The 68,906-nt window shown below is 42.1% G+C and overlaps 1 protein-coding gene across 1 annotated transcript; it reads right to left on the reverse strand.

Annotated features, from left to right (window-relative positions):
* Positions 1–2,811: 2,811 nt before the first annotated feature.
* Positions 2,812–51,403, reverse strand: SLC11A2 (solute carrier family 11 member 2). Its single transcript, XM_020966125.2, is given in 18 exon segments — positions 2,812–4,945; positions 10,363–10,416; positions 12,043–12,196; positions 16,871–16,944; positions 18,704–18,853; positions 19,005–19,124; positions 19,715–19,801; positions 21,256–21,414; positions 23,727–23,882; positions 24,872–24,939; positions 25,070–25,140; positions 25,528–25,634; positions 28,071–28,190; positions 28,861–28,883; positions 28,886–28,985; positions 29,572–29,720; positions 31,618–31,689; positions 51,322–51,403. Coding segments are annotated over 18 exon segments (1,791 nt in total). The 5' UTR covers positions 51,371–51,403; the 3' UTR covers positions 2,812–4,867.
* Positions 51,404–68,906: the final 17,503 nt, after the last annotated feature.

Genomic DNA, 68,906 nt, shown 5'->3' on the forward strand with positions numbered 1-68,906 from the left:
AATTTTTTAAAAATATATTTTAAAAACAAGTTTATAGACCCCAATAAGACCCCCATGTTTTAAGAGGAGCAACTGTAATTTCTTTCTTGATTTTTTTTTTGGGTCATTTAAAGTAGAATAAGTTGTTTCAGTATGCAGCTAGGATCAGGTAGACTGATCTTCCTGAGTTCAAATCCAGCCTCAGACACTTACTATCTGTGTGACCCCGGACAAGTCACTTAACTCTATTTGCATCGGTTTCCTCAGTCGTAAAATGAGCTGGAAAAGGAAACAGCAAAGCACTCCAGTATCTTTGCCAAGAAAACCCCAAATGGAGTCACGAAGAGTCAAACAGGACTGGAGAGGAGGAGCACATTGTGTCAATAGAAGACACTGGACACAGGAGAACTAGCAAACTGTGTATTCAGCTGTAAAATCATAACTTGGAAAAAGTCAGGCAGTTGGCAGGATCCTTGTTTTTCAATGTCAAATCCTCAGCCAGTTCAAGAGGAAGGATCAGCACAAAGGAACCTGGAGAACAGATACTTGTGAAATTGAAAAATACTTCGTGATCACAGTTTTGGTACTCGACAGATCCTTCTTTGTGCATAGTTCTTGAAAGCCAAAAATATCCGAACAACCCTTTTACAGTCAATATGGCATCCTGGTAGTGCCTTTTTTCTTTATTCAATTATCTTTATTCAATTAATTGAATTAGGCTTTGGCTATGAGTTACAGGAGATATTTACACACAATCACCTTCTAATTGTTTTATCACATTTTACTGTGTTCTCCACTGACCTTAACAAGTCCTGAGAAAGGATCTGAATGATGCCCACTGCCCATAATACATTGCTGAGCATGTCCAGACGACTGACCCAGTCTGAACATCAGATGCAGACCGCACAGAAAACGTGACACACAGAAACTCATGTATGACAAACTAGGGAATGAGCATTAAGTCACCAATCTGATCCCTGCCCTCCTCAAGAAATTTCAATGACTCCCTTTTGCCTTGAGGATCCCACACAAACTCCTCTGATATTTCAAGCTCATCAGAGCCTGGTCACTTCTTACCTTTCCAGTCTTCTTCCACTTTTCTCTCCTCCTCACACTTGCATCCCAGCCACAATGGCCTGTTGATGTTCTGCACTTGATAGGTGTGGCTGTTCCCTGCACTAGACCCTCCATCACCCAACTCTGGGCATTTTCACTGGCCATCCCCTGCACCTGGAACTTTATCTCTCCTCATCTTCACCTCCTGACTTCCTTCAAGTCTCAGCTAAAATCTCACCATCTCACTGATGCTGAGTGAAGTAAGGAAACCAGGAGAACGTTGTACACAGTAGCAGCCACATTGTGTGAAGACTAATATTGATAGACTTAACCCTTCTCAGCAATATAAGGATCTAAGACATCTCCAAAGGCCTCATGAGGGAAATGCTATCCACATCCAAAGAAAGAACTATGGAGTCTGAATGCAGATCGAAGCATACTATTTGCTTTTTTTTTCTTGTTTTTTTTTTTTGTTTCCTCTTTCTTATGGTTCCTCCTATTGGTTCTAATTCTTCCTTACAACATGACTAATGTGAAAATGTTTAATAGGAATGTATATGTAAAGCCTATATCAGATTGCGCTCCATCTTGGGGAGGGAGGGTGGGAAGAAAAATTAAAAACTCAAGAGTGTATGGAAGCAATTGCTGAAAACCAAAAATAAATTAATTTTCAAAAATGGCACTCAAAAAAAATCTCACCATCTGCAAGGAAGCTTTTTCAATCCCTCCTTAATTCTAATGCCGCCTCTCTGTTGTTTTACCTCCCACTTATCCTATAAATATCTTGTTTGTTGCTTGCATGTTGTTTCCCCCATTAGAGTCTTTTACCTTTTTTGGTATCCTCAGTGGTTAGCACCGTACCTGGTGCATAGCAGGGATTCAATTAATTGCTTGTTGACTGACAGACACATAATATACTCCATTTCCCTTGGCCACACTTTTGCACTAGCTTTCTCCCACAACTAAAATGCATTCCCTTCTCATCTCTGCCTCTTGGAATCCCTGGTGATTTGGCTTAAGAGCCACCTTCTTCATGAAGCCTTTTCTGGTCCCATCAGTCATTAGGGTGCCCCCCTCCCAAAACTAGTTTCTGTTCCTTTTATATATATTCTGCATATACAGTATAGGATTAGGGGTGGAGTTAGGGTTAAGGGTAGAGTTGGAAGTAGGATTAGAATGTGTACATGTAAACTCCCTGAGGGCAGGGGCTGTTCCACTTTTGTCTTTATGACTGTGTCTATGCTGATTCATGATCCTTGGTTGTATTTAAGGCGCTGTCAAGTGAAAGAAGAATAAGATTTACCTCTAGTGGGCAGGGAAGCAGTTTTCATTTTAAAGTAAAGAAGACCTTAGCAAGTAAGGCTGTCCAAAAATGAAAGGAAATGCCTTTGGAAGTAGTAAGTTTATTGTAGTCGCAGACACTGTAGAAATTCAGCAAGGGGTGGAAGGTCCCTTCTGATTCTACAACTCCAGAGCATTTGAAATGATTTGGCTTACAAAAATGCCATAACAAGGTACACCACTGAAGCATGCTTATTCTTAATTACCCACTCCAATAGAAAACAGGGGAAATTGGTAGAACCCCCCAAGCCTTATTTTGGAAAACCAATTGTAAGACCCACCAAAAGGAAGCCAGGTTGTTTTGCTACTCCCCTTCTCATACTTCCTTCTGACCACTCTTTGACTAAGTAGTGAAATGACCTAGAGACCAACTTAACAAAGGAAGTGTGTGGGACAGCGACCCCAACCCAAATTAAACTCAGAGACTTCTCAAGGTGGAAAGCAAGGGTTACCTTTATTACAGTCTCGGGAGACTCCACCCACTACAAAACAAGTCTCCACCCACCACTATCCCTTACCCCCTTAACTGGGGGTGGGCTTACATTCTAACTGGGAGGTGGGGCTTACGTTCTAGGCTCGAAATTCAAAGACAAGGAAAAAGGCCGAATGCCAAGGGCAAAGGGCAAACAGCTTAGGTTGGGGGTGCTTAAAAACAGGGTCTGAGTTGGGGAGGATTTTGAAAGTAGTAATCAAGAATTATTTGACCCTTTGAGGAGCCTTCACTTCTGAGAGTTCATTTCTCACCCTACCTTCTGAACTCATTACCTTAATTACACTGAGAAGTCTTCACTGGGACATCCCATTCAGAAGCACGAGCATTTACAAAAAGCTGTTACAAAGCTTTTAAAAAATTAACAGAAGTACTTAAATTGTCATAAAGGAACTCTGAGTTCAAACAGAGCAATTCAGAGTCAATTTTACATGATGATTTACTAGAGTGGAAACTCCTTGAGGACAGAGACCCCACTCAGACTTAATGGGTTCACGGAAACACAACAGGCATTTAATACACATTTTACAGAATGAAAGAAGACTTCTTGACTTAAATGGTTCAAACACTTAATAAATTTCAACCTCATTCCCCCACCCCACTTCTATTGTTGAAAAACAACCAGCATGCTATAAATACTCAAGAATTTCTGGAATTCCTAATGTGTAAAGGAATGTTCAAGCTTAAAATAAGGTTCAAGCTACGATCCTGACAGGGAGAGCCCAGGCTCTTAGTTAGGTGACAAAGTAAATTGTGAATAAATTTAGACAATGCTTTAAAAACATGTTGTTGACTTAAATTTGTGAATGGGGTCAGATAAGAGATAGCAGACTGACCTGGAGTTTCACAATGGCTGGAGTGATAATCACAGAATCAGAGAATATGAGACCTGGAAGGAGCCTAGAAGATCATTTAATTCAAGTTTTTCATTTTACAGATGAAGAAACTGAAGCAGAAAGGTAAAGGTTACAAAAATAAGTGAGTTGTGACTAAAACCAAGTCTTCTGATTTCCAGGCCACTGTCATATCCAATATGCCACAGTGCCCAGAAATCTCACTCCTAAAAGACTGCATTTAAGATCACACCTAATACTTGGTAAAATAAATACCAGTAATCACAGGAAGCAGACCTTTGGGCTTGTATGGAGTGTTTACAGGAAGACGGGAAAATATCTGAAATGGTAGGCAGGTCCAAAGAACAGCAGAAATTTCCTTTGCAAGTCAAAGTTTAAGGCTTTTGACTTTTGACCAGAAACTTGAAAAAAAAAGACTGACGATAAGGTGATGGTTACCTAGAATGTGACATTTGGAAGGAGTGAATTAAAGACCTCAGCAAACACTATGGTATCTTCCAGTTTAAAGCCTAAATTTCATAGGCAAGAAGTGACAGACATTCCTTGGAAAAAAGAAATGCTGGTTATGAGGCAATGTTTTTTTCAAACACCAAGTATATGATCTGGTCTTTAACCAGTCCATGTAAGTACAACTTTGACTTCTTATATGAAGCGTTATTTTAAAGGAGATTTTGTTTGACCAATTCAGCTTTAAAAAGCCCCATCAATTCTCCTTTCTCATCTTTGATCCAGAGACTTCAGTGTAATCTGACTTCTCTGAGCTCTATTAAAGTTTTTAAAACTAATCAATTTATATAAAACTTTAAAAATCCCACCTAAACAAATATTTATATCTTTATATATAATTATATAAATTACAACTTCAAGAAAAAATGCCAGAAATTACAACACAAGCCCATAGGGCGTGGGGCCAAAATCAGCCAGTCATTTGACTCTGGCTGTCCCCTGACTGTTTACACCTTTACAAGGTGGGTGGTTCTCTGCCCTCCACTTACAGCGGTCAGCTTTTAATAGCCTTCCCATAAGGAAATCTCTGATTTTTGTTCAAGTTCTTTGAACAAAACTCACCTCTTGAACTAACAAAGTTATTACATCACTTTGCAGAAGGGTTTTTTGAAAATACTATTTCGATAGTCTCTTGAGGCCATCATCTAGAGAGGATGGAATCAGTGTCGAAGTTCTTCAGGAGTAAGAGCTCTGGATGAGAAGTCAGTCCCAGGTGGTACTAAAGGCAAAGAGACAAAAGATGGGTCAGAGACATTTTCCAATGCCAGATGTCACTCCAAATGCGAAACTTACTAAAATGACCGTAGTCAAGGAATCAGCCTAGTCTTTCCTTTGCTAGGACTGCCTCACTGAGTCTGTCCCTAATATCTCAGAAGAAAAATGAATTTTGGAGACAGGAAAGTTTCCCGATGTGTAAACAAACAGGTAACAACAGAAATGAGTGAAAGGTGAGAGAACACAATTATTTAGAGTTGAAAGCGATTTCAGAGGTCAAGTTCAACCCTTCCCATTTTACAGAGGAGGAAAGAGACTTGCCTAGGGTCATACAGCTAGTGTCTGAAGCAAGATGGAGACTTGGATCTTCCTGACTTTAAGTCCAGCCTTCCCGGAGAGCAGCATTCTGCTGCCTCACAAAAGTGACATAGCTGGGTTAGAAATGCTATTGGCAGAATGAATGTCTGAAGTACTCTCATGATGCTCTGTGGCTCTAGTCCTGTTACTGTGCAGATATATTCAAAGAAACCAAATCCTGCAAAGGCTAAATCTTAAAGCTTGTCTACTGATGGTCTCACCCATCTTTCTTTTTAAGGTGGAGCCTCAATGGATCCCTTAGGTAACCCAGACGGAGGCCAAGCATGAGAGAGCTCGTGGTCACACAGAAAGGTAACCATTGGCTCGGGTAAGTTCTTTTTACCCCCTACCAAATTCTTTCCCCATCTCTTTTATTTTCCTTTTTCTTATCTTTGCTGATGGTTGATGGTTCTGCAGATATTGCCAGAGGTGCTAAGGGCTATAGAAAAATTGGTGGTCTGTACTAGGATATTCGGATATCGGTGAGCACAATACTAGCCTGATCAGGTCTGTGGTTTAAAACAGGTTGTGAGTTCAGTGTGAATTCATGTTGTATATGGAATGAATAATCTTTTTCACAGTAATGTGCTAGAGGAATTCACAGGAGTTGAATAGTCTTTTTCAAAGGAATATGCTGCTAAATATGGTAGAATGGCTCAGCAAGTGTTGGGGGTAGGGCACTTTGTCAGGCACCAATGAGCTAATTTAACTATACTGACTCAATCCCCTATCCTTGATATCATCAAGGGGGGCATTTGGCCCATGGACTCCTTCATTATTGGAAAGTGAGCACCCCTAAAATCAGGTAGTCTCTGGGAGAATGGGTGAGACTCATTCTTTATCATTCTTTCATATATCATTTCCCTGCTTTATTAGTGAGGAATCCAGAGCTCACAGAGTAAGTTCTCAGGGTTGTTGTGTTAGAGACAGTATTTGAACTAAGGTCTTCCTGACACTGCCTCTGGTTCTGCCTACCACCACGTGCTTCCCATTAGTCACAACATAAAGCAACTGGTCTACTGTGTGACTAATTAGGACATGGGGTGGTATAATGGAACAAGTTCTGATTTGGATTGAGACCCAGGATCAAATCCCCCAGTTCAGCAGAACTTATGCCACTGCATGATCTAGGGTTACTTTACTTCTGAGCCTCAACTTCCTCATCTATAAAATGGTAATATCATACACAATGCCTACTCCAAATACAAGGAAATGCCTTATAAAGCACTTTTAAAATTGGGGTCATTGTTATATCTGCTTTACAAAAAAACTCTAAGCCCCGTTCATGTCTTTGAACAGTTGAATGTTCTGAAATCAAATCATTGTTGTCGCTGCATTCACAGGTGAAGACAGATGTGACTCACCAACCTTGTCCTCTAACCCTTTTGAGCAGCATGCGGAACAAAGGGTGGAGGGCATTTTACTGGGAACCACCTCGGAAGATGTTTCTAGCCTGAAATTCTTGTTAATTTGAGATTTTTTTAATGGAAATGTTTGCTTAAGAGACTCACTCAAACCACAAGTCAATCAGGTGGACAGAAAGGAATGCACTTTCCTGAAGGGTATCTCCTGCAGGGTCACTTCTAACACCCAGCTTTTGTAAGAAAAGCAGGACATATCAGAGGGCCACAGACAAAAAGGGGAAAATGGAGCTTCTGCTGACCCAAAGGAGTTGGTTTTTTTTTTTTTTTAGGCAATTGGGGTTAAGTGACTTGCCCAGGGTCACACAGCTAGTAAGTGTCAAGTGTTTGGTCTGAGGCCGTATTTGAACTCAGGTCCTTCTGACTTCAGCGCCGGTGCTCTATCCACTGCGCCACCTAGCTGACCCAAAGGAGTTATAAATGTCCAGTTAGGGCAACTATTTTTGTGTCTTACTGATACCGTAATCACAGAATTAGAATTAGCAGGGAAGGGAGCTTTGAGGAGGGCAATGCCCTTTATTGAGGTCTATGGTGTCCAAGGTCACATAGGGTTCTGTGATTTAAGATCCTGGGCTCTTTCCCAGAACATTGTTCTCATCAAGCACTTTTCCCACAACCACCCTGTGATATGGATAGCGTAAGAATCATTCCAATCTTACAAGTAAAGAAGTGAGGCCCCCACCAGGTGCAGGGAACTGAACATGCCCAGATCACACACAGCTAGTAAATAATTGGGGCTGGGATCTGAATGTGTCCGAATTCCAACATCAGTGTTTTCTCCACTACTTCACACTGACTCTTAAGTGGAAATAGCAAATTCTGTTTGTGTTAGATTTCTTTGAGAGCTCACATTTAAGGAATCAGACTCTTAAAACACATTTTTAAGAATTCTTTGCTATTTTCACTGACATCTTTTATAGGATTAAAACGCCTGCTAATCTTTGCAGTTCTTCATGTTGCTGCAGAAAAGAGGATTCAGTGTATGGCAGGGAAAGCCTTCACTTTATGTAGAACCGCACATCTGAGTCTTCAAACCCAATTAGCCAGTGATCTGCAAGTTCGACCTGGCTGGTCATGTGCTGACTGCAAACAGCTCATTCTCTGCATTTGATGGGCCAGGTTTCTCTACCAGTTCTAAATAAAGACAGCTTTATTTTAGATAATAAATAGTTGAAGTTGGAGTATGTCTACCAATGTGGAGTCACTAAGGCCCCTTAATAAATTATTATGGTGGGGAAAAAAACACCCAAGAAAACAAATTGGAAAAAAAATTTAATTACAAATCAAAATTACATAGTGTTTCATGGTCAATAAAATTACTGAAAATTTCACAAAGAAAACTAACTACCAGGGACCTCCTAGGAACCCACAAGAAATCGCACAGAACTCAGACAGTCTCCCTCATCATGGACCACAGCACAAGGGTGTTCAGATACATTGGAAGGGATCATCATCTAACACAAGAGTGTTTATTAAGTGTCTACTATGGACCAGGCACCATGCAAGGTGCTGGGGGTACAAAGACAAAAAGCAAACAGTCTTGGTTTTCAAAAAGTTTATACAATGGTTCCAATACATAAATGGCAACTGTTCCACCCTCTAAATATACATTAATTAAAATGCGACTTGCATAGTGGTTTCGGAAGATTTGACTTAAATGTTTATAGTCTGGGAATGAGAGTTTTTCTCATTAAATTGGGAGTAAGTTTTCTACCCATCAAAAATCTGAGCCTGTATAAATGAGTTTTTGTTTTATTTCATCACCAGCAACTTTGATTTGGGTTCCTGAATGTCTGTGACTAGAACGGCAGATTCAAGCAGCTGAGGCAGGAGAGTTGATGGCTCACGGTACCATGCCAAGAAAACACCTCCCTCCACTGGGACTTCCCTCCCAACAACCACCAACACAGCCTTGCTGTGTGTGCTCCCAGATCTGCAGAGGGTGCAGCCAGTTTGGGAGGATGGAGGGTGAGGGTGATATGCTACATGAATGCAAAGCCTGGGCTGTGTTCAGAGGCCTATACACAGCATCTATGACCGGTACGGGACTCTCCTTAGTGTTCTAACTGTGCAGGTATCACATGAGCCACAGTCCATCTTATCTGTACCTGGGGCTGAGTGCAGAGTATCAGAATGATGCTGTCTGGACTCAAACAGGGGCAGACCATAAACCAAGTGGGGCTCTGGAGAGAAAACTCCAAGAATGCAAGTCCCACAAATTGTCAACCAGAGGAACCAGCCTCTAATCTGTGGCCAAATCTTTTCCAACCATGAAAAAGGATGTTAGAGACAGATCTCTCAAGGGAGGAAAATTAGCAAAAGTGCCTGACTGGAGAGCATGTACTGACATGTACTGTATGGGATATTAGCACTCCTTCTTCCCTCTTTGTGCCTTACAGCAACACATTTGGTGAAGGGAGGAGATGGCCAGGCCAGGCTTTCAAAGTCAGAGTCCTACCCACTGCAAAGGTCCAAGGCTGATGGCAGAATAACATGCTTTTTCAAGAATCTTCTAACTCAAGAGAGCAGCAGGAAATAATTATTTTTTGGAATAGCTAATGTAGGAATTTATTTTGACTACATATTCATTACAAGGTTTTTTTTTTTGGTGGTGGGGGGACATTGGGGTTGTGTGAGGGAAAGTTGATTTTTATTCATTGAAAAAATTTTATATATTTTTTTAAAGAGCCTTTCTTGGTCTACCAAGTTGATGAGACCATAGCTAACATCCATCATCACCATACCATCAACAGCTATGAATATTGTCAAAGTCAGACCCTACTCCCTACCCCCTTTCAGGTGCCAAAGGATAAGTGTGAATGAACTGTCTTGTACTAACCTTAGTTTTACACGAAAGGTGTTAAATCAGAATCCTCCCCAAATTGGAAGCCATCTCCAGCTTATAAATACAAAGAAATGTGCAAATGCTTCCTCATTCCTACCTATCATCTATTAAGAGAGTTAAGGTGATGACAGGATGAGAAGTCTGATCCTGCTTAACCTTGCTCTGCTTCCTATGTGTACAAGTGTGAACAATCAGATGACAGCCCAAGGAGACACGTTTTTTTCCAACCTTCACATCTAGTAAGTACGGAATCGCTCTAAGCAGCTTTGGCCATGGTTTCTGTTTCTGTTTTTTTTTTTTTTTGTAAGTAAAAATCAGAAAATGAAAGGGTTTCACAGTAAAGGGGCACCTAAATATAGACCCCGAGAGGAAAGTCAAAGGAATCTGCCTCTACTAGAGGTGACTGCTCTGTAGCTTAATGTTGGGACCGTAATTTAGTTGTTAATAGCAGCAAAATTCAGCATTTTAAAGCCCACATCTAACCCCCCCCACCTGGATGACACCCACAGTTTAAAAGGGGAAGGTCACAAGGTAAGCAAAAAAGAAAAAAAATTCCGTACTTTTAACACCTTTGCAGGACAATCACCCCCAAAATACACAGTGGACCTTGGAAAAAAACAAGGGGATCCCGAAGCTTTGTGCAATGGCACATACATGTGGCTAAGTTCACACAGTAAACCATAGAAACACACTGGCTCTGATGGCTACCTGCGCAGAACAGACAGGCTAACCCACTGCTTAGCTAGTGTAGCCGCGGCCGGCAGCTTCTTCAGTCAGCAGGGCTTTATTGATGCTTACCGTCTGTCCACAGTCCAAGAAGGACAAGCCCAAAGCAATCAGACATTGCCAACCCTGAAAGAGAAGACACAACGGTCACTCACTCCTGCCCTGCCCACACTGCTTGTTTCCCGCTGGTTTCTGGCTCTGCTCCAAGTCAAACCCGTGCATACCACCCCCGGTCAGCACAAGCCTCTCTCTCCTTCCCTCCCCCTTAACTGCCACCCAGCCCTACAAAATCTGCCTGAGCATGGCTCCTATTTTTCCCTAGTCTACTACTAATCTGGAACTCTAGGCAATGACCAGCCACGTCTCTACCTTGGTGTGTGTCTGGTCTCCCCCATCAGACTGAGAGCCTGCACATACCAGGGTGCCTATAATGGGGAGGGGTTGGGGCAACGAAAAGCTGATCTCTACAGCTGTTTCCATTAGCTAGAGATAAAGGTGAACAGCAGGCTACTAGCCAGTCAAACATACTCGCCCAGGCTTTATGGGGGAGCTGTCTGGGATTGGCATTGTTCCTATACAGACAGCGTCTCCACTTCCTTCACCTATTTGGCCTCTCTTTCATACACAGTTACACATGTACACGTATACCTCCTTATCGCCCCAAGGACTCCCGTATTCGAGAAGGACATTCTCTTTCCCCAACTCATTTGGCCTCAGCTTGCCCCAGAACTGCTGGTTCCTTTGGGTGGGGTGAAGCCAAGAGAGAAGGGAAGTGTTCAGGGAAGGGAATTCTGGCAAAAGGGGCAGATGGCGCAGACATTCGTCTGGATCTAACCTCCAACCCCAAGAACAAGCTCCTCTACAACCTCCAACAGGCAATGGATGGAGAGATGGCACTGAACTGCTTCCTGGCCTAGTCTGAAGCCTATGGACTTGGTGAATGGAGCAGTCCAGGGACCAAACTTATTTCTGGCTGCGATAAGAAGCCGGGCCCAGCCAAGAGGCCAGGAAAGCATTTTATGGAGCACAGCTCTTTGGAAGGGGTGACCCTGGAGGGAACACAGCAGGATGGAATATTTGGGCAGGGTCCTTAACCCTTTTTGGGTTATGAAGCCCCTTGTCTGCTGAAGCCTATGGAACCCTTCTCAGAATAACGTATATTGCTTAGATTCATAACTGAAGAAAATGCTAACTTTAAATTACAAGTTAGGGAAAATAAAACTATTCCAAGGTCATAGGCCTCCTGAACTCTATCCAGATAAAGTACCCTTGCCTTGGAGGATTCATTATGAGACAAAGGGAACGGGCAGGGAGGCTGTGCTCTCACTGCCAAGACTCCAGGTAAACCAGGCGAGATAACGGACTAGAAGGTCCCATTCTGAAGGAAAGCGCTCGAAGGCCCTGTTCGTGGCTTCTCTTTTTGACCCACAGGATGGGTTTCCATAAAACTCTCTGGGGCTCTTGCACCTTTGTGGCTGTTAATCTTTGACGGGAGCCAGAAAGGAAACTACAAGGAAGAGGCTAGAAGGGGTAGGTCTTAGGAGCCAAGGTAGAATTTCAGGGAAAAACTTTTTTTTACAGCTAACTGATCTTCAGACAGTTTCCTGCAAATCTTGCTAAGGGACTGGGAGATTGAGCAACATATGCAACACTGTGTCAATTCTCTCTCTCCAAACTTTGGATCCAGCTCCAAGCCTCCATGACCCTGGGACCTATGGCTCCTTCCCCAAACACTCCTTGGAAATCACTCACCAGGTAAAACACAAAACAAAGATAGGCCACAGAGATTACAGCAGCCACCACATACAGCGCCACGCTCTCCAGGTCTCGAACATAGACAACCACAAAGTACATGTTGATGCTACAGATAAGAAGAACGAGGATCCCACCTGCGATCCTCCAGCCCCTGCAAAAAAGAATTGGTTAATATCACTGAAGAAATGGTTGTCTCTTGGGGCAAGTAAGTGGCACAGTGAATATAGCACCGGCCCTGAAGTCAGGAGGACCTGAGTTCAAATCCATCCTCAGACCAAATATGTGGCACTTACTAGCTATGTGACCCTGGGCAAGCCACTTAACCTCAATTGCCTAAAAAAAAAAATTAAAAATTAAAAAGAAATGGTTGTCTCATCCTAGCCAGTGATCTGCAAGTTTCCAAAACTGGGGGAAAATTTTAATTACAAATCAAATTCACATAGTGGTTCATAGTCAACAAAATCACTGAAAGCTTCACAGAGAAAAGATAAAAGATTTTTCATATTCAAAACTAGACAAGGCAACCAAGGAGGGCCATTGGCTCTGTGTGAGGGACCACAAGGGCTCATCATAGAGAACAAAAAGGTGATAGGAATTACAAAACAAGCTGTAATTATTCTTAATGTGGGGGATGCCCTCAAATACAGAAAAGAGTCTCAAATATCTAAGTGCCTGTCACAGGAGTACAAGAGTAAACTAAACAAGGCTAAATTGTAACTACATCTGGGTGGACATTACCTTTGGTATCTAGTCCAGGATAAGTTTCCTTTCCTGCCCAGAATGACCATGAACAAATAAATCAACAAACCCCCACTCCATCCAAAGGCACAGTCAAGAAACGTTAACTCATGGGGCAGCCAGATGGCACAGTAGATAGAGCACCGGCCCTGGAGTCAGGAGGACCTGAGTTCAAATCTGGCCTCAGACACATAATGCTTACTAGCTGTGTGACCCTGGGCAAGTCACTTAACCCCCATTACCCCCCAAAATAAAAACAACAACAACAACAAAGAAAGAAACATTAACTCAATCTGTTCCTAGACTGAATTAAAGAGGTGCCTCTCACGTGAAGATCTCACGTGACAAAACCAGAGAAAAATGACTTTGCCCTGGACTCTTGTAATCGCCTCCTGACCCTGAAGTCTCCCCACACAGCTACTCAGCAAACTCCTGTTTTTCCCTAGTACATGCAGGATCCAATACAAACTCTGGACAGTCAAAGCTCTTCAAGGCCCAGCCAGAACAGCACACTTTCTGCCCCGCCTCTATCCAGCCAGGGATGCACTCGCTCCTTCCCTCTGCCTCTGAGCATCCCCCCTCCAGACTCAGCTCTGCTCCACGCTCTGCAGGAGGCCCTGGGCTTCCCAGCATCCTTCCCATTCTCTCGTATCCATTTTCCACATATCTCTATATGCACAGTAGAAGATGAGTTTCTTGAGGACAGAAACTGTTTTGCTTTTGTTTTTGTACCCATGGCACCCACTGAGCAGTGCCTGACCCAAGCAGACACTTAACAGATGCTTGTCCAGATGCCTAAGTTTGAATACTTCATGCTATCACCTTCCACCATGACCAAGAACAGAGAGCTAACTACAGTAAGAGTGCTGAGGCTCTCGGTACAATTCTCCACTCTCCTCATGGACAACAAGACTGAGAGAAAAGAGTGGAGTACAGAGCTCAATTCTCCTCTCTGGAGCTGAGAGATACATCCCTTCCACCTGACACTCCTTTGGCTATTTGAGATCACATCTTAGTCTGGGTTCTTCATCAGACACCAGTCTGGGTTCTTTGGGGGTATCACTCTCTGTTCCTTCAAATTATCCAGTAACTGACCACTACTCTGTAAAACAAGCCCAAGGGGTTCACCTAGTGCCTTTCACCTGAGATCCCAGGCTCCTCTGAAACCCCAGGCCTCTCTTTGGCATACCTACTCCAAGTGACCTCAAGGTGCTCATTCCACCTCTGGCCTGAGAGCTCCTTTATAACCATAGACAAACACGGGTCAAACTAGAGGCAGGAAGGAAGAGATTACCTGTGAAGACACAGGTATGAGGAACAGAAGGACTGAGCCATCAAACTTTTACCAAACTAATTCCATTGTAGACAATTCAAGAACAAATCTAACATCTTGGGCCAGATGGAACTGTCAACTGATGAAAGAGCATGGCCTAATTCCTGGTAAGTATACATGGAAAACTAGGAGTACTAAAAACTGGTATCAACTTTGCAGTTTTGCCCTTTGACATTGTATGCTCTTGCACGTTTCCCTGGAGTGCAGCAAAATTCTTAAGAAACCTAAAAGACAGGCTGTGTGCTCTTTTCAGGGAGCAAAGAAAGACCTTTCCCACTGGCCAAGCCAGATGCTAAGGCTCCTCAGGTTAGGAAAGCAATGACATATAGACACCAGAAAGAAGACAAGGTAACCAAACCCTGGGGGCTCAAGTGACGGGCAGCTATGGCAGAAAGAGCACTGCACCTGGGAGTCAGAAATCTAGTCTCCAGGCCCGGCTCTCTCTGCCACTAACTCACTGGACAGGGCACGCTTCCCGTCCATAAAAACAAGGGCATTGAATCTGATGCTGTCTAGGGACCTTCCCAGCTCCAGTATGCTGTGAGTCTGCTCTTATGAATGAGGACCCAGCCTGCTGTGGGGAGAGCAGCCACAGAGTTCAAGTTCAGGGGAGGCAATGGCAATACTGAAGGAAAGGGGCTTGTGTAGTGTGCAGAAAAGAAGTGGGGCACAAGAGCTGTTATCAAGTGTTTGAAACAGAACCAGGAACAACGTGTGGAAGATACAATGAGGCCAGTGTAGGCTTGATGTCAGGGAAAACTTCCTAACAAATCGAGCTGTCCAAAAACGGAATGGGAGGAGAAATGTCTTCTCCTTGGCAGAAGCCAGACAATCTCTTGTCAGGGGGGTCATGAGGGAGGGGCATCCTTTTACAGATGCGTGAGACTAGATTGGTCTGAGGGCCCTCATGAAGCTCAAATTCTGTGACTGTGTTATTTTATTCTGAAAATGGAGCAAAGCTCTGCATTATACCCTCACACAGGGTTTCCACAGAGAAGCAAGTGAGACACCTTGAGATTTAAGTGCCTTGAAGGCGACAGGACAAAAAGAAAAAGAAGCTGTCCTCCCATTGCTACAGCCTCTGAATGCAAAGCCAGGAGGATCTTTGACTCCCTGGCACCGAGGTCAGCAGGAAGCCCTTTACACCAAGGAAGTTCTGTTGGGGAAAGGCAGACAGGACGAGCGAGTTTAAGGGTTCCTGGGCAGAGACTGCAAAGGTTCTTTAGTCAGGACCCCAACCCGCCAGGTCAATTTTCTTTTCCACGATCACTAATGACTTCCTCATCCTCAATCTAATAACGACCTCCTTCCTGTCCCCATCTTCCTTTCTCTGCACTGTGCACTCCTGATCATCACCACCTTCCTGATACTTCCAACCCCTGGCTTCCACGGCAGGAATTCTCATGGTTTCCTTCCGACCTCTCTGACTCTTTGTTGGTTCCACAGAGTATTCCCAGTCCTGTCCTCTTCTTGTTCCAGTCTCGCCCACTCCTAAAAGCTTCAAGTTCACCTCTGGGAAGGTGACTTCCAACTTTATGTCTCTGTCCCCAACTGCCAGATCCAGCCCCATGTTTCCACCAGCTGACAACACCTGGATATTTCACAAGCTCCTCAAACTCAACGTGTCCAAAAAGGAACTCATCCTACTCCCCCAAACTTGCCCCTCCCAGTCACCTAGGGTGGTGGCCTCAGAATGCTGACTCTTCACACCCCCACCATCCAATCAGTGACTAAGCTCTCTCAGTTCCACCTTTCTACTCCCACTGCAGCCATCCTAGTTCTAGCCCTCATCTCTTCTCAACTAGATGGTCTGAACAGACTCTCTCCTGACTCTCTTACCTTTAATTCACCCCCTTTAGATTTATCCTTTACACGGATACTCTCTGATGCTCCCAACATACCACTAATCACTTAATTCTTCTACTACAAAAAAAGACTTCTGTGGCTCCTTCCACCAACTGAACCAAGTAAAGAGGTGCTTACACTACTGGTCATGTACTTACTCAAGAGGGTTCTGCCTTACCTCTTCCATCTCAGGTTTCACTACTATTCTTTCACATACTTTCTATTCCAGCCAAGCCAGGCTCTACCCTCTGGAACCCCTTCTTATCCTACCTCCTCAAGGTTCCACACCTTGATCCAAGCCATCCCATCCCCCATGCTGGGAATGGACTACCCCAGCCCAAACCCTGCATGTTGAAGTCACTCCTTTCCTTCAAAATGCAAATAAAGAACCAATCCTGCATGAAGCTTCCCCTGAACTTCCCAACTGAAAGCAATTTTCCTCTTCAAATAGTCCTATGCCTGGCCAACTTGTTTAAACAATAACACATTTTCCCCTTGCATCACAGTCATCTGCGAACATATCTCTTCTCCCCACATACATTCCTGAATTAAACTGTAAACTCCTCGAGAACAAGGTCTGAGTTGTTTTTATCTTCCCCCCAGTACCCAGCATAGTGTTCTGCCCTGCACATAGTAGGTCCTTGAATTAAATTTCTCCCACATCATCACTGAGGTCAGGGCCACTACAATCAGGGCCCAGGGAGAAAAATGTTCTCTGCATTTCAAAGGGTGGGTCCCCCCCTTCCCTGCTCACCCTGCAAAAAAAAAAAAAAAGTATTTGATCCCTAGAATGATTCCTTCTACTAGGGTCACTGGGTTAAGACTATCTCCCCAAGGACACTGGCACTTCTGATGGGGGCGGGGGGGGGAGGGAAGGGAGCCAGAGGGAAATGTCTATGGCATACTCACAGTGCATTGGCAAAGTCACTCATCACTGGACGCAAACTGGTAAATGTGAGGATGGGGATGAGGGCAAAGGGAAGCTGAAAAAGAGAAATCTCATGAGAGAGGGGTCCTAAGTATCTGAATCATTCCAAAGAGGAAGTGAGTGGTAAGCCAAAAGCAGATGAATAACATACTCAAATCATCCCTATGCCCGGCCCCCTTTCCACTCCTCCAAGACCTACCTAATTACCACCACTTAACACTAATTCCTCCTATTGTTCTGACACACATCCTTGCTCCACTCCCCAGCACTGGTATGTATGTATGTATGTATGTGTGTGTGCGTGTGCATGTATACATACTGCATAAGCACCATTACCTCAGCACTGATCTTTTGAAGAAATATATTTTACTAACACAATCTTTACAGATTCCCTTCAATTCAAGAAGCAAATTTATTAATCACCTACTGTGTGCCAAACATTGCGCTAGAACTGAGCACAAAAGTCCGTCCTCCAGGAGTGCAGGTCTGCGCAGTGACATGCATGATGACAACTTAATACAAAACAATTTTCCCAGAAGGCCTGAGCAAGCAGAAGGAGTAGGCTAAGTCTCCTGTAGGTGGCAGCACTTACAAGGGGTTCTGGGAGGCTCAGGGGAGTCGGGGGAAGAAGGCCAGAGAAGGAAGGCTGGGGACCAGTATGGCTGGGATGGGCAGCGCGTAAGGGACAGAGACAGGCAACAAGCCTAGAGAAGCAGGCTGGAGCTGGAGGGTGAGGGGCGGGCCCTAAAAGCCAAACAGGGGACTCTGTGCTGATCCCAGAGGCAAGAAGGAGCCCCTGGAGCAGAAGACAAAAGAAAACAATGGAGCAACACAGAGACTGAGGCTGACACAAGGTATGTAACATCCTACCCTTAGGAGAACATCTCTGCCTCAAAAGATGAGGCAAGGCCAGCAGCTATTTTGAGCCCCACTATCCTTATGCATATTTACTATGCCAGTCCCCATTAAGCACACATCTCTATTAGTTCACACACTAATTGTCCTCTAGACTATGAAAATAGTGCACACTTAATTAATACCGTACCTTCTTACTTAAAAAATATTTTCTTCTAGAAGGAGAAGGGGAAAAGAGAAGGGCTGGGGACATAAAATAGAGGGCAGATTAGGGGAAGGGCTATTCAGAATGCACACTGTCTTAGGAGGGGAGGGGTGAGATGGGTAGAAAATCTGGAACTCAAAATCTTGTGGAAGTGAATGCTGAAAACTAAAATTAAATAAATGGAAAAGGGCCCACATATACAAATAAAAAACACACTTTCCTCAAACAAGCCCACAGAGATGTATGAGTGTGGAACATGGTCCACATGGAAAACACGGAACAGACTGCTTTGATTATTTGCTAAACTGATTTCTGTTTTTGGTTTTTTTTTGTTCTTTGTTACAAGGGATGGCTTTTGGGGAAGGAGATGGAGAGGAAATAAAAAACAAAAGGTCTCAAGACATTTTTAAAAGAACCCTATGTGGGCGTGTCATTATCATCTCCATTTAATAGATGATGAAACTGAAGCCCAGCGAGGTGAACAACATGCCGAAGGTTGAAAGCCTACTGCAGAGTAGTAACTGGCAGAGAGCCAACTTAGGGGCTCCATTCTTTCCACTGCTGCAGAGCTGCCTGCCAAGATAGGGACCTGGTCTGCTCCGTCTCCATCACTCCCCAACCTCCCAGACAGGGTCCCAGCTATACCCAGGGACTGGTCAAAATGCAGAGTGGCTCTCCTCTAAGTGCCTGGCCCACGGTGCTGCCTTCGGGGAGGCTGAGCCCAAGCCAAAGCCACCCGTGGCTGCCTCTTCACCTGTAAACTCTGCAGCACATTCAGGAAGTCATTCATCCCTGTAAGATGCTCCACGTCCTGGAAGACTGCGACCAGCAGTGTTGGGATGATGGCAATAGAACGTGTCAAGATCACTCGGGCAAACCGTGACCACCTTAGGTTCAGGAATCCCTGGGCAGAAGAACAACAGCCCAAGCTAAATATCTCCTATCACGGCTGAACCAGGAACAGAGGGGAAATGCGGGGAAGAGATGAGAACAAATTAAAGTTGCGAACCTGTCTGACCTTCCTCACCTCCCTCCTGCGCAAGAACAGCACATACCTCCATGACAAACTGGCCAGAATAGGTCCCCGTCATGGTAGAGCTCTGTCCGGCAGCCAGGATGCCTATGGCCCAAATGTAGAGTGCGGCAGGCCCAAAGTAACATCCTAGTACCACTCCCTGGAGAAAGAGAAGGCAGGAAAGAAAGTCAGGTACACGCTTCAGTTCATGTTCTACTTCCACAACAACTAAAGAACCACTTTTCCTGGTTTCCTCTTATCGGTGTGGTCATCACTATGTACCCCATCCACATAAGAGTGTGAGGTTCGGGACTTTCAAAGAAATTTAAACAAAGAAATCTTCCTTTCCCCAAGTTTTTTTTTTAATTATTTCTTGGCTTTTTTTTTCGTGAGGTAATTGGGATTAAGTGACTTGCCCAGGATCACACAGCTAGTAAGTGCCAAGTGTCTGTCCCCAAGCTTTTGATTTGAAAACTAGCCTTCACCTGTGCTTCCACCCACTTCCCTAACCCTTCTCATCCAACTCGAGGCTCTTATTGCCTGTTTTTTGCCCTATTTTTAATCTCCTTATTAAAATTGTCTATCCCCGTCTGATCAGCTGCTCCTTTAATCCCCACAGAGAATCAGGAGCCTGACACCTGTACTTTGGAAACACAGAAGTGGATTTTGGCCAAGGTGGTAGGCTCTTAAAGAGGTTTATGCAGAAAGACCTGCTCCCATGGACTTGTGACCTTATGCAAAGATACTCACCCCCTTGTAGAGGTCCACAGTCAACGCAGTATCGTTTAGAGGGAAGAGGTCACTGTTAGGACTGCTACTATTGACGCAGATTTCATGCTGGAATCCAAAAGATAAAAGAGTACATTTTCTTTTCAGAGATGAAAAGGGAGAAACAGGGCTGAAAGGGAAGACCCCTACTGCAGGCTGCACCAAAGTCATTATAGATAATACAGGTAATAAAAGGATCTGCCTGGACAAAGATTGGGAACTAGCCTGGATCAGCAACCAGGACACTGCATCTCCCTTCCAATGACAGCCTAGCTTCTCCAAGTTATTACTATCATCAAAAATATTTACTGAATGTGAATGTCCAATACAAAGAAAAAGCCCCTGGCCTCCAAAATTGTTTTTGTTAAGGACCCCCACACCAGCCCGTCTCCTCTCTGCCTGTCAGTACTTCAGATCCTATCTCTACTAAATTAAATGTTTCACTTCATTTTCCTCTTGGCAGCACAGTAGACCTTCCAGGTACCAAAAGATGGCCTTTAGCTTTGTGTTACGAATCTCAAAAATGTGCTTTGAGCTCCCAACTTCTCTATGGGCCAGGATACTTCTCTAGCCCAAAGGTCTTGTCCCATAATTACAGTACCAAATCCTAGGTACGCTGATTAAATCAAAACCACAGCCATGAGCCAAGATCTTTGGTTACTACTGGAAATTATAAGGGTAAAACACTGAGACTCTTGGGCTGGCCACTCATGACCTTCAATGCTGCCTCCAACTTCAAAGTATTCCCAACATTAGGAAGAGAAGGATTTCAAAAGGCAGAGCTGTGGAGTATGCTATAGGCAAGGGGGAGGGTGTGAGAAGACTGGAAAGAGAGGATGAAGCACAGCTCTGGAGGGCTTTCAGTGAGAGGCTTGGAGATTCCTATTTTATCCGATTTCCAAAAGGGAATTGTTACAGGTTTGGGGGTGTGACTAGGAGAAAGGGAGGTGTTAACATGCTCAGAATTGTTCATTTGGAAGATTATTTTGCTATCTGTGTGAATAATAGGTATGAAAAAGGAGACCCTGGAGGTTAAGGAAAATAATCCAAGCAAAAGGGAAAAGATCTGAGCTACGATGGTGGTAGTGTAAGTGGAGAGAAGGGGACAGATGCCAGACATCAAGTGGAGATCAAATCGCCTCAGCAACTGCCCAGAGGACAGGGGAGAAAGAAGGAGAGGGAAAAGTCAAAGATGACTCTGAAATTCTGAGCTTGAGAAGATGGGGGCACCATCAACAGAAACAGGGTCGGAGGACTGGGCCTCTAAAGACTGTAGAATTAACTTCTGGAGGCTGAGGCCTGGCAGCTGTTCCACACCATCAAGGCATCTTTACCCTTTCCCTTTGGCTCCTACAGCTCCTGTCCTGCCCTGGCTTTTCCTGCTGCTTTCTCCTTGTCTCCCTGGGCAGGCCAGCCCCCTTGTTCCCCAAGCACTTGCCCAGAACTGACCCTCAACCTTGATTCCGAGGTCTTCCTCAGCACTTGGCTCACTACCCCACTCGCTGTGGCCCACAGTCACTTACCACTTGCTCGTTGGTTTCGTTATAAAAGGCCTCTGCAAAGACTGAGACGACAAAGACGTTGATGATGAAGGAGACGAAAAGAGCAATGGTGGACTCAATGAAGAAGTACTTGTTGGCTTCTCGGACCTCCCGCTTGCTGGCCCTGTTCACCTGCCTGGACTAGAGAGGACAGACAGAGGTGGCCATGAACTTGGTCAGTGGAAGTGGCTAAGGGAGGGGCCCAGTGATATAGCAGGTGAATGACCTGAGGTTACGAACAGCAACACATTCCAACAGTTAACAAGCAACTATTAAGCACCTACTTTGTGCTAGGCACTAGTGACACAGAGACAAAAATGAACAAAACAGTTTCTGTGCTGAAGGAGCTTCCATGTTATCAGGAAGAAAAAACATGTGCCCAAATAGGTACAGATAAATAAGTAAAGTAAATAAAGTAAGAAAAAAAAAGTTAAAAAAAAATGTGTAAAAGAAAAAATTATTAGTGGAGAAGGCACCAAAGGGGGCTCCTTAACCTGGGCTCCATAAACTTTGAAAAAAAACCTGTATTTCAATATAATAATATTTACAGCTATCATTTATATAGGGCTTTAATAAGGTTTGCAAAGTGCTTATTTTACCCCCACAATAACCCAGTGAGGGAGGTACTATTATTTGCCCTCACTTTACAGATTAGGAAACAGAGAGAGGTCAACTGACTTGTCGAGGGTCACACAGCCAATAACAGCCAAACTGAGGGCAAATTTGAACTCAGGTCTTTCTGATATCAGGTCTGTCCCTCTCTGCCTCAGTGTCTATATAACTGGCTTCCTTTGTAAGCTTATGCATTTTACTGTCTGCATTTAAAATCATTCCTCCGAGAAGGGCTCCACCCAATTATCAAAGGAGTCAGTGACACAAAAAAAGATTAAGAACTTCCTGTAGTACAAACTAGGGGGAGACGGAAGATCAGGGGAGGCCTCATGGAGAAAGCGGCCCTAGAGCTAAGCTCTGAAGGCAGCGGGAGGATTCTACAAGATGGAGGGAGGAGGGAGAGTTCCATGCCCAGAAATGGGAGACAGGACACCGTGCTCTCTCACAAGTGAGCAAGATGTCTAACCTCCACTGGGTGCGTGAAAGTGAGAATGTGTAAAAAGTCCAGGAAGGAGCCAGTCTGCGAAGGGCTTTTAATGCCCTTGTCAGGTTTATTCTTGGTTATGCCTCTAAACCAGAGCTGTCAAACTCTCAGGCAAGGCCCAGGAAGCCACAAAACCATATTAAAATGTAAACTTGGAAACGTCCAACAAAATAAAAATATAATAAACACAGTGTCAGTCTGAGGCCGGCATTCTTACCTGGGTTTGACGTTTCTAAGCTAAGCCAAACAATAAAGTCTGACAGAAGGAGGAAAGAAGGAAGGAGAGCAAAGCCAGACAAATCACCTCACTGCTCTGTTAATTTAAAGGATTTTCTCTGACACAAAGAGGATAACTGCATTCACACAGCTCCTGCTATGTGCCAGGCACTGTGCTCAACGTTTTACAACCAGTATCTCATTCGATCCTCACAACAACCCTGAGAGACAAGTACTATTACTATCCCCATTTTACAGTTGAATTAGTAAGAGTCAGGGGCTGGATTTGAACCCAGGTCATTCTGTCTCCCCTCCCAGCACTTTATCTACTGCACCTCAAGACTGAAGAATTGAAATAAATACCCTTCTGAGGAAAAAAACTTTAGCAGAATTACTATGGATCAGGAAGGTGACATTCCCTTCTCATTCTTTATGTGATGAGTTCAAAGGGGAATTTTTATAATGATACAGTTCTCTGCTTTCCAGCTGCTATGGATACATAAGGCCTTAAGGAAACAGAAAAGTAGTTTTCGCTGCAGAAAAGTAGCCTTCTCTGTTTCACTATTCGGAATGGCCAATGGGCAGCCCAGCTCACTTTCTTTTCTACCAGAACTTGACTCCTGGCTTCTCATTTATAATCTCCCACATCCCTCCTCCCCACCACTCCACCAAACCTGTCCTCACCCCCAAGAGGAGAAAATATTTTCCTGGCCCGTTAACAAGGGTACCCAGCACCTTCACCTGACTTTGCTAGAGGGTACAGAGGCAAAAGAAGATAGGCACAGCCCAGTTTGTGACACGATTCTTATGAGGGACATAGGATAGTTTTTTTCCCTAGGGCCACTCAGACTCAGGAGAAGAAGAGAAAACCAGCTCAGTATGCATTCAGCCTTTTTACAAAGCCCTTGAATCTCAGTTTCTTTGAGGGTCTGGAAACCTCTAATCCTACTGGTTGGTTCTATGCAGCAGGGTTCAATCATTTAAAACAAACCTCCAGTACATGAAGGGAACTCTGCTCTTTTAAAACCTCCAAAGTTGATCCTTTAAGAGAAAACGGGTAATTTAATTTAAATTTGCTTCACTTGTTACTAAAGGGAAAGAACTCACAAATTGAGGATACGCAGGATCAGGACTCACTTACCTTGACCAGTGCAGAGTGCAGATACATGTTATGAGGCATGATAACAGCACCCACAACGCCCACGGCCTGCTCAATCTGCGGCGTGCGACAGCCTGAACAAGAGGGTATGAACATGCCCTTCAGCACCTCGGCCTGGTTGGGTTTCACTGTAATATACTGGACACCAACATCAAAGTGGTTAGCATCTACTCCCTCTGGTCATGGTCAGGCTCCATAATGTAAACAGGTGCCCCAGCCCTGGGCTATAATGGAATTTACAGTCCCCACTGTTCCCAACTACCCTGATGTGAATGATGTTCTGTTCCTCAGTGCAGCAGGCCTAGCAGGTCTTCAGTCCCTGGCAATGGGTACTATCCTGAAGGAGCACAGGGGTGGGAGGCAGAGAGAAGGGACCTTAATCTTGTCAGCCTCATAGGGTTTATGAATGGAGGCAAAAAGAATGAATAATTTTTTAAAAATCACTTAAATCTGACTCGCACGTTTCCTTCAACATTTACTCTGGGTTGGAAGTTTGAGGCCTAGTCCACATGTATTTGAGAACTACAGCGAAAAAGTCAAGCTCACCCAGGTCAACCAGCTGAAATCAATTTGTAACAAGGATTCAGAAGGAAGGGGACACTTTGCTCTTTCCCACATATCCATCCTTGCCCTGACCACCGCATTCCAACAAGGCCCTCTAAAGCTCCTTGAGTCTAAGTGCTGCTGCACAAAAAACAACGAAGCCTCCCTACTCTCTACCCCTACAATACAAATTTGGGGTCCATTCTGTAATTGACAACCATCACCCAGAAAGCTACAGGTCTGAATTCTGCTAGGCTGCTAAGTCAGACCCTGACAGCTGACTTCCCTTCCCCAAGGGGCAGTACAATGTCAAAGCAGCCCCCGTTCTGCAAGACAGACCCAAAGCAGGTTGGTTCTAAGGGATCTGGAACATAAGTCTGCTTTCTAGTCCAGGCTCCTGACTGATCTGGGAAGCCACACACATACCAGGGATGGCCTGGCTTGGGTGTGGAGATCTCTGAGACTGAGCTTGTCATTTCAGGACTGATGGAGGTACAAAATGGCTTATCCGTGTGTGGGATTTACTTCCTGTTTCTATAAAGTAACTGGCTTTTAGAAGCTAATAAGCAATCTATGAAACCTACTTCATATCCAAATGTGAGGGCCATGACGGTGATGAGAAAGCCAAAGAAGGCTTCCAGTTTCCGCAAACCTAAGGAAAGAAACATGGAAAGAAGGTTTCCTTAATGAGACATACTGCTTCTAAGGCAAAACTTGACCTTTTTTCCAACACTGTTTCCTCTCTGCATCCCCTCTCACCACAGCCCATAACTTCTCCTTACCATATTTGTCCAGAAAAAGAAACACGAAGGTATCTGCTATGGTAATGAGAACTCCACCCCACAGAGGAACCCTAGGCCAGAGATCAGAAATAAAGATGAGGGGAGGGTAGAGAAGAGGAGGGTGGAATAGCCCACCTCCCCAAACCCCAGAAAGGCCAAATTCTGGAGGAGGCAGGTGGCCCAGGCCTCTGCCAGCATGAGGAACACAGTGCCCACTGAGAAGAGAAGCCAACAACCTCTTCCTTCACAGCAGATGCCACTGCAGGGTGAGGATCAAAAGCCCTCCTCCACGCACTCAATGCAGTGTCCTTCTCACAGCTATTTCGCTGATAAGAGGTTCTCAGTCACACTTCCCCAGGGGACTCAATTTGTATCACATGCTCTCTTCACCCAGGGAGGTTTAGTGAAGGGCTAGGAATATTTGGGATGACTCAAAGTTTCAGGGGAAAAAAACTCACTTCCCAGAAGACAGGAGATTGATGGCAATAGCTGACCCTATGACTTCTTGCATATCGGAGCCTATGATGGCAGTCTCCACCATCAGCCACAGAATAATTCGGGGGACCTTAACACAAACAGTGGAGAAATCAAGTTCAAAATTAAGCTGACATTTCAGAGAACACTTCCTTGGAGATCCTGGGATTTTTGCACATATACATAGTTTGTCCCTAAAATCTTAGTGCATTTTGAACCTATTAAGCTTAAAGCTATACTAAGACTTTAGGCATACCCTGTATCATAGCATAGGCCAATGAGCAATGAGAACAATTACCCAGCTACATGTAGCGAAGTGCCATATTTTTGCTCCACCTGTCCCATCCTCAGAGCTCTCTTAACCAGACTCAGTTACAGAGAGGCAAACGTGCTTCTTTCCTTGTGGCATCAGGGGACAAGCAGAGAGGACATAATGGGGAAGCCACTTGTATTCTCATTCCATTCAATGGCACCCCTTAGGACAGGCAGGGGCCCTTCTTGCCCAACTGAAAATATCCTAAAAGTCTGAGGGATTAATATTTAACTGATGAAAATGTATTAGGCACCTACTACATGCACATACAGTCAAGAGGGGTAGAAGGGCAGTAAAGGAAAGGAATACAGAAGAAAAGGGGCCTCCTCTAGGTGAATCTAATTTGGAAACCAAACACACCTAAATGTGGAAAAGACTGAAGGACAGTTAATGTCACAGAGGCCCACAGGCAAACAAAGAAATGGACGGTGACATTAGTGACCCAGGTGCAGCGCAGCCTCAGCTTAAGGGAAGAGTCAGGTGGGTAAAATACCAAGCAGCTAGAGCCAAGCTCTGATCGTTACAGCAGGCTGGCTCACTGGGGACACAACAAAGACAGAAAGGAAGGAAGGACACCTTCCAACTACACTGCTGCTTGAAAAAGCCAATGATTCAGTCACAGCAAATACTGAAGTGCCTACTACATACTAGTTGCTAGCACAATGTTGAGGTAAAACAAGATCTCTACGCTCATGGACATTACAGTCCAGAAGACAGATAAGACACAAATACAGATGACTACAATATATAATATTAGAGAGGTACAAAACAAAGGACTTTGTGAGGTCCATGACATATGATTTTTACTGAGACGGAGGATGCAGAGAGTCTATCCAGAAAGGCTTCTTGGAGGAGGCGGCATCTGAATTGAACCTTAAAGGGTAAATAGAAATTAAACAGGCAAAGATAGAGAATATTCTAGGCACAGGAAGGAGTGCACACAAAGGCAGAGGGGGAAAGAGAGCACAGATAAAGGAGTCCAGTCTGGTTGGAACAAGGCAAAATGAACAGTGGTGGCTAGACAGAAACAGAAGACGCTAATGACCTGGGTATACAAACCAGAGGGTGAAAACCCTCAAAAGACAAAAAAAGATGTTTCTTCTTCCATATCCCAGAAATACAAGAAGAAAGTAGGCATTTGAAGGAAGGAAGGAAAGAAGGAGGGAAAGTGTGAGGTCTTTGTCTGAGAGGCCAGGCAGGGGGGTCTGTAGAGAAGAGGGAAGTGTACCACTCAGCATTACAGATGTGAGGCAAACACTGAGGGTCATCTCTGTGCTGGGGCTTTGGAGAAGAGAAAAAAAGCCACCCAGCCACTGCTCTCTAAGCCTCCCAATGTGATGGTGGGTGGCTAGGTTATGGCAGGCAGGCACAAGACTTGGGTCTGAAGTCCTAGCTGTGGGGTTTAACAGTGGTCTGACCCTCGGCCTGTTTCCTTGTCAATAAAGTGAAGATAACAGTATTTGCCCTCTCCACATCACAAGCATAGAAGAGATTAGGATGACAGATGAGTTAACCTTTATATGGTGTTTTGTAAACTCTAAAGTGCTATGTAAACATTAGCTATTATTATTCATTATTAAAAGAACTCTTTTTAAGAGCAACTTTGAGTGAACAAGTTATTTTGACTATTATAAATACCCAAATTAACCATAAAAGGACATTTGAAGAAAAACACTATCTGTACCCAGAGAAAAAACTGACAAATAGAAGTATGTATAAAATAATTTTACAAATAGACCTGTTTGTGTCTAATGGTAGCCATGTGGGGGAGGGAAGGGGGGTGAAGAAATTTACATGGTAATTTTGTTATATATTTGATAGGAATAGCAAGTTGTGCATAGTAGATTTGCAGTTTCATGTGCAATCACCTTTTTTTTATTGTACTAGATTATGGAAATGCATTTTTTTCCCATAAATTAAAAAAAATTTTTAAAAAGAGAACTCCCGGATCAATGAAATCACAGGTCCATTTAAGGGAAAATATAACAAACTACAGTAGAGAGACTTACAAAGGAAACTGTTGAAGCTATTCACGTGAAAGTACAGACAATAGGGATGAAAGGGGCCTTAGCAGGAATGCCTGGTCCAGAATGCAGTCAGTATGGGGGATGCTTGGAATGAGCCTCAAGGTTCCAAAGGAGGGGAGGAACTACTGTGGCTTGGCAATCAGTCACAGCATCACAGCTCTCGGGGGCAGCAGAGGGAGTCACTGACCTTGGGATACTGCCGGTGACACACTTCAGCGAGATGCAGGCCTGTAACCACACCCAGCCTGGCTGCCAGGCGCTGCAGCAGGAGCCCCACGATAGTGGCCAGGAGGAGAACCCAGAGCAACTAGGAAAAATGAATTCCCCCAGGATGGAGGACACGCTCATCAGACAACTGCGAAAGACCTTCCTTTCCGACACAAAGCTTCCTTGGAAATCTTTGGGCAGGAGCCATACATTCAGACTTGGACCCCAGAGGAGACAATCTGGAGACTAGATAGAGCCTGGGCTCTATCTAGTCTTGGTCTACACCTGACCTGCTGGGACAACTGAGCAAATCCCTGTAACTCTGTGTGTCTCAATTTTTCCAACTCTAACATAACCCCCTCCTCTTTTTTAGAGGAACAAAGGTGAAAAGAAAGACCTAATGGGAAAAGTGTTTTGCATTTGACAGTAATAAGATTTTTTTCAGGCTCCCCTAAAATTCTGGATTCTGAAACCTGAGATTTCACTGGTAAAGTGAACTCATAAATGAGGAAATTACCCCCACCAATGTAGGCAGCATCTTCTCTGAAACTTCTAGTCTTAGAGAGATGACCACTGAGAGGTTCACAGACAGCATGTGTCAGAGACAGGACCTGAACCCAGGGCTTGCTGACATGGAAGCGAGTACAGTAACTGTACCCCACACTGCTTTTCTAGCATCTGCATAAAGACTCAATAGCCCTCAATCCTGACATGTCAAGGGCAGAAAGGATGTGTGTTGTACAGAGAAGGGGGAAAAGCCAAAGACTCACCTTAAACTGGGCCACCGCCCCGACTGCAAATCGGATTCGATGTTCCCTGGATCCAGATAAGCAATGCTCATGAGGAAGCCAGGCCCTGTAAAGGCCCAGAGTTTGCGGAAGCTAAAGCAAGAATACTACACAAGAAACAAGATATGAGGAGGACAAATTGAGCTTTGCTCCAAATTGAAAACTGCAAAACCATTATTACAGAAGGGGTCTTATAACACCTAACTGTAACAAAAGTGAAGGGTTTTGGGTGGGTACTTCTCTCCTCCTCCTCTGCACACTGCAGGAGCACCTCCTTTTCCAGTACATAGGTATGACATACCCAGAAGAATACCCTCATCACTCTGATCACCCTTACCCTCTAACTATACTAACAATACCCAAGTAAAATCCAAACAGCTCTGAAGCCATCATGAGGAAGAAAACAAACAGCTTTTGTTTGGGACAGAAAGAAAAACATGCCCACAGAAAGGAGCAAGCTAGCTCCCTTCTCTCTCAGCCAGTCTGCCCACAGCAGAATCCTAAAAGCCAAAGTCCAGTTTTTAGAGACTGTTTGCCAAAGTTCAGAACCTTTGGATTTCACTGGGCAGGAGTGGTAATGAGCTGATCCTACAGGGGACCCCAAGGCTGGATCCTGAGAGCTGAGTGGCTCCTGAGGGATTCTGCAGGACACCTAAGCTCTCTGGATCTTCCCTCTGTGTCCTTGCTACTAACCTCCTCCTCGGGAATGGAGACCTTCTCATCAAAGTAGGTGGTAAAAGGCTCTTCCTGAGATGCAGAGGCTCGTGAAGGGGAGTGACTACTGTAGATGGTGTTAACAGCGTCCAGGCTGGCAGTATCCCCATGGTCTCCAGAACCATCTTCTAAAGTCATGTGTAAAAATGGAAAGAATCAGTTTGGGGAAAAATCCACAACAACCCCCACCCCCCACCCCCAACAAAAACCTTAGCACTCCATCATATCATTGTTATCAGCCCAAAATTTCAATGCCGAAAGATATCTAAGACACAAAGAGAAAACAGTAGACAAGCCCTATAACTCATCCAGACCAATGTAAATAGTACTTCTTAGTAAGAACTTTCCTATGTCCTCCTCTAGTACCCAAAGAGAAAAAAAATTATATTTTCTATAATGCAGTTTTCCTCTCAAATTCACTCTCCATCAGGGCCACCTCATTCCCAGCATTTAAAGAAATAAATCAAGCCTGGAAAATGGCAGGACTCACGGTTTAGACACTCCTTGACCATTACAGATCAGGTTCCATGTGCTTCCCAGAAATTTAAAAAAAAAAATTCTACAGAACTGTGATGCTCAGGGCAAAATGCAGAAAGTCAATGAGTATAGAATTTCCCCAAGTGTTCTGCCTCTCCTTATTCCTGACTCAATCACCATTAGCCAGTCATGTGCTGATCAAGGCCTCAGGACAGGCTAGCTGAAAGCAGACTACTATCTATATACTCCTTCCCCATTCCTGCAATTATCTTAGAGGGAGCGAGCAAAGGCTGGCAAAAGAGTTGGGGGAGGAGGAGGCCAGCTCACTCCATTCATGAAGACCAGGCTCCCACAGCCACCAGCGGACCCACGTTTGCTTGGAGTGAACAGATCAAGCCTGTGACTCTATAACCTCGAGTTTGGGGGGATTGTTTTGTCTTTTGGGAGGGCATGGGTGAAGGCAGTAGAGGAGAAGCTCTCATTTTACAGGATGACCTGAGTGGCAGAATGGACAAAGTACTGAGTGCACTGGGCTGAGTCAGGAAGATCTGAGTTTGAATGCTTCCTCAGGAATTTATTAGCTACTGGCAAGTTATTTAAGTTCTCAGCCTCAGTTTCCTCAAGTTAATAGCACCTACCCCACAGGTGAGACAATCAAAAGCACTCTGCAAATCTCGAGAGTGCTAATCTAAGCATTAGCTATTATTATCATCACCTCAGAGTGACTAAAAAGCTAAGAGAAAGACCACAAAACAGTGGATCTAGGATGATCTAGAATTCTGGGCTTCTTACATTTTTTCTACTCTAAGAAGTGCTGAAAGAGAGTAGCAATCTATTCTACCACAAATTCAGAGGTGAAAGTTTTAGAGCTCAGGATTGCTCAGCCCAAGTACACGACAGGGAAGAGGGTACAGAACAAGAGGCACTCTCCTGACATATCCATAAACATCTCTTAAAACCTCCAATGGCTCTCACTGTTCACAATCAGAACAATAAGGAATAGGAATACTCTATCCAGAGGGAGCAGACAAGGTTTTCAATTACATTCTGATGCCCTGGGGGCCAGGTCCAGAAGAGAAAACAAAGATAACCATAACCAACCACAAACATCGGCAGCTGCGGAAGAGCCTAACCAGGCCATCATATAGCTCCAGAGACAGCCTAGAACCTCAGTCTTACCTCCTTGGCCATTTCAGATCAGAAATGCAACATACCTTGACATGATGACAACCCACTCTAACTTACTACCTAAAAGTAGAGCAAACTTGTGGACATCACTGTAATAATCAGAAGATAAAATTTTGGAAGGGGATAGAGGAGATGATTTACAAAGCTGTTTAAAACATCACCAAGGGGCAGCTAGGTAGCGTAGTAGATAGAGCACTGGCTCTGGATTCAGGAGGACCTGAGTTCAAATCTGGCCTCAGACACATAACATTTACCAGCTGCGTGAACCTGGGCAAGTCACTTAACCCTATTACCTAACCAAAAACAAAAACAATAAAACAATAAAACGTCATCAACAAATAACACAAAACTTCAGATTACCAGCAGGCATCTTCTGGTTAGAACTTAATGTCATGGCAGAAGCCGGTGCACCCGAGGACTTCGAATAAGATTCTAGAAAGGGGAGAGAAAATGAACAAGAATAAACCAACAAGCAGAGGATCAGCGCTTGTCAACATTACTGCTGTTACATGTCAGTGTGGCCCCCATCTCCCACTTCATGAACAGTTTCATAAACACGAAATAATCTGAACAATTCTTTTTGGAATCTGATCAAACCAATATCTAATCAAATGAGGTGAGTTTCAATTCTGTATGAAATATTTCTGCTGCCAAGACTTCACAAGCTGGACAAGTAAAGAGAGTCATTTCAAAGGGGTAAGTTTATCATATAATACCGAAGTCACAGAATCATACAATTGCAGTGCTACAAAATACACCTTATTATATATACTCCACGTGTAAGAAAACATACATCATGTATGAATTAGAGGTCTAAAAAAGTTCTTAAGAGTTTAACTAGTACAGCTGCTATATTTCCCTAAACCCAAACCCTCTAAATATAGATGGTTGCCTCTCCTGTTCTCCAGGGACAAAAATTCACATCCCACTTTGGCTGCCTCCTCCAGCATGCAAATCATTCTTAACAGCCAAGCCCTTTACATCTGTTCTCATTACAACGCAAGTCTCTGCTGCCTTCCTACCTTCTGTTCAGTCCTGTGGGGCCATGGGGAACTGCTAAGTTTTCTGCTCTGAGTGCTACTCAGACTATGTTGGCTCCTTCTTTTTCAGATTAAATAAATTATTTTGACCTCTCACAGTTCTTGTTCTTCAACCTTGATACTCTGTAGCTCCTTTAGGGATGGTTTTCTAGTTTCTGGCAGGCAAGTTCTTGAATTTGCCACAGGAAAAGCCTTTTTGCCCTATTTAAATTTTCTGTGACCTAAACCTAGAGTTGGGCTATCATTCCAATGTCACCAATGTAATAAATGCATAATAAGCATCATATGAATGGTCAGCTCTTAAAACATCTCCCGTTCTGGTGTCCAGCTGCTAAATTTTAAAAAAGAAAATGAGGCTCTCAGTAGTCAGAAGAGATGGGTCATAAAGTTCATGCACTTTATTCAGAAAGTGCTTTGGACTCTCACTCAGACAGAACACATCTATTTTTATTATAAAACCTAGTTCTAATAAATTTCCAAATTTGATTTCTAAGCTTAATGCAGTTGAGGGGCAGCTAGGTGGTACAGTGGATAGAGCACGGGCCCTGGAGTCAGGAGGACATGAGTTCAAATCCGGTCTCAGACCAGACACTTCATACTTACTAGCTGTGTGACGCTGGGCAAATCACTTAACCTCAATTGCCTCATATAAAAACAAAAGCAAAAACAAAACAAAACAAGCTTAATGCAGTTGAGAAACAGCTGAAAGTGTGGTTGCTATAAGCAAGAACACTGACAATGAAGAAAAGACGGGCGAATATATCAGTATGTTTTTTTTGATCTGTTCCTGGCTTTTTTTTCTTAAAGGAAATAAGAACCACAGAGAAAAGAAAATGAAGTTTCTAGCTCAATTACATCATTGTGCTTTTTGTGTTGTTCTCCCTCTGATTTTTCATAGCCATACTTTGGTATTTCAAGGACTTGTGATGTTATTGGGGTGGGCACTCTCTCCACTGAAATGCACTACAATCCCTTTACAACGTAGCTCTCTGTTTTTGAGAACTGCTGTGGCCAAAAAACTCATGATCCTGTGACCAACGTGATGACAAGTCTCTCCAAATTTAGAATGACCCTCAGATAACACAACACAGTCCATTCTCAGGCTCAAAGCCTTTCCTGCTTGGTGGGACCTGCTAAATCCCGGGTTCTGCCATCAGAGCCTTCTAGGAAGGAAACCTCCATGGGCTGGTGGCTATTAAACAGCATGTCAGAAACAAGGACCTCTTCTTTGTTGTTGCCTTTATCTTCCATTCTGTCAGATGGTGGTGTTGTTGAGGTTTAGGGGTGCTGGGACCCCAAAATCACAACATGTGGGTCCTGCCTGAATGAATTCGACCCAAGCCTTCTTTCAGCCAAAGACAAGGTTTATTTAAAGAATCTGCCATATTGGCCAGACTCATAAGGAATCTAAGCATTTGTATCACTAATACAAGTGGACCAGATCTTAGGAATCTGAGCCCTTGACTAGACTCTTAAAGAATCTCAACCCAGTATATAATACCTCCTTTTTTAAAAGATCTGTCTCCAAAATAATAATAATAATGATATGTTATCTGGAAAACTAGTCTTTCTGGAATTATTCATTATACCAGTTTTTGGATAGCAAAAGTTCTTGTTTTTCTATCATCTGGAAAGCCAAAACAGCATCTAGAAATGCACATTAGCTTAGCAAGTAGCAAATTTAAAAATCTATGGCCAAAAAAAAAAAATCCATGGCAAAAAGCAAATACTATAGGAGGCAACTAGATGGCATAGTGGATAGAGCATTGGCTCTGGAGTCAGGAGCACCTGAGTTCAAATCCAGCCTGAGACCCATAACACTCACTAGCTGTGTGACTCTGGGCAAGTCACTTAACAAGAAGGAAGGAAGGAAGGAAGGAGAGAGAGAGAGAGAGAGAGAGAGAGAGAGAGAGAGAGAGAGAGAGAGAGAGAGAGAGAGAGAGAAAGAAAGAAAGAAAGAAAGAAAGAAAGAAAGAAAGAAAGAAAGAAAGAAAAGAAAAGAAGTACTATGACCAGAGAGAGTACAAAGAAGCTGGCCTCTTCTCTTCAGCCTCAAGGCTGTGTATCTATTGCCCTCCTTTATGCAATGGGAGAGGGAAGAGAAGATAAAGTGGACTATAATTTATAATTTTTACAACCAAAGTCATCAATCCCTCAACTACATCTTCTACAGATTGTTTACTGGACATAATTTCCTTTGGGCTCTAAATCTCCATGAAATTTAGTTACCAGGAAATATTTTGTTCAGTGGGACAGTCTCAGCTACCAACACAAGATTCACTTCCTTGCACAGGATATTTAAACAGCTAGAAATTGGCACATAGCTGCATTTCCAGCAAAAACATTTATGCATTTTTCCTTTTAAATATTTTTTATTTATTTAATTTAATTACGCAAAACATATTTTCATATTAGCCACATTGCAAAAAAGGGGGGGGGGAAGAAAAATGAAGAAAGTGAAAAAATTCTGCCTCAATCTGTACTCAGAGTTCTTCAGTTCACTCTCCGGAGATGGACAGCATTTTTCATCATGACTTCTTGGGAATTGTCTTGCATCATTCTATTGAGCAGAGTAGCTAAGACTTTCTATAGTTTATCAACACTACAATATTGCTGTTTACTATACACAATATTCTCCTAGTCTTCCCTTTGCATCAGTTAATACAAGTTGTCCCAGGTTTTTCTAAAACTACCAGTGGTCTTTGTCATTTCTTACAACAAAATAGGATTCCATCACAACCATATCCACAACCTGTTCAGCCATTCCCCAACTCATGGCTATTCCCTCCTTCTCCAATTATCTGCTGCTATATTATTTACAATTATTAGCTGCTATAAATATTTTTATACATATAGCTTCTTTTCCTTTTTCTTTGACCTCTTTGGGATACAGATATAGTAGTGGTGCTGCTGGGTCAAAGCATATGCAGTTTTATACCCCTTGGGGCATAGTTCCAAATTGGTCTCCAGAAGGATTGCACCAGCTCACAATTCCACCAACTATTCATTAGTGTATCTATTTGTCGCTTTCCTTTCCTATCATGTTAGCTAATATGATAGGTGTGGGGTGGTACGCTGGAGCTCTTTTAATTTGCATTTCTCTAATTAATAGTGAATTAGAGTATTTTTTTACATGACTATCGATAGCTTTGATTTCTTCATAAGAAAACTATCTATTCAGTTTTTCAGTCGTGCCAGACTCTTCATAAGCTCATTTAGAGTTTTCTTGGCAAGGACTGGAGTGGTCTGCCACTTCCTTCTCCAGCTTATTTTACAGATGAGAAACTGAGGCAAACAAGATTAAAGGACTTGCCCAGGGTCACACAGCTAGTAAGCATCTGAGAGCAGAACTCAGGAGGAGTAGTCTTCCTGACTCTAGGCTGGGCACTCTGTTCACTGTGCCACCCAACTGCCCCTTTATATGCTTTGACCATTTATCACCTGGCAAACAGCTCTTACTTTTAATAAATAATAAAATCAGTTCTCTACATATGGGACAGCTTAGATGGCGCAAAGGATAGAGTGCCAGGCCCAGAGTCAAAAGACTCATCTTCCCAAGTTCAAATCTGGCCTCCGAAAACTTGCTAGTTGTGTGACTCTGGGCAAGTCACTTAATCCTGTTTGTTTCATTTTCCTCATCTATAAAATAAGCTGGAGAAGAAACTGATAAACCACTCCAGTGTCTTTGCCAAGAAAACCCCAAAGGGGGTCATGAAAAGTCGAACACAACTGAAACGACTGAACAACAACATCCTTATGTATAAGTAGTAAGGCCTTTATCAGAAAAACTTGCTGTAAAATCCCCCCCTTTCCTGTTTTCCTTCAAAAATAGTGGCTGCATTAGTTTTGCTTGTGCAAAACCTTTTAAATTTAATGTTAATTAAAACTAGCCATTTTACTTCCCAATATCCTCTCTCTTGTTTGGTCATAAATTCTTCCCTTATCCATAAATCTGACAGGTATTACATACTCCCCCAATTTGCTTATAATATCATCCTTTATGCCTAAATCATGTACCCATTTTGACCTTATCTTGGTAGACAGTATGAGATGTTGGTCTATACCTAGTTTCTGACAAACTGTTTTCCAGTTTTCCCATCAATGTTTGTCAAATAGTGAGTTCTTGCCCTTAAAAGCTTCGATCTTTGGGTGCATCACCTGTGCATTTCTAATCCCTATCCCTAAAAGAAAATATTACCCTGTAGCCCTAACACAGCCATTTAAGGTTAGGTTTAATGTAATTATTTTATCCCCTGTGTCCGAAAGTTAAAAGGTGGTTTGTTGTTCACTCCAGATAAAAAGGAAGTGGGGAAAGAGGGATCATTAAACTTTATTCCCAAAACTGCAAAAGGTTTATTTGTTTTTGTTGTTGGTTTTTTTTTAAACAAAAAAACACATTAAGGAGCTTTTAGGTTAACAAAGCTCTACTTAAATATAAATGTAACTAACAAAGCTCTATGTAAAAAGCTCTTAAATGGTCTAATTGGAAGACATTTGTTGTGTTAAACTTAAGTCAAAAGATTAGTCTACCTGGGCGCCCAAGGGCAATAAATCCAGGGGCCCTAATCTGAAGTTATGTTATTATGGAAATTCCATTTCCTCCAATTTTTACAGCATGTGCAATTTTTTGCATATACTAGATATGCTTAATAAATGTTCCTTGAAAATGAATTTTTTAAAGCCAGTGTTTAATAAACTCAAGAACATAAATTACTTGGGAAAGGAGTCCTTATTAACAAAAACTTCTAGGAATACTGGAAAGGAACTTGACAAAAAATAGGTTTAAACCAGTTATTGTACATCATTTTTTTACCTTAAGTTCCAAAAAGGCACTCAACTAAAATATAAAAGGTCATCTAACTTTAAAAAAAAAAGGAAGAAAGTGAATAGAGGTATAAGGAGTAGCAGGAATACAGAGAGCTCCTCCCTCCACCCCGACCCACAAGTAAATCTCAGACCTAGAAAAGACACCAGCCCAAATCCTAATAAGCAAATCCAAGAAAAAAGTTCTGTGTTAGCACTGGGAGATAGGTTTATGGGGCCAAAAGTCCAATACGTGGAGCATTCTAGTGCCCAGGGATTGAAAGAGAAAGGGGAACTGTGCACACATGGTGGGACCTGCACCTGGAGGTGGAATTCTGGAGTAAGAAGTGTTCACAGACCCTAGGGTTTCTATGGAGTAAAGATACAAATTCAGCAGTGTGGCTCTGACCCCAGGGATGGAAGGAGGTCTCAGCCCCATCTTTAGTCCAGTCTGAAGCCTACAGAGGAATCCCAGATCAAAGGGAAACCTCTGGTTCTGTTACTCAGAACCAGCAGAGCTTTACAGCTAGGTGGGTCCAACAGCAGTCTACCGAAACTCCAAAGGCGGCAAGCCCACAGGCTTATTGTTCAGCTCCAAACCCAAGTCAGTAATTTGCAGAGCTCAGACCAGGTTGGGTAGCCATCAGACTTCCCTGGATCAGACCCCTTTGGGAACAATGAAAACTTACAGATTCCCAACTTGAGCTATCCCTGAGATTCTGAAATAACACAACTCTCAAAATTCCAAGAAAGCAATAGCACGCAGCTGAGCCATTCCCTCTAAAAGCATGTAGAGCCTGGACCTAACAAAGTCTAAAGTTAGGAAGCAGGCTAGAAAAATGACCAAAAAGAAAAATCTCATCATAAAGGCATAAAGGTGATGTAGCAGACAGTGTGCTGGGCCTGGAGTCAGGAAGACCTGGGTCCAAATATGATCTCAGATACTTATGAGCTGTGTGACCCCTGGGCAAGTTACTTAACCTTTCTATGTCTCAGTTTTTCCCTACAGGGAGAGGGGGAAGAAGGGGTAAGTTTTTTTTTAAAGCAGTTGGGGTTAAGTGACTTGCCCAGGGTCACACAGCTAGTAAGTGTCAAGTGTTTGGTCTGAGGCTGGATTTGAACTCAGCTCCTCCTGACTCCAGGGCCTGTGCTCTATCCACTGTGCCACCTAGCTGCCCCTGGGGGTAATAGATTTTTAACAAACTATACATTCATAATGAAAAGACCCAATTTATGCAGAAACTCTTAAGTAAATAGGTAAAATGGGAATAATAATAGCACCTACCTCAGAGTAGCTATGAGGTATATATATACACATATATGATATAACATGTGTAAAGCACTTATTAGCACATTGCCTGGCACACAAGAAGTGCTTAATAAATGTTTATTCCCCTTTCATTGCCTTCTCCCTCCTCCAAAAAAAAATTTTTTTTAACTTTTAAAACGAGTTAAAATGTTTTTATAAATGAAAAATGAGAGCACTAAGGAGGAAAAAACTGAAAAGGAGAGCTATGGAAGAAAGAACTGGAAAGGGAATTAAGAGCTTGGAACAATAGGTATAAAATTCTGAAAATCAGAATGAACCAAATAGAAGATAATGACTCCATAAGACAAGAACTGTTTTTTTAAAAATCAAAAGAATGCTGAAAAAACATAAAATTTAAGTTATCTCAGCAAAAATAATGGACCTAGAAAACAGATCAATGAGAAAAAATTTAAGTATTACCTGAAAGTTACCTCCAAAAAAAAGCCTCAACATCATATTTAAACAAATTATAAAAGAAAACTGTCCGGCGCTCTTAACAGCAGAGAGCAAAGTAGAGAAAGAATCCGCTAGCCATCAAAACATCACAGCCAAAATTTAGAACTTCTAGGTCAAAGAAAAAATACTGCAAACAGCCAGCAAGAAGGAATTCAAGTAACAAGGAGTCACAGTCAGGACAGATGACTTAGCAGCCACCAGTATTAAAGGAGTGGAGGGCTTAGAATATGATACTGTATTCCAGAAGGCAAAGGAGACTGGGTTTACAGCCAAGAAAAACTTAATCCAGAAAATGTGAATAACCCTATGAGGGAGAGGGGAAGAAAATACATTTTTATTTAACTATGCATTCATAATGAAGACCCTATTTATGTAGAAACTCTGAAGTACAAACACATAAGTCAAGAGAAATACAGGTAAAGACGAATAAACAATCACAAGAACTAAACAAGGATAAACTTACATTCGAATATGGGGAAATAATACATGTGTCTATCCCCTCTGAATTGTATTATGAGAGAAAAGTCTAATTAGAAGGACTGGGAGTGGTTCTGTTATATCATAATGATCTTAAAAGAATGGAAAGGGAGAATAATTAGAGAAAATTATCTTACATAATCAAGGTAAGCAAGCAGACAACCATACAAACAAGGAGGAAGGGGTCCTAGAGAGGCTGACTTGAACTGCACAGATTCAACTGATCAAAAGAGGGAATACATGTGCACACACAGTTGGCTATAGAAATACATTTTATTCTGCAGAGAAATAGGAGAGGAAGGGAGAATCTGAGGGAGAATAGATTAAGAAAGGAAATCTTAAGGAAAACAGACTAATGATGTACAAAAGTATCTGCTCCCCTTTTTTGCAGTGTCAAAGAATTGGAAACTGGCAGGGTGTCAGTCAATTGAGAAATTGTTGAATAAGTTAAAGTATGTAAATGTGATAGAATACTAATATGCTATAAGAAATGATGGTTTCAGCTAAGATTCTTAACATCTAGCCAAATGCTGAGATTCTTAAAATCTAGCCACTGCTCAGATTCCTTAAGAGTCTGGCCAATATGGCGGATCTTTAATAAACCTTGTCTCTGGCTGAAAAAAATAAACGATGGTTTCAGAGAAAACTGGGAAAACCTCTATAAGCTGACGTAAAGTGTTCAGAACCAGGATAACAATTTATACAAAGATAACAGTACTATAGAATCAAAGGACTGTGAAAGACTTAGGAATTCTGACAGCATAACAATGAATCATGATCTCTGAGGACTAATGGTGGAACCTGCTACCCATCTGTAAAAGACTCAGTGGAAAATGAGACACACACAAACACAGACACAGACACAGACAGACACACAGGCACACAGACATTTTTAACATGACCAACGTGGACATTTATTTTGCTTGACTACACACAGCTGTAATGCGAGTTTTGTTTCTCTCTTTCTCAAAGAAGATTAGGAAAGGGTAGGAGGAAAAGAAGAGAGTTTTTTGCTAAGTAGAAGAAAATTAAAATTTCATTTTAAAAAATGGAAGTATCATTTGCAATTATAGCCAGAATTCTTAACAAGAGATACATATAACAGAAAATAAAAGATAATTTCACTTACATGAAATTGCAAAATGTTTGCATGAACAAATATCAATGAGGCTAGGAAAAGGGAAGCTGTTGACAGAAGAAAAAAAATCTCTGTATCAAATATCTAATAAAGTGGGCAGCTAGGTGGTATAATGGATAGAGCTCCGACCTTGGAGTCAAGAGGATCCTGGGTTCAAATCCAGTCTCAGATACTTGACACACTTACTAGCTCTATGACCCTGGGCAAGTCACTTAACCCTGATTTGCCTCACCAAGAAGCAAACAAACAAACAAAAAAAACAAATATCTGATAGGTTCAATCACATAGCTAAACAGAGCATTAACAAGAGCCATTTTCCCATAGGTAAGTAAGTAGTCAAAGGACATAAGACAACAGTTCTTTTAAAAAAAAAGCTAACTGATCACAAGAAAGATTGTTTTAGGTCACTAATAATAAAACATTCTAGAGTGGTGACTTCATGTGCAAAGAGACAGACAACAAAAGCTGGAAATACTAGATGGTCTGCTACAGCATACTAATACACTGCTGGTAGTCCTATAAATTGGTCTGACCATTTTGAAAAACAATTTGGAATTAAGTTAAAAAAAAACAACTAAAAGGTTTGACCCAGAGATTCTATAGCTAAAACTATTTCCCCTCCTTCCCCCACCCAAAAAAAAAAAAAACAGAAAGGTCCCATATACACCAAAATATTCATAGTAGCACTTTTTTGTGTTTGCAAAGAATTGGAAATAAAGTACCCAGTGACAGGAAAATAGCTAAATAAAAGTTTATATTCATGTAAATTAATATGAAGAATAAACCAAATGTGGGAAGACATTTTTGAACCGATCAGTTCTTCCCCATTAGACTTTGAACTGCTCCACAGCAGGGACTGTTTGTGCCTTTCTTTGAACCCCCAGCACTTAGTACAGTCCATGGAACACAGTATGTGCCTAATAAGTGCTTTTTAAGCTTGACTTAATTAAGGATAAAGTTAGTAGAAGCAGGGAAAAAAATTACACAAACCTGCCAGAAGATAAATAAAAAGAAAAATACAACAATGTGTAATGCACGTGTAATTATAATGACCAAGTCTGTCCCCAAAGGAAAACTGAGAAAATGAATCTCTTTCTTCACTGCTGAGTTAAGTCTTGGTATGGAATATGGTATTCACCATCAGACCCCGCTACAATAACATAAATTTGGAGCTGGCAAGGCATTTTGAGGCCATCCAGCACAAATCTCTCACTGCACAGAGGAGAAAACTGAGACAGAAGGAGATGGTGACTTGCCCAAGGTCATGCAGGTATTTTTCAATACTTGAAATACCCGGGCAGGATGTGAGCCCAGGCTTTCACACTTCAAGGTCAGCTCTGTTCACCACATCATGGAATCCCCCCCCACACACACACTGTCTCTTTTCTTCTTAAATGACTAGTACTATGGTATGGTAGGCAAGGAGGGTTAGGGAGTGGAATATATTCAGAAATGAATGATGTAAATACAAAAGATATAGTTAGAGAGAAGAGAAAGAAAAACAGAGAAAGACAGAGAGAGAGAAGACAGAAGAAGGAAGGGGAGAGAGAGGGAGAGAGAGTTCCTTGAATGGAATTGTTAAACTGAATTTCAATAACTTTTTTCATGGACTCCCCACCCATTTGCTGGTCAAAAAACTGGCTTATGTGTATGACTGCACAACGTGATTATGGCTGTGAATGAAACCTGTTTCTCTTATCTGTAGTACAGAAGAGATGCATACTTAGGCACACCCAGAACACTCAGGACATCATTGCTCTTGTCACTTATTGACACAACTCATACAGCCTGTGAAAATTCTGAGGAAATTTTACAATATATTAAGAAAAATTCCACTGTTCCTGCTTCTGTGACATTCTTAGTAAAACTCGCCATTAAAAAATAGTGTTTTGTACACCATAAGCCACTAGAGAAATGTGTAATGACTATTTCCCAGAAAGGCAATTTTGCAGTTGGTGATTCTGTAATAAGTCTAAAATGTAACCAAAAATCTGTCATTTAAAATAAAGCTGGACAAAAAACTGGAAACAAGTAGACTTCCATCGATGGAGGAATAACTAGAAAAATTATGTGATAAGAAATAACAAATATAATAAATACAGAGAAGCATGAAAAGATGTTCAAGATCTAAAACAAAATGAAGTAGGCAGAGCCATGAAAAAATTTACACAACAATGTAAAAGAACAACAAGAATGTAACTGGAAAGAACCACAACAGAAAAGTAGAATTACAGAGAACTGGCATGGCTACATAGAAAAGACAGACCTTTCCCGCCCCTATTCCTTTGCAGACATGAGAAGCCCAGAAGAGTGCACACTGACTATACTTTCAGACTTTTTCAATGCCTTGATTAGTTTTACTGATCCCCCACCCCACCTTTTTTTCCTTTAAAAAGAATATTTATTATACAGGATGGCTCTCTGGGAAGGCAGAGAGGAACATAATACTGAGAAAAATTTTGCAGAGATATATCTAAAAAGCTGGTACTCTGAACTTCTATCATTTAAATTAGAAGATATATGTTCCCCCGATGAATATGAACAACCATATAAAAATCTGTCCAAACCACTAATAAGAGAAATACAAATTAAAACCAGTGGGGTTTGTCCACATACCCAGCAAATGAGCAAAGATGATATAAGACAGGAATAGTCAATGATGAAGAGGTTGTAAAAGAAAGGCTCACACACTTTTGGTGGAACTATGAATTGGCCCACACTTTCTGGAAAGCAAATTGGAACTGTGCTAAGAATGTGACTAAAATGACCATACCCTTGGACACACATCCCACATCTCAGGAAGGTAAAAAGAAAAAGAAAGGTTCCATATACCTCAAAATATCGTGAACAGCAAAGAACCGGAAACAAAGTAGATGTCCCATCAACTGCGGAATAATAGCTAAGCCAACTGCAGTGATGATGACTAGGAAGACTACAAATAACCACAGGAAAATCCATATGAAATGATGCAGAATGAAGGAAAATATACAAAATGACAATAATGTAATGCTCTCAATCTTTTTAAATGCCAAAATTGATTTCATAAGATACCCTAGTTTTTTATAAAGTATGTATTACAGCACATAAAAAATAGAACTCCACCATATCATAAATGTGACTGGTCTAAAATTAATATTCTAATTACCACAAGCATTAAATAATTAACAATAGTTCTACTTGCTTTCTTAGAATTTAGAAAAGATCTTAGGGGCTAATTTAGGTGGCTAATGTCTATTTCAAAAGTTGCCTAGAAGTCTAAACCAATAACTTTCTTTTCTCAAGATAAATTTCTGTTTTAAGCAAAGGCATTCAAAATCATCCCAAATCACCATAAACCTTAAAGCTCTGTTCAAAATTAGGCTTACTCTTTCTAAATCTAGAGATCATAGCATTTAATTTTAAGATTTAATGACTTCAGCTATGACAATCTGAATAAAAGTCACTTGGTTCTGGTCTTCCTATTCATCTTTTTTTGTTCTTTCCTTCCTTATTTCTCTCTCCTGAAACCTAAAAAAAAAAAAGTTCAACGCAGCTTTTAGCCTTAGTGACCATTTAGAGCTTGGGGATAATGTATAGGAGGGTCACCTGATTATTAGGATAGGGTGCCTTTCAGGAAGAGCCACCTAGCTGACATGTCTGTTACCACTGTGTAACTTATCCAATGAGCCCATGAAAGCTCTAAGAAGCAAGGCACAGATCCATTCTAGGAACTGACTGTAAAAGGATTTCGTAATTGAAATTCATCTGACCTTGAAGAACACACTGTGTTTTCTGCATTCCTCTTTTAAAATGTTATTCTCTGAGGAAGAAATAGATCCTATTCCTTCATAAGCCTTTAGCATCTATTGAAGAGTTTTTCATAAAGGACTGAGTTCCTATGCCAGGGGTGGGGAACCTGTGACCGTAAAGCCACATGTGCCCCTCTAGGTACTCAAGTTCCGCCCTTCGAATCCAAACTTGAAGCCTCACTTGAGGACCTAGAGGGCCACATGTGGCCTTGAGACGGCAGGCTCCCCACTCCTGGCCTAAACTCTAGGAGCTTAAGGGCTCAATAACTCCTTCAGATATACTTCAGTAATGATGGTAATTACTGGTTTTCAGTGTCCTGTATTGTTAAATGGGAATACTTAACTACTTTGTTTCATTAGGAATAATTAATTACTTCCTTTGATTCTGCCACAGATCTAGAAAATACTCAGTGGAAGTAAACTAAGATTTTCCAAAACTCAGTTGACCACTTGCAAAAACCGCTTTAAAAAGTCACATGAAATGCCAGTTACAAAGTCTGTTAAATTCTGAAAGTGATGCAGTTTCCTCCTCTTCAAGAAGCCTTGATCTATTAAAACAGCTAAATGAAGCCAGTGGTTCCATACTCTCATCTTACTGGGGGAGCAAGGGTAGATAGGACCCCTCTTGTGTATTCAAGCTGAAAACAATCCAAAGCAGGAGCAGACTTCTTAGTGGGCAATACTAGCACTTCCCAGATTCATAAACTCACAAACACACCCTGTTCACCAGGTGCAATTCAGCTATTGTACAATGTCCTTATGGATGCCAGCGCTTCTCAAAGCAGCTAGACCTAAGGTCAGCCCACTCTCTCCCACAGCTGGTCATTAGGACACAAGCACAGCCAGTTTCTTTAGGTTTGCTAACTTGAGCTCTATGGCAGGGGTTACCTTAACCACTTGAATTAGCAGATAAACACAACCTCCTTCCAACAGTCGGGCTAGTTTCTCACCTGAACCAGGCGTTTATCCTCTTGAACTGTGACAAGAAAACTCTAACCCAGTGAAGAGTCTAAGAATAAAAAAAGTGAACTTAGGAGAGGGTGACAATAGCAATGTGTCTGGAGAGGCCAGCTGCTAACAAAGATTCTAACAGTATCTGGGAAAGGGGCCACGCCAGTGGAAAGGGAGTGGAGATCACTTGCCAACCGAAGACTCTGCAAATTAAAAGGCCTGTACCTGATAAAAAAAAACTCTACATGTGTTCTTTGTTGGGTATTCCAGCCCCTAACTACATCCCAACTTTCCTGATATCTCCCTTTTCCAGTGCACAGTCACATTCTTATTGGCTAACGCCCAGAGCTTTGTTCATCCCTGCTATCACAGCATGCATTTCCTCTTGTATTTCCAATCCAACCAGAACCATTTTCCTCCTTGAGAATAGCCTGGTTTGCTGAACTATTGCTGCAAAGAGGCTGTAATTTCAAGACCTTCACCTAGGGCTGACTGATTCAATAGTGTCCCAAGTACCAAGGGAACCAGAAATTCCTTAGATTACCAGTACATGCCAGACCAGATGTTATAAACATCTGGAATCCAAGGAGTCAGTGCATAGATTTCAGGGAGTCCATGAACTTGGATGGAGGGAAAATTACATCTTTATTTTAATATAATTTGTCTCCTTTGTATTCCTATATATCTTATTTTATACATATTTTTAAAAAAACATTCAGAGAAGGAGTCCAGGATACAAAAAAGGCTAAAATAAGACCTTGCCCTAAACCCTTGCCTTCAAAAATAAGTTGACCCTCTCATCATCAGCTTACCCACCAAAAATGAGTGTGTCATGATCAAATATAAAGAACAAAAGACAAATAGCTAACATTTATATAGTGCTTACCATGGGCTAGGCACTGTTCTAAGCACTTTACAGTATTATCTGATTTAACTTAACAATCCTGCAAAGCAGGTGTTATTATTATTTCCATTTGACAGATGAGGAAACTGAAGCAAACAAGGGCTAAGTGAATTGCTCAAAGTCACACTGCTAGTATCTGAGTTTGAATTCGAACTCAGGTCTTTCTGACTCCAGGCCTTGCACTCTTTCCAGCGTACCATTCAAATTTTGCGTTCAAACAGACTGTCAGATTTAGCTCTCTTTCAAACAAATAGGGTAAATAAAAATGTCCTCTTCCCCGGCACAAAACTGACCTTAACAATACTGCTTATATATTTTTCTCTTTGTTATTTAAACAAATGGGGAAAATAAAGTCTCCCTCAATCAGGGATAGCTTCTCTTAGTCATGTTTCTCTGCCTCCCTCAGATGCTGAGCCTCTCCTCTGCAGCACAAAGAATTCATCAGAGATAACATTATCTTCTCTCCCAGTACCCAGGCAGCTAAATTGCACAGCAGATAGAATAATGGACCTGGAATCAGGAAGCCGAAGTTCAAATCCTGCATGAGACACTTCCTCTTCTTCCCTTCCATTTCCCCATTCCTCCTCTCTCATGTCTCTTTTGTTTTTCATGTGTGTATACACACACACACACACATATACATTTATTTATTTATAAAGAAAATTATTTATAAATGGCAGGAACATCTGGGCAGGATGTATATGTTACATTTTTGGATATTGGTCAATGCAGAATTAATTTTGACTATGCATGTTTATTACAAGGTTTTTATAATTACATTTTTATCATTCCCAGAAAAAAGGCCAAAAACCACTTCTATGTTCTAATGTGAGTTCCTACTATTTTCCACTTCCACTCCAAACTAATTAAATTAAAAGCCTTAAATTAAGTGTGAAGCACTTTCACACTATAGTATTTCAATTTACAGTTGGACAAATGGAAACTTATTTGAGGTCTGATTTAAACTGTGAGGGAGAGGGGTCTTATTTCTTAGCTTCTGCCTATGCCTGTCCACTGACCACTTTTCCAAATGCCTTTATCAAACCACAAAGATCTGGAGGGGGGAGGGTTTGGGGGGAAGAGAGTGCCAAAAGGCAACCTTAAAATAATTTCCACTTCACCTCAAATGAATTATACCCTTGAAAGATCTTGTCCCTTTTCTTCACCCATGTATTTCAGGAAAAGACTGCTCTGCAATCTCATCATACCGTCAGCAGACTTTTAGTCATAAGAATTCAATTTGCCTGCCTTCTTCCAGAGTTAAGTAACTAAATTCCACAGTTGAGTAGATTTCAGCTGAAAACGGCAGCACAGTGCTAAAGTAAGCAATTCGTTCCCGTCTGCAAATTCTAAAGTTCCTCATTTAGGGATTAGTTTTCTGTCAGTGTTGAGTATATAAATAGCAACTTCCTCAGAAGAAGGAAAAATCAGGCAACAAAACAGTCTTTCATTATGACCTCTCAAATAGTTTCAGGGGCCAGAAGAGGTTTCTCAGCATCACAGAAGGAATTACAGACGTAATAAGGGGGCACGACAGGGGGAAGGGATTTCTTTGGGAAGGGAGCACGTACCCCTAGGCTCTTAACTCTAAACCGCAAGCCAATAATCTCACTTCCCATGACAGGCAGCACTAGATCACCAGTCTGAAGCCCTCTGGTCCCATCTCTATGGTCTACCAGCTTCGTGGCCCTGGGCTCATCTCCCAGCTTCACAGAGTTTTCTTACCTGGTGTAGTGGAACCCATAGACATGAAATCCGGGGAAACTTAGGTTCAAATCCTACTCCTGACACTTTGAGCCTATTTCTTCATTTATAAAACCAGCATAATGACTGACACCTAAAAGACCTATCTCATTGAGTTGTTTGTAGGTATCAAGTGAGATAATATGCAAAAAGCAATTCGCAACCCTGAACACACTATATAAATGGCAGTTATTTCTACTACTATGATTATTAAAAAACATACATGATAGTACCTGTTCCACGGGTTACTGTGAAAATCAAACAGATAACACTAACACCTTTTGAAAATCAAAAGATGACATGAGTCAATGAACTCTTTAATCTGGAAAGCAGGACACAAGGGCAAAGTAATAACATTATTTCCACCGTGTGGGTGTCATCCACTGACCTAGTACGACCTTCAATCCTCTTGGGGCCTACCTATCAGCATACACAATATCCAAAGGGCTGCAATGCAAATTTTCCCGAAACTCCCCTCTACGGAGTCTAAGAAATGTTGTCAGACTGCTCCGGGAAATCCCCTCCTCAACTCCCTGTAGTAGTTCCTGTAACACAGGAGACAACAGCCTGCAATCCTGGCATTTCTCCTTCCGGTATTCAAAATTACCTCAGTGTAGGATAGAACCAAGTGCAGATGTTATCTAATAAAAAAAACAAACAGCCCGAAAAATGCTTTAGGCTAATTACCCAAAGCTGATCAAGGAAGAAGACAGAAATCTAGGGTGAGAGTATAGGCCACCACAGTTCAAATCTACAGAAACTTCAAATCAAGTTACATAAACACAGGGAACAAAGGAAATTAAACACCAGGAAAATCACATACCCAAGGTCTTACTCAGAGATCTATTAGATTTAAAGGAAAGGCGAGAATTCCTAAACTATCTCATGAAAAGGAGGAAGTAGGTCTAAACAGATGCAGGAAAGGTTAGTAACCTGATGCTCCCTTGGCCCAGCAACGTGACTAAGACCTTGGAAGAGACCTTGGAGGGTCTCTATCCCTCTCCCCCCCCTTTAGCAGGAACTTCCTCCAGGAAGTTGTAGTCCCTACCCTCCCCCCACCTCCTGCCCCCACTTGAAGACCTTCAATGAAGAGGAAACAACCATTCCCTGGGGCAGTCCATGTCATTCTCGGACAGTTACTAGTTTTTCCTTTCATTGGGTGTAAATGTTCTTCTTTCAAACTTCCACCCATCCCCCCTGGCTCTGCCCTTTTCGGCCAAAGAAAATTACTCTTCCACCAAACCCTTTAATAGCCCTGCTACAGAGTAATAACTTTTCTCTTGTAGTTTTCCTTAAAACGAACAAAAAAAAAATCTTTCAAAGGGGCTTTCTTGTCCTCGAACATCCCATTTTACAGACGGGGACACTAAGGCACGAGGCCTCAGTTTATCATATTGCCATTGATTAAGAATCCAATGCCCTCAGTTTTGTGCCTTGTGTGCTTCCCAGCTCACTAGACTCGAGGTGGCGCCGTGGAAGACACGTGTCTAAATCCGATCTCAGGACAGCTGCCTGCCTCAGTTTCCTCATCTGTAAAATGAAGATAGTAACAGCCCGTGCCTCCCAGGCCTTCCTTTAGGAGGATAAAAGAAGAATTTTTTTGCAAATTGTTTTGCAGACCTCAATGCGTAATATAAACGATGGCGATTATTCTCATTGTTATTATTCGGTGGGAAAGGGGAGGTTTTGCCCCCGCTCCGCACACACCCCCCTCAGGCCCTCCCGCGCGCCCCAGCGCACCTTCTCCAGGCCCAGCTCGCCGGGAGCAGGGGCTTCTGGGGCCGGGAGACTTTGCCCTGGGCCGAGATCCACGACAGCGGCGCCAGACTGCGGGTCACGGGGTGCGCGCGAGGGGGGGGGAGAGAGGAGCGGCGATGACCCCCTCCTTTACCTTCGCCCCCCCCAAAGCTCAGAAACTTAAGAAACCGCCCCCCCCACCCCCGCCTTGGCCCTCACAAGCAGCAAGCGACGCAATCGACTAGCGACGCTGGCCCTAGTTAGCCTAACGTTGACCTCGCGGTGGCCTAGGGGCCCAGAAGCTCACCGGCAGGGCTGCGCTTTCCAAACAGGTTTTCCCGGGCCCGGTATCTCCATTACACCTGGCGCCCTCAAAGCCCCCCCCATCCCCCTCGCCAGTTTCGCCGACCCTCAGTGCGATTGGTCGGCAATGCCGCGACCGCGCACTCTCATTGGCCGGATCTCCTAGCTGTGCCGCGTGGCGAAACGAGAGGGGCAACGCGCGCCTCCTCCGGAGCAGCGCCCCGCAGCGTCCGGAGGAAGGAGGCACAAGCGAAGTGCAGTCCTGTTCCAAAAGCAGGCTTCCGAGCGCAGGAGGTCTCCCGCAGTCTCTGGATGAGCACCCGCAAGCAATGCAGACTTCTGCAGGAGCTCTCCTTGAGAGTAAGGTGAGTCCTCACTCTACCGAAAATGCTGGATTTCAATCCACAGCAAGCACTTCTGTGTAGTTTGGAGACGGGAATGTCTTTAAGATGCCACTTCTTGCTGCTCCATCCAAGGGAGCAAAAAACAACTCCCCGCCCGCCCTAGTCCCCCTGTGCTGCCACACCATAGTATCATCCTCCTCCACCCTAGAGAGGAATGCAGGTCATCTATTGGTACCGCACCTGGCACCTGTACTCCAGCTCCCTCCGCTTGTTTTGTTCTTTCGTTTACTCCTGCACCTCGCGCCTACACAGTCCCCCTTTTCTTGTTAACTTTCCAAGACTCAGTTCCACCCCATCGATAGCTGACCTCAGTTGTCTGGTGCTTTGAGAGTGAAAAGCCGGAGAAGTGAACCTAGAAGCACTGGCGGAAGAGCAGGGACCAGCTGGTTTCTGGGTCATCTTTTGGGAAGGGAGAATAAATAATCTAATAAAATACGATTACAACATGATCTCTTTTAAAGTTTTTTTTAAAGCATTATTTATTGGGGATGGGATAACTTTAAGGAAAAATAAAACATGGAAGCATACCTATTCCAGGAAAATCGAGTTGCTCTCTTGCCTGCTCACTGCTCGGAGAAAGATCATTTAGTTAGGTGCGAACCTCAAAAAGTGGAGGGGAAAGCAGCAAGGCAGAGGGGAAAAAAGGAGCAGACCAGAAGCGTACACAGAGAAAATCGAATTACCCTGCAATTAGCCAGCCTCAAGACTACGTTAGCGTCCAAAATAATTTTCTTCTGGAAAGAAGAGGAAAAACACATAAATCAGAAAATATGTTTCGGGTCTTTTTTTGCAGCCATCTGAGATTCAGGAAGAGTTTGCCCCAATTTTCCTCTGGATAGGAGGCTTTTCTTCTGATATATCTAAATGAAACAGAAGAGAGAACCCAAAGCCAACTGGAGATAACAGAGTATTGTTATGGAGCATTTCTCCCCCTCCACTCCAGCCTGCTCAATTTAGGAATATCTTTTGTCTTCTTTATCCCGGCTGTTTGGCTGTCTTATTGCTACTTACTTAGTTCACAGTTGGGAGCAGCCTCGCTCTTAGCCTGCTTCTTCCCCATGGTGCCAAACTGGTTTGCTCTCTCCTGAGTGTGTTCCTGCCCCTATATAAGACCTGAGCCAACTCCTTTGATAAGATAAAAGCACTTCAAATTCTAGCCCTAGGCAGAAAAATGTTAGTAGTGAATTTATTCAAAAGCCGACCCACACCCTCCTTGGCTCCCAAGGACAATTAAATTTCATCTTTGACCTGTTATAGAAAAGTAGATAGATATCATATACCTGTCATCTCTAGATATTAATGGGCTATTAATTAGGTAGAGAAATCTTTATTCTAAAGTCATCTTTTGTACCATTTGGTCAGAGTTGAAATGGGACGTGTACAGAAGTGCGTGATGGGGAGTGGGGCAGGAGATAAGTGTTGCTTTCCTTCTGAATCAACATCATCACCATCATCACTGCAGTGGATTAGAAACAAACCTGCCATTAGGTGCACTGAAGTGTGGCGAGTCTGTCATTCGTATCAGGGATTTCTGTTAGACCTCTGTTCCCGGAGAAGGTTGGTTGGGGACAATTAACCTCGGGTACTGTGCTTGCATTTTCCATTAGATGCGTGGAGTATTGATAAAATTATGATGTACCCATGCCTCTGGATCTGAAGGACCTACAGGAATCAATCTAGTCAGTCTCTCTGGCCATGTAAAACTTAGAGCTCCGATTTTTAGAAATGAGAATGCAGAAAGAGTACATGGACAGGAGGCTGCCATTCCCCTGGCCAACCCAGTTTTTATTTTTTCCCTGTTTCAAGAAAAGTGGAATATACATTTTAAAATTTAATTTAATATTTTAATTTCCCCCAATTACATGTAAAAACAATTTTAACATCCTTTTTTTCAAATTTTGAGTTCCAAATTTTCACACATCCCCACCCTGCCCCATTGAGAAGGCAAGCAATATGATACAGGTTATACATGTGTAGTGATGTAAAGCACACTTCTTTGTAAGTCATGCTGCGAAAGAAAACACAGATCCCCAAAAAAAACCCAAGAAAAATAAAGTAATGAAAACATGTGCTTCAGTCTACATTCAGACTCTACAAGTTCTTTCTCTGGAAATGGACAGCACCTTTCATCATAAGTCAGAAGATAAAATTTGCTTTGAATGGGCCTGAGGAAAGCAACTTAGCTAGTCAAAAGCCTGGCCCTGGCCCCTTTCTTAGTTAGTCAGCCAATATTGATTGAAAACTTCAAGAGCAGGGGTGGGGAACCTGTGGCCTTGAGGCCACATGTGGCCCTCTAGGACCTCAAGTGAGGCCCTTTGACTGAATCCAAACTTCACAGAACACAGTTTGGATTCAGTCTAATGGCCACACTTGAGGACCCAGAGGGCCACATATGGATTCAGTCTAGGGGCCACACTTGAGGACCTAGAGGGCCACATGTGGATTCAGTCAAAGAGCCACACTTGAGGGCCTAGAGGGCCACGTGGATTCCGTCTAAGGGCCACACTTGAGGGCCTAGAAGGCCACATGTAGATTCCATCTAAGGGCCACACTTGAAGGCCTAGAGGGCCACATGTAGATTCAGTCAAAAGAGCCACACTTGAGGGCCTAGAGGGCCACAGGTGGATTCCGTCAAAGAGCCATACTTGAGGACCCAGAGGGCCACATGTGGCCTGGAGGCCGCAGGTTCCCTACCCTTGCTCTAGAGCCTGCTCTAGAGGGCCACTGGACACTAGAGGGTCACTGGCCACTAGAAGGAGACCCAAAGCACGGAGAAAGAAGATCCAGTGTCCCTGGAAATTCCTCCAGGAGATAAGAAACATAGGAAAGCCACACATGATAAAAATCCCAAGATCACAGATACAGAGTTGGAAAAGAGAACTAGGAGGTCATCTGTTCAAACTCCCCATTTTACAGATTAGGAAACTGGTGCCCAACTGACTTGCCTAAGGTCACACAGATCAGCACTCTACAAATATTGTCTCATTTGAACCTCATGACAATCCTTCAAGGATTTTACAGTTGAGGAAACTGAGGCAAATGAAGGTTAAGTGAATTTCCCTGTTAGCATTTGAACTAAGGTCTTCTTAACTGCAGGACCAGCACTCTATCTACTATGCCATCTAGCTGCCTTCAAGTATTGCACCCAACAAACAGTCTCAATAAATTATAAATTAGTGATCAAACAGGTTATGCTAATCAGAAAGAGCTATTATTGTTCCCAGACAGGTTTGCCATAGGGTTATTAGAAGGGCCCAAGAAACTCCTTTCCAAGGCCCCCAGACTGAGTAGCACTCTCTAAATCATTAAACTCAAAGACCTACTCATTTCAACCACCCAGGTGGTCTTGCTCTGAATCCTTGTGGAACCCTGCCCAAACCAAACAGGGAATGTTGTTCCCTTTATAGATATGTATGTGATGTCATTTGTGGAATGAGGACTCAAGGAGGAAAGGAACCATCTAAAGTTTAGCAATAATGGAATATCTATGTCACACCCACTGCTCCCTTCTCTTTCCAGTCTTTACCGTCTTCATAAGGGACACCTACATCCATCCTTTTTTCCTCTCCCTGGTCTCACTATTTCACAACTTACAAGAACAATTCCCTTCATTATTCTGGTTACCTCCCTTTTTTTCAAACCTGGCTCAAAGTTTGTTTCTACAGAGTCTTCTCTGGTTAAGAAATCCACATCATCACTACCACTGCTTCCCCCTTCCCCCACTGGCCACTTAACTTTTCTCTGAATATAAGCCAATATGTTAGTACCGACATAGGTGTTCCATGAAATTTGAATCTGTGTTTTCTTCATCTACATTTCTATCAAAGATAATATCTGGGATTCTAGTGAAGGATAATTAGCAAATTCATTATTTTAAAACTGAAACAACTATTCTTAGAGCTATTTGACTAAGACATCAAAAGATTTCTAAAAACATTTATATATAGATTTAAATATTCTATGGTGTCTACCCCAGAATAAGCTCGTGCTTATTGGCCTAGTGCAAATATGATTTTACCTGTTTAACATATGAGGTAGGTAAGCCTCAGAGATTGTGTAATTGGCTTCAGTCACACAACTAGTAAATCAGTCAGGATTCAAGTCCACATCTTAGGATTCATGTCTAATGCTCTCTTGACAACTGACTAATTTCTGCCTTGTGCTTTCATTAATACCTCTAGTAAGCATTAGTGAATGAGTTTTTTATGTTCCAGTAAATGAAGGAAAAAAACATTTATTAAGCTCTGTGTGTCAAGCACCGAACAGGAGATACTAGTATGAAAACAAAACAGTCCTTGTCTTTAAAGAATTTAATTCTAAGAGTGGGAGAAGATGCACATGAATAAACAAATGAAAAAGCATTGATTAAATGCTTACTGAGTGAAAAAGACTGTGTTAAAAGCACTGAAGATACAAAAAAAAAAAAGAGCAAAGCAGTCTTTGCTCTCAAGGACCTTACTTTTTTTTTTTTAGGCAATTGGGGTTAAGTGATTTGCCCAGGGTCACACAGCTAGTAAGTGTCAAGTGTTTGGTCTGAGGCTGGATTTGAACTCAGGTCCTCCTGACTTCAGGGCCAATGTGCCACCTAGCTGCCCCCAAGGACCTTACATTCTTTTTTTTTTTTTTGCTGTTTAGGCAATTGGGGTTAAGTGACTTGCCCAGGGTCACACAGCTAGTAAGTGTCAAGTGTTTGGTCTGAGGCCGGATTTGAACTCAGGTCCTCCTGACTTCAGGGCTAGGTGCACCACCTAGCTGTCCCTAGGACCTTACATTCTAATAGGAAAGCTGACATATATAGGAAGCCCCAGCTGCAAACCACATGGAAAAGTCCTATGGTCCTCAGGGCAAGAACTGGCAAAGCAGAAGCTAACAAATCTTCTTTAATGTCATTTTCTGACATTAAAACAAATTTGACCATGCCAGAGGTTTTCGGTCATGAGAACTTTCTTTCTGGGTCTTACGTAGCTGGGGCTGTTAAACCTGCAAAGGAAGTGGCCAGGGTTGTATTTACATAAGGGCTGATTAGACTACAGCCATAGAGACTATGGAGATCTGGAAGGTGATGCTGTTCCCGTCATCCTTGCACTGATCTGCCTGTTGATCAAGTCAGGGACTACTGGTGGAAGTGGAGGATGGTGACAAGGAAGGGATTTTGGTTCCCTAACTTTGGATTTCCCATAACTAACTTGTCTATGCTGACAGTTTAATGAGTTCATTAAATTTAAATTAATTCTTAGTGGAGTCTAAGGATCCCAAAAATCATAGATCATGGGAAGCCTTATGGGACTTTATGGTTTGCCACCATGGGTGCAGCATCCAGGAGATACTAGAAATATCTGGAGATAGTGGTTTGAAAAGTGAAGATCTCAGGAGGACCCGAGTTCAAATCCAAGCTCAGACACTTGACACTCACTAGCTGTATGACCCTTAACAAGTCACTTACCCCCCACCCCATTGCCTCAACAAAAAAAAAAAGAAAAAAGAAAGAAAGAAAAGAAAAGTAAAAGTCCCTGAAAGAATGCTCTTAAAAGCTAGATTTTCTTCCCTTCCCTATTAGCACCAATCAATCATCAGCTTTAACCCAGTGCCCACTAGAGTTCTCTCTGGGTTCCTCTTATGAGTTACTATTGTGTTCACAAGAGTTACAGTTCATTCACTTATTCATCCATTCATTCATCCTACAAATAGTTATTAAAATACTTTAAGGCATCTGGTATAACTAATAAATAATTGACTTTACACTAATCAATAAGCATTTAAGTGACTATTATGTGCCAGGAGCCAAGGGCACAAAGACAAAAACAAAACAGCCCTTGCCTTCTAGCAGCTTACATTTTTAAAAATTTATGTAACTTTATTATATATTTAAAAGAAATAGCAAGTTGTATATAATAGATTTGCAGTTTCATGTATAATCATCTTTTTATCACACTATCTTATGGAAATGCTTGTTTTATTCCACAAATTAAAAATAAAATAAATAAATGTAGGGAAAAAAAAAGAACCTACCTGCCCTTACAGCTAGATAGCTCTGCCCGCTGTCCTGCACCTCATTGGAACCTAAGAAACGAAGCCCAGAACGGACACCTGGAATCTTATGCTCCTATACCACGGGGAAATCACAGACATGAACCACCTCTATACTCCAGATTCCCTGACCTCATCCAAGAAGGAATCTGTATTTGCTTGGCACTTTTGTCTCTTCTCCCATGCTTCTCCAGGTGGTGGACCAGAACCTGTTGTCATCCCATGTCTATTGTTAGCATCTAGCTGTTCCTTCTACTCCTGCTCTGGAACCCTCAGTGTTAAACATCAGCTTTTAAAGAGCTACTGAAGACAAATAACGTTGAGGAAAGATACAACTTCAAAATGGGGGGTCGGGAGGCAAGGAAAAAGGCACAGAGTATCCCCAGTACCTCCCTTCTTTGAGGTGAGTAGCTCCATTTTAGAAATTGGCTACATTCCAGTTAAAGTGAAGAGGCATGGTTTTTTTTTTTGTTTGGTTGGTTTTTATCTCACTTTTCTCAAGTCCTCCCCACATATGACCTTGTTTCTAAGCTGATAAAACCTACAGGCTTATTTTTGGCTAATAATTATAAAGTTCTACAAAGAAGGCTGAAAGGCAGATTAGACCATTTGCAAAACTAATGCTAATAGAAGGTAGCTATTGTTTCTGAGGAATATGTACGACTAGGTCATAGGACAGGGGTGGGGAACCTGTAGCCTCAAGGCCACATGTGGTGCTCTAGGTCCTCAAGTGCGGCCCTTTGACTGAATCCAAACTTCACAGAACAAATCCCCTTAATAAAAGGATTTGTTCTGTAAAACTTGGACTCAGTCAAAACACCCCACCTAGAAGGACACGTTTGGCCTTGAGGCTGTGGGTTCCCCACCCCTGTCGCAGGAGCGTATATTCTGAAAGAGGAGACAACAGGTCTGTAAGTACCCTGTGGGGAGCTACTTTCCCCACTCTCACTCACATTGGCATGTTGGATACCCAGAGGGGTAGCTGGCTACTACTAGTCCACTCTTCATAGCCCTGAGAAGCTGGGTTTTTCATCAGTGCCCCTTCCATTGATTATTAGCCAATTAACTTTTAGAAAAGGTATTTACTAAGCAAGGACAGTTGTTACAGAAACTTAACCCCCCTTCCAAAAAACACAACAAAACAGTGTGTACTCGCTACTTGAACACACACAAGGTCATTGGGGAGAATGGGCTCGAATTTAAAGCCAAAGGATATGTTCATAAGCCTTTTTTCATTTCATAGAGTGCTAATAAAGTTCTGCCTAACTCTCTGGTAGGCCCCTTGGAGTCCTGAACTTACATTCCCCTACTGTGTCCAATTTGTTCTCAATGTGCTTCTCAGCTTCCAATGCAGACGCTGCCATCAGCCACTACCGATCCAGGGATGCCATTCCTGGAGCCAGTAGACATTGCTACTGATTTCAATGGAAGCTCCAGATATTCCAATTCCTTCCAAAGTTCACAAGAATTTCACCTTGTCAATGGGAGGGGGAGGAAAGAGAGAGAGAGAGAGAAGATACTTTTTCATTCATTCATTTTTTTTATTGTCAACATTTACTTATAGCATCTGTGTATTTGTACGTGTCTGTGTATCTATGTACATATACATGTTCGTTCACATAGGCGTGCACACGTTTTGAGTTCTATAGAATCAGTGAGTTTTTTTAAACTTTCTGTTTTATTGACAAATAAAACTTGACAAATATCAGCAATAACCAGTGTTTTCTTATATAAAGAAAGAGGAGGGGCAGCTAGGTGGCACAGAGGCTAGAGTACCAGCCCTGAAGTAAGGAGGACCTGAGTTCAAATCCGGCCTCAGACCAAACACTTGACACTTACTAGCTGTGTGACCCCAGGCAAGTCACTTAACCCCAATTGCCTAAAAGCAAAAAAATAAAAAAAATTTTAAATAAAAGAAGGGGAAATGCAGATTGTGCATGATATCATGAATCTCTATTTGAATAGCTTTTTTAAAGAGTACATATTTAACTCAGAAGTTCCAGTACTGTCCCTCTTATCTATGTCCCCTTCTGAACTCCCTTCTGTTCTTTTTTATTTCTTAAAATGCTTTACAGCAGGGCAGCTAAATGGTGCAGTAGATAGAGCACCGGCCCTGAAGTCTGGAGGACCTGAGTTCAAATCCCGCCTCAGACCAAATACTTGTCATTTACTAGCTGTGTGACCCTCGGCAAGTCACTTAACCCCAATTGCCTTAAAAAAAGAGAAAAGAAATAGGTGATCATTAAAGTGGCTAGTAGATTTCCACTGTTAACCAGCCCAGACAATTAAGGACCTAAATGCCACACTACTACCTTTACTAAGGTTGCTATAAAGAGTTAGTTGTTATTGTTGGGTTTTTTTCTTATGAGGCAATTGGGGTTAAGTGACTTACTTAGGGTCACACAGCTAGTAAGTGTCATGTGTGTGAGGCTGGATTTGAACTCAGGTCTTCCTGACTCCAAGGCAGGAGCTTTATCCACTGCACCACCTAACTGCCTCTAGTTTATTTGTCCAGCACCATATGAGTAGGGCAGGTGACGGAGGCCCTCAAACACTGTCACTGCTAACATCACGAGAGGGAGGGATCATAGGAGCATATATTTAGGAATACAAGAGTCCTACAAGGTAATTTAGTCCAACCCCTTCATTGTGAGATGGAGGAAACTGAGGTTAAAATAGTTTAAGTGACTTACCCAAGGGTACACATTTAGTAGTAAAGCCAGTACTCTTTCTACTAGACAACATCAAGATTACCTTCTAAAGAAAGAAAAAAGATCCAATCCTAATAAAACCAGTGGCATCAGGGTGGGGAGAACAAGCATTTATTAAGTACCTACTACATGCTAAGCACTATGCTAAGCCCCTTACAAATATCATCCCATTGTTATTATTAGTGGCTGATGAAGAATTAAGATAATATTCCCACTAAGGAGGAATGAGAGAAAGGTCTTTGTATATCAGGAAAGCCATTGCATAATACAGGAAAAGAATTAAGACATGACTTCTGTGATACTTTTATGAATCCGTGGTCTCATCAATATGGATGTTTTCTCCCCTGGTGGAGACTGCAAACTCTCCACATTTTTTCATGATTCACATATGGCATCACTAGGAGGTTTGCTGGGATTTCAAGGCAAAGAGTAACTTGGGGTCACTGGGACCCATTTTCCAAATTCAATCCATACTAATATGGTGAGAACCTATCCAACTGCGGGCCAAGCTCATTGTCCCTCTGTCAAATCTGCCCAAATATTCCTAAGGATTAACTGGATGGCTTTGTCTCAACAGGGGTCATAGGGTCATGGCCTCAGAAGTCATCTAGTCCAAACCCTTCATTTTACAGACCAGGAAACTGAAGCTTAGGAAGGTTTTAGTGACATATCCATAATCATATCATCAAAAGATAACTGCACAAGCAAAGAGAAATTTAATACCAGAAGGAGCCAGAAGACAAGGGTGACACACCCCTGAAGCTTTTAGAGAGAATGAGATAGATAAGAGACAAGTCACAAAAGGGCAAGTGCTACAGTAAACAGCAGAGGGGACCATTCCAAGGGTGCCATCACCAAGAGCAAAAAACTCAAATCATCTTCTGGGAACTACTGAAAAACTACAGAAGGTGAAACTTCCTGCTGAGTCTGTAACTGGGAAGACAAACACGATTGCATTGCCTTCAACACAGCTTCTTGCATTAATTAGACCTTTAAGGAATAACTTGCTGAATAAATGCTCTGGGGACTTACAGTAATGGAGTAGATGGACTTGGATGTGGTTTGTTACCCTAGAGCATGGGGATCTGTCCAGCTTGCTATTTACCTACCTATATTTACCTTAATTTTATACTGAGCAAATAAAGCAATGATGTCCTAAACACGAGCTGTGTTTGTATTATCATCTTACCTTGCTTGTACAAAAATGAAAAGATTCCAAAAAACCTAAACATTTTGTATGCATATGTACATGTATATTCAAATGTATATGGATGTGTTTTGACCCTTCCTTCACTCCTATACATTTCAGGGAAAAAATCATTTTCTCTTTGTGGTATGCTAGATTATAATTACCTCAAAGGCAGCCCGAGTTTACTTTATTAATTTGCATATTTTTATTTGTGTATTTCATCCGTGTATATGTCCTTCTTTTCCCATTTGACTAGGAGTTCTTGAGAAACTATTGTTCCATTCTTCTCTTAAATCGTTTAGTACCAGACAGTGAGTCAAATAAACATTACTTAAAGTGTTTACTCTGCGCCAACCACTTTACTAAGTGCTAGAGATACAAAGAAAAATAAAAAACAGTTCCTGTTCTCATGGAACTCACCATCTAATGGGGAAAACATGTAGACGATTATGTACAATTAAGCTATAGATAGGATAAATCTGAAATAATCCACAAAGGGAAAGGACTAGAATTAAGGGGAATTGAGAAAGTCTTCTTGCAAAAAGTGGGATTTTAGCTGGGGGCTTGAAGGAAGTCAGGGAAGTGGGATAGTAGAGAAGACAAGGGAAAGCTTTCTGGGCATGAGGGAGACAATTAGTGAAGATGCCTGAATTCTGGAGATGATGTCTTGTCTAAGGAACAGCAAGGAGACCAGTGTCACTGAATCACAGAATCCAGTACAAAGAGCTCAGGGACATGAAGCATAAAAAGACTGGAAAGGAGGGGGGGCGAGTTATGAAGTACTTCAAATGTCAAACAGAAGATTTTATATGTGATCCTAGAGGTCATAGAGGTTAGATCCTAGAGGTTAGAAATAGTTGGGTGGGGAATGAATATGGTCAGATGTGTACTTTAGGGAAATCACTTTGGTGGCTGAATGGAGGATGGACTGAGGTGGGGAGAGACACATCAGGAAGACAAACCATTGGGCTATTGAAATAGTTCAAGTGTGATATGATAAGGTTCTGTGCCAGGGTACTGTCAGTATCAGAAAAAGGAAGGAGTATATATATATATAAGAAAGAGATAGTATAAAGGCAAAATTGATAGGCCTTACAAGCAGGTTGGATGTGGAGGGAGTGAAGAGTTGAGGATGACATCTAGGTGGGGAGACTGGGGGATTGGGAGAATGGTGCTACCCTGAACAGTAAAAGTGAAATTTGGAAGAGGGGAGGGTTTGAGGGGAAAGGTAATGAGTTCAGATTTGCACATGTTGATTTTAAGATGTCTACAGGACATCTAGTTCAAGATGTCCGGTTCAAGATGGCAGTTGGATATGTAAGCCTAGAGGGCCACAGAGTGGTTAGGCCCAAATAAATCTCAGAATCATTGACATAGATAGAGATGATTGAATCCATGGGAGCTGATGAGATCACCGAGTAAAATAGTATACAGGGAGAAAATGGTCTGGGATAGAGCTCTGTGGGATACCCATGGTTAGTGAACATGATCTGGACGAAGATGCAACAAAGGAGACTGAGAAGGAGTGGTCAGAGAGGAGAACCAAGAGAGAGTAGAGTCATGAAAACCTAAAGAGTAGAGAATATCAAGAAGAAGAGGGTGATCAACAGTGTCAAAGGTTTTAAGAAGGTCAAGAAAGATGAAAAAAGACCATTAGATTTGGCAATTAAGGGATCATTAATAGCTTTAGACAGGCAGTTTAGGTTGAATTATGAGCTTGAAAACCAGGTTATAGAGAGTTAAGAAGAGGATAAAAGGAGAGGAATGCTATTCTAGATGGCCTTCTCAAAGAGTTTAGCCACAAAAGAGAAGAAAGCTATTAAATGATAGCTAGTGGGAATGGAAGGATGAAGTGAGGTTTTTTTGATGATGGGGGACATGTGGGCATGTTTATAGGCAGTAGGTAAGCAAGCAGGAGAGAGAGAGAGAGAGAGAGAGAGAGGAGAAGAGAGAGAGAGAGAGAGAGAGGGAGGGAGGGAGAGAGAGAGAAGAGAGAGAGAGAGAGAGAGAGATTGAAGATAAGAAAGAGTGGGGATGATAGAAAGGGTCAATATGGAGAACTTGGAATAGAATAAAATAAGATCCCTTGTGCGTGTAGATGGTTTTGCCTTAGGAAGAAGAAGAACCACCTCATTATTTGAGATGGGGTGAAGAAGATAGTAGTAGAAGGCATTTGGGTGATATGAGATGAAAGAGGGAATTCTGGGTAACTGGCTTCATTTTTTTCAGTTAAATATGAGGCAGGGTACTCAGCTGAGAAGGTGGGTGGAGTGGGAGCCATGAGAGGTTGGAGGAAAAATGAAAAGGCAACTATATTGAGTGGGATAGCAAATTAATTAGGAAGATGTAAAAGTGTTGCCCTGGAGAAGTGATTTCATTCAGTAGAAAGAGTATAGGAGGGAAGTGATGAAGGGAGAGATCCAAGGTTGAAGCTTCGCAGGGCAGGTTTTTTTTTTTTCATACCGAAAGGGGTCAAGGTCAAAGAGAAGAGGACAATGAAGAGTTGAACTGGTTCATCAAGGGATCAAGATGGGGAAAGGATTGTTACTAGCACAGGGGTGATGGCCCACAGGGGTCACTCTAAAAATAATGTGTTTTGAACTATGCTGAATATTAATAATTCAGGTGGTAAGATCTAAGAAGGCTACAGCTGATACTTAAAACAAACAAACCAATTCTGTCCCTTGTAGAATTTTTAAAACTCCATTCTTTTGACATAATTGCTGTGGACGTGCCAGCCTGCACACTAATTTGTAGCTGAAGGAAGTCAGTTCCCGCCGATGCTGGGTAAAGGTCCAGATTTTTAAAGCCAAGGACTCATACAGAGAAAAAAAGATTCCTCTGATCTCAGGCCTTGGCAAAAGTTATAAGACCTGGGTGAGGTCACTAATTGGGGCGAGGTAGTATCTTCTGTTTCACTGGGAGGAGTGGAGGAGAGGAATTGTTAAAAGAAAGACTGGATGGATTGATTGAGTGAGGATTTCCCAGGTACTGCCTGTGCTTAGAACACCCATAACTGATTCCTACCAAAGGCTGATTATGATAAACTTACCTGCACCCCAAGTTTCACTCACTTCTGACAGGCGTTTGATGTTAATACTTTATTAACTACAGTAGTTAAAGTATTGGGTCTGAGGCTTTTATTAGCCTACAATATCCTTTGCTTATCTGTCCATGTTCTTAAACTGTACATTCCTAGAGGTTAGCAACTGTGTCTACTTAACCTTGATTCTGAATTCAGAATCCTAGAGTGCACAGAATGTAAATTGCTACTTAACAAATGCTCTTACCATGTTTGTTGCTTGAGTAGCTATACTGATGACAGATAACATCTTTCAAAGAACTGAGGATTGTTCAGTAAGGTTAACTTTGAGTGTCTTACCCTTAGGAAACCTTTCTTTGCTTTCAAACATTCTCAAATTGAATGTTATTAGCCCCTGTTGGCCTGAATTGATTTTGTGACCTGGGAGATACTGGCACAGGACCTCCCAGTATGGCATGCCCTCGTCAAAGGTATTGTGTACTATGAGCACAGCACAATTGAAGTAACTCAAAAGAAATTTGAGATGTGCAGATTTACAGAATTCACCTCAAATGTTCACATGGACTATTTGTGCCTGACCTGTAGTAGAACATTCTGAGTTCCTATTGGTCTGATCAGCCAGTAACTTGGCTCTAACACAGTGATGTCATTTTGATACTCTTTGAGAAATAAAGGACAACAACCATTAGCCCTGTATTGGCCTGCCACCCCCTACTGGATCAGAAAACCTCTTAATGGAAGATTTGACGACATCACACATCTCCCCACCCCTACTCCATCCCCCCCTCTGCCACTGAATATACTCCATTGGCTCCCTATCACCTGTAGGATCAAATATAAAATCCTTTGGCATTCAAATCCCTTCATAACCTGCCACCCTGACCTTTAGAGTCTTCTTACACCTTTTACCTTTCCCTGAGCCCCCTTAGAGGTGGGGTATTTTCTTAAATATTAATTAACAATTTATTTCCCTTTTTGAAAATGGTCAGAAAACTTTTAAAACTGTTGATACTTTATATGTTATCAAACAAATAAATTTTTCTTGCAATGATGTTTAATGGAAAGTTTCTAATATATATTAGATATGTATCTAACATATATACACACATGCTTGTGTTTGTACATATATTTAAATTATCTGTTTATAATCTTTGATCATATATCCATTATAGACTGGATGCTGCCTCTGCTATTTCTTAATAATGCCTTATATATTTTAGATGTCAAATTTTAAATCTGTCATATTTCTAGTAAAATTTTTGGTCATTCTGTTATTTTTCTTTTATATTGTTTTTGATGCATAGAAATTTATGTTAATGTTAACAAATCTGCCTTTTCCCTAATAATTCTTTCTATTTGTTCCCATCCATAAATGAGATAAATAAATATTCCATTTTCTTCTTTTTATAGTTTTGTTCATATTTGTTTTATGTTATGTTTGCTTAAGTATAGCAAAATCATAGGAATGGAGTACGCATTAACTACTGTGGGAGGGGCTCCAGGGCAGAAAGCCCCAAGCAGAGAAACATCCTGCATCATTGAAACATCCACCTGAAAGGAGCTGAAGAAAGTGAAAAGAAAGGCCAGGTGAGCAGGCAACCTTCAAGGGCCAGACTACAGAATCCTACCCCTAGAGTTCCAGTGTTGCTGCCAGCATCAGAGGCCCCAGCACACAGTGACCAGGCCTTGGGCTCCCAACAGAAGAAGCTTGGATCAATGCCCCCTGCTCCCCAGCAAGAGAGCTCAATCTTTTTAATGGTCACAAAATAAGCAAACACCATGAGCAAAAAGAACTGTACTATAGATTCTTATTATGGGAACAGTGAAGATCAAGGCAGAAATTCTGAAGAGGACAACATTGTCAACAAACCCACATCTGGAAACTCAAAAGGGAATATGAACTGGTCAGAAGCCCAAAAAGCCTTCTTGGAAGAGCTCAAGAAGGACTTTAAAAGTCAAATAAGAGAGGCAGAAGAAAAATTGGGAAAAGAAATGAGAGGTATGCAAAAGAGAGTCAATAGCTTGGAAAAGGAAGGACAGAAATTAACTAAAGAAAACAACTCCTTAAAGAGCAGAATTGGCCAAACAGAAAAGAGAGACACAAAAACTCACCAAGGAGAAGAATTCCTTAAAAAATAAAATTAGCCAAATGGAAAAGGAGCTACAAAATCTAATAGAAGAAAACAATTTGTTAAAAATTAGAATGGGGCAAATGGAAGTCAATAACTCCAAGAGAGAGTGAAAATCAGTCAAACAGAAACAAAAGAATGAAAAAAATAGATGAAAATGTAAAATACCTCATTGGTAAAACAACTGACCTGGAAAATAGATCCGGAAGAGATAATTTAAAAATTATTGGTCTACCTGAAAATCATGATGAAGAAAAAGAGCCTGGACAGCATCTTTCAGGATTTCATCAAGGAAAACTGCCCTGAGGTCCTAGAACCAGAGGGTAAAATAGCCATAGAAAGAATCCACCAATCACCTCCTGAAAGAGATCCCAAATTGAAAATGCCAGGGAATATAGTAGCCAAAGTCCAAAATTACCAGTTCAAAGGGAAAATACTGCAGGCAGCTAGGAAGAAACAATTTAAATATTGTGGAACCACAGTCAGGATTACACAGGACCTTACAGCTTCTACACTAAAAGATCATAGAGTGTGGAATATGATATTCCATAAGGAAAAGAAGCTTAGATTACAACCAAGGATCAATTACCCGGTGAAAATGGATCAGTGGAATAGGTCAGGTATGCCAGACACAGTAGTCAATGACTATAGTAATCTACTGTTTGATAAATCCAAAGACCCCAGCTTCTAGGATAAGAACTCACTATTTGACAAAAACTGCTGGGAAAACTGGAAAAATGTATGGCAGAAACTAGACATGGACCAAAATCTCATACCATATACCAAAATAAAGTCAAAATGGGTGCATGATTTGGCTATAAAGGCTGATACTATAAGCAAACTGGGAGAGCAAGGAATAGTTTACCTGTCAGATTTGTGGAGAACAGAATTCATTACCAAACAGGAGATAGAGAACATTACGAAATACAAAATGGGTAATTTTGATTACATTAAATTGAAAAGTTTTTGCACAAAGCCAATGCAACCAAGATTAGAAGGAAAGTAGAAAATTTGGAAAGAATTTTTACAACCAGTGTCTCTGATAAGGGCCTCATTTCTAAACTATATAGAGAATTAAATCAAATTTGTAAGAATACAAGTCATTCCCTAATCAGTAAATGGTCAAAGGATATGAACAGACAGTTCTCAGATGAAGAAATTAAAGCCATCTATAGTCATATGAAAAATGCTCTAAATCACTATTGATTAGAGAAATGTAAATCAAAATAACTCTGAGGTACCACATCACCCCTATCAGATTGGTCAACATGACAAAACAGAAAAATGATAAACGTTGGAGAAGATGTGGGCAAATTAGGACGCTAATGCATTGTTGGTGGAGTTGTGAAATGATCCAACCATTCTGGAGAACAATTTGGGGCTATGCCCAAAGGGCTATAAAAATGTGCATACTCTTTGACCCAGCAATACCACTTCTAGGGCTATATTCCAAAGAGATCATACAAATGTGAAAAAGACCCACATGTACAAAAGTATTTATAGCAGCTCTTTTTGTGGTGGCAAAGAACTGGAAATTGAGAGGATACCCATCAATTGGGGAATGGCTGAACAAGTCGTGGCATTTTAATGTAACGGAATATTATTGTGCTATAAGAAATTATGAGCAGGCAGACTTGAGAAAAACCTGGAAAGACTTGTATGCTCTGATGCTGAGTGAAGTGAGCAGAACCAAGAGAACATTGTACACAATAACAGCCTCTTGTGTGATGACTGATGTTGATAGACTTGGCCCTTCTCAGCAATACAGGGATTTAAGACATCTCCAAAGGTCTCATGATGGAAAACTGCTATCCACACCCAAAGAAAGAACTATGGAGTTTGAATGCAGATCAAAACATACCATTTGCTGTTTTTTTCTTCTGTTTTGTTTTCTTTCCTCTTTCTGGTGGCTCTTCCTATTGGTTCTAATTCTTCCTTACAACATCACTAATGTGAAAATATGTTAAAAGGAACGTATATGTGTAGCCTATATCAGATTGCGTGCTGTCTCAGGGAGGGAGGGGGAGAAAAATTTAAAACTCAAAAGCTTAGGGAAGTGATTGTTGATAAATCAAAATAAATTTTTTAAAAGTTAAAAAAAAAAAGAAAAAATGACAATTAATAAATCCCTGATAGGGATTTAGAAGGAGTAAAAATCAAGGTATAAGTTTAGTTAGTTATACTGATGTCTGATAATTCAAAAAAAAAAATTAAAATGTGTGTGTGAGAGGCTGAACAGGGAAGTTGGTCAGGAAACCCCTGATTAATTGATTTCTTCTCTCCCTGCCCCTCCCCAAATCTATTAAATCACAGAAGAGGCAAGTCACTGAGACAAGCGTGATAATGAGGTACAAAGACTGTCTAAAGACTGACAGGATGAAGCTGTGAGCTTTGGCAGTCTAGGGGGAATGCCAGCTATGAAGAACTCTTGAGAAGGCATCCTTCTTTGCCTTTCCCCATACCCCCTCTACCAGAGGGCAGCTGGGGGAAGGGGAAATCTCTCTTTCTTCCCATCCCTGCTAACCCTCTCAACCGCCCCAACAGTCGTGACATCTTGGAGTGGAGCTATTCAACCAATGGAAGACACTATAGCCAGCATCTTAAGAATCAGAGACACCTTTGATGGACGCTACTCAGAGCGATCATGGAAATGCAGCTGGGTCGGCTATAAATTCAAGAGAACGTTAGGGGGCAGCTAGGTGGCGAAGTGGATAGAACACTGGCCCTGGCCTCAGGAGGCCCTGAGTTCAAATCTGACCTCAGACACATAATATTTCCTAGTTATGTGACTCTGGGCAACTCACTTAACCCCAATTGCCTCACAAAAACAAAAAAAAACCCAGCAAAAACCCCCAAAAAAACATTAGCTCTGGCAGTCGGGGGTCAAGCAATGGATAGGAGCAAGCTGAGATTGACTCGCCAGGGGCGGGGGATTCTCCACAGATGTAACCTTTGCTACTACCAGTGTACTCTATGCATATACCCACTCATACAGTATTTATGAATTGATGGTCCCAGGTTCATGGGGAGAATGTCTTCTTACTATTAGTTTTGTGATGGCATTTCAGTAAAAACTTTGCTTTGAGCTAATTGTGTCTACTGCTGACTAAAGGGAAAGGTGTACGTTGTGTGTGAGCTGTAGTTTAGGAGTGAGAACCAAGAGAGTATGAAGAACCTGGGGTAGTTATTCTTCTCCAGGGGGGCCCCCTGTCCCTGCCCCAGCCCAACCATGACTGAGGTGTTTTTTTTTGGGGGGGTAGTTAGCCCTATTGTGTTTGTTGTCGTCCAGTTGTTTTTCAGTTATGCAGTTATGTTTAACTTTTTGTTGACCCATTTGGGGTTTTCTTTGGCAAAAATACTAGAGTGGCTTGCCATTTCCTCCTCCAGCTCATTTTACGAAAGGAAACCAAGGCAAACAGGGTTAAGCCCAGGGTCACATAGCTAATAAGTATCTGAGGCCAGGTTTGAATTAAAAAAGATGAGTCTTCCTGACTCCA

The sequence above is a fragment of the Phascolarctos cinereus genome, unplaced genomic scaffold (assembly GCF_003287225.1).
Source record: "Phascolarctos cinereus isolate Bilbo 61053 unplaced genomic scaffold, phaCin_HiC Scaffold_1;HRSCAF=81, whole genome shotgun sequence".
Lineage (NCBI taxonomy): Eukaryota > Metazoa > Chordata > Mammalia > Diprotodontia > Phascolarctidae > Phascolarctos > Phascolarctos cinereus.